Below are 59442 nucleotides of genomic sequence, written 5' to 3'. Positions count from 1 at the left end.
AGTTCAGCAAAGCGGCAACACTGGGAAATGTTCAGCAAAGCGTCAACACAGGGAAATGTTCAGCAAAGCGTCAACACAGAGAAATGTTCAGCTAAGTTTCAACACTGAGAAATGTTCAGCTAAGTTTCAACACAGGGAAATGTTCAGCAAAGCGTCAACACTGGGAAATGTTCAGCTAAGTTTCAACACAGGGAAATGTTCAGCTAAGTTTCAACACAGGGAAATGTTCAGCAAAGCGTCAACACAGGGAAATGTTCAGCAAAGCGTCAACACAGGGAAATGTTCAGCAAAACATCAAAACTGGGAAAATGTTCAGCAAAGCGTCAACACAGGGAAATGTTCAGCAAAGCGTCAACACAGGGAAATGTTCAGCCAAGCGTCAACACTGGGAAATGTTCAGCAAAACATCAACACAGGGAAATGTTCAGCTAAGTTTCAACACTGGAAAATGTTCAGCAAAGCGTCAACACAGGGAAATGTTCAGCTAAGTTTCAACACTGGAAAAATGTTCAGCAAAGCGTCAACACTGGGAAATGTTCAGCAAAACATCAACACAGGGAAATGTTCAGCTAAGTTTCAACACAGGAAAATGTTCAGCAAAGCGTCAACACAGGGAAATATTCAGCTAAGTTTCAACACTGGAAAAATGTTCAGCAAAGCGTCAACACTGGGAAATGTTCAGCTAAGTTTCAACACAGGGAAATGTTCAGCAAAACATCAACACAGGGAAAATGTTCAGCAAAGCGTCAACACTGGGAAATGTTCAGCAAAGCGTCAACACTGGGAAATGTTCAGCAAAGCGTCAACACTGGGAAATGTTCAGCAAAACATCAACACTGGGAAAATGTTCAGCAAAGCGTCAACACGTTGGAATATTTTACACAACATGCATGGTTAATTACATTTGTAGATGAGTCGATATGAAGGGACCAAACATTAAAAAGACTTCGAAAAGCAGGGACGTTCGTGCGTCAATAAAACGAGACAAAAATAAGCAATGTGTCGACACAAAACCACAAAATTAAAGAAAATATAACAAAATAGCCATACCCGGTACATGTAATGAATTTTACGACAGTTGTGTAGGTACAGCTATAATGTTCCACCAACACAACTTACATTGTTAGAATCTGATAAAACCACAGGTCTATCCTGAATTATGAGCTTAAGTCAGGTGTGTCGAATAGTTTATAGCACCAGGGTAACCTTCTGTCAAAAATTACAAATGTCCAAAGGAAGAGTTTATATAATATATACAATTTTAACCTCTCGTGGAAATTTCGAATTTTACTGAAACCTTGTAATTTTAATTAGAATTACGTTAGATGATTATATGTGGCCGTAATCACATGAATATATATGACATTGAGATAACGCTGCTAAACCCAATCTGCATCTATAACCTAATTCACGTTTGTGTAAATTGCATTATTAAGCAATGAGAGACTCAATTCTAACTCAGTCTGCACTCAGAAGTGAAATGACCCCAAATTCACAGAGGAAATCCCAAAACGATCTTAAACAGATCTGCAAAACAGTTCTACCGAACGTCGAGAAAAAGGGCACACATAATTCCAGTTCAGCAAAATGACCACGATGTATAATGGTAACTACATGAATAGATGTGGATAGAGACATGTATAAGGTAACATAAACAACAAAATAAAGAGTCTGCTAGCAATCACGTCATGAAATAATACTTAATGTGATCACCAAATACATTTAAATTGTGATAGCTATATTTTATTTCAGTTGGGATATCAAAATATAGAACAGTATTAGACCGCAGTAAAAAACTTTAGATGATCCGTAAAATGTATACTCAAGTTTCACAAGATATTGAGCCAAAATTTTGCAAATCTATTTCCTGAAAGTCAGCAAATTTCCGATTTTATCAATGGTAAAGATAATAGTAGTAATATTTTAGATTTTAGTTAAAAGATCTCGGATTTGAGGCCTATTCCATTGTCCTGGTCATTCTACTTACAAAAAAAACTATATATTTTGGTATACACATATATCGCCTCTGCTAGTCACCGATGACCAGTGTATACAGTTTTTCAATAAACAATGTCATTCTACACGAGATTAGGTAGATTCGGTAGCACTGATCATCAGGATAGAAATATCATCAATTGATTATGTTTTACTCTGATTAGAACCTATATCGTGACCTAAATTTGTGTTAGCTCTTTCAACAGAACGACAGGCGCGTAGAAAGTGCGCTTTCTAAAATCTATATGATGACATTAATTTTTTAATCAGGTTCCTCCTCAAAATGACAGCTAACGTCTCACATGGCTAAATGGTCTCTCGAACGTTGTCTTGTTTCTCACCTATAATCTGGTCGGTTTGATCCGATCGATAACACAAATCTGCGTGTTAAAGCCATGTGGTCATATGAAGTGTAAAAATGATTTAGTACTATATCATAAACCATTTTGACTGGGATATTTACCATTTGGCGACATGTACGTGTACATGCTATATTGTATAGTCGAATCAATGGGCCCGGGCAGTTGGCACGTGTGGATGTACACGTATAACTCCCACCGGACTACCATAATGATGTGATATCCAGTTCAGTGATGTAAAAGATTGAATGTAATCATTATGCATTATGTACACATTGATTCGCTCGGAATCTCATCCAAGCCACGTGTTTGTCCATAGTGATCGGAATGTACCAGTAAAGGTTACGTGCTTAATAATATCACGCATGCGCATTATGCAATGTGTCGAACATTGTAATCCAAGAAAACATTCTGCATTCTTGATGAATGCTACATGAGCTTGACTGACCGAATTCGGTTGTTATTTATCTTTATTTGTGTTTTTGTGTTGTTTTGTTTGTTTGTGTGGTTTTTCTTAATCCCGTATTCTGTATAAATTCTATCATGCACATTGATGTTATTTTCTTCAAAAGTTCGGATTCACACTTACTTGGATTTGGTTAGAGATAAGTCCAGGTTCAAGATCGAACAATATCATAATCACGATTAAAAAATGATAATTTCAAATATTTGCAAATAGCCGTAGCGTCGCGTAAACAAGGATGATGTACCTTTAAGGTGTCCTGTTTTTCAAGACGGAATTTTTTTCACATTTTCCCCTTTTATTATTTTTTGTTTTTACTTAATTTTTTTTAGTAGTGCTTGCCCTGTTGCCCTGGTGGGAACAAAAGAAGTTGTGTGGAGATGTTTGCACTAAGATACGGGTACCGTACTCTATGTGATGTAACTCCAGACCAAGGCCTATAGATGTTGATAACACGCCAAACAAACAGTCATAGTCATTATTGGTTATTGTCAGTTTCCCCGAGTGAAAAGTTCAACATTAATTGTTTAATTGATATCATTATTAGATTAAGATGGCAGTTATAAAAACTGTATTATGTCGCTTTCATGGACATTTAATAACAACCCAATAACACCTAAAATCGTTGTAATATTACACCGGAGTTTTCGGTCCGATGACAACAGTTTGTAGAATGTGCGGTACACATGTGGACGAATAAATGTAATACAATGGACTTACCTTCGACTGCTCAAAATATCACTTGGTGGTTAAGGTAGCGGATGTGGTAGCTTAAGGAGCAAAATCATGAACCATGGCAAAGCTTTAGATAAAACTCGTGACAACGAGTTCGAAACAAAATTACGTAGCAAAATTGCAAAATATAAAACACAGGTAGATTGTGATGAATCAGTGGAGGAACTGGTTTCTCATAGAAAACCTAATCTGTCCTATATAGCTATGATATCGATGGCAATACAAAGTGTACCTTCAAAACAAATGCTGTTGTCGGAAATATATGAATGGATTTCAGAGAATTATCCATACTACAAAATGGAGGACAAAAGTTGGAGAAATAGTATCCGTCACAATCTTTCCTTGAACGAGTGCTTTATCAAGTCAGGTCGAAGTGAGAGTGGAAAGGGCAGTTATTGGTCCATCCATCCGGCAAACATGGAGGACTTTGGAAATGGGGACTTCCGGCGACGTCAGGCAAGGCAGCGCGTCCGGAAATGTGATAACGAGTTGAAAACGTTGTGTGAACCGTGTTATTTATCAAGTGATCCCACGCTTATACCACAACCTTCACCTACACAGATGTACTCCGGTTACGTGCCCATGAGTAGCACTTCCGTGAGCACTGGATTTCTGACATCTATGTTTGGAACAGAACCTATTCTTAATAAGGGAGGACATGTCAAAAATGTACATTACACCAATAGATTTCTTTGGCCAGATAAAGACATCCTTCCCAATCTTCAAACATTTACCGGAAACAGAGCGATCACCTCCGGCAATGCTGTAACGGATACCACTTCCGTAAGTGTTAAAGTGAAAGTAAATGTGGACGGATTTCAACCAAAATTTTGAAGTTGCAAAGTTTACAGCATGACTTAAATTGGACACATTTGACACAAAATTTGCGATTTTATCTTTGTTTCACATATATGGATTTCAACATTAAGTCACTTAATTTATTATGAAGATCAAAGGCTGAAGTTTTTGAAGGAGATATTTACTAATGTAACCATTTGATAGCTATTTAATAAACACTCATTTTGTTATATATTGTTGCTTGTGTTATATTTGGAAATAATATTAAATATGAAAAATAACGCTACGGCCATTTAATGACTGTATATTGATATTATTGCTAACTACGGGAATTAAGTTATAAGGTGTATGACTATTCGAGTTATTTCCCTTACTTTATTGCATTCGTTTGAAACGTTATGACGACGTTAGTTAAATTGAATTTCTCAAACGGGAATATTTATGTTGCTTCAGTCTTATATATTTAACTTAACGATAATGTGTTCAGATATAAACCGTATTTCTACAAAGAAAGAGAGAGAGAAAAAGAGAGAAAAACACGAGTGTAGGGGAAAATGATGTCCATAATACGGGATTTTTTTCTCACCCCGCCAGACAAACTCCAGTCACATCATGTTTCTAATATTAGACAACCGTGTAAGAGAATTAATTATGTTTAATCGGGCTAGTTATAAAATCAAAATGACATTTCGATAATGGATGAGGAAATTGACGTAGTGTAAGAATTTTTATAGATAAATGTTTCCCTTCCGTAAAGCATAGCTATGTCTCAACTTAAGTGCCTTCAATTTACTTAATCTGTAGGACGATCTTAATTGCCAAGCCACGTTAAGTTTGGAACACTTGAAATGTTTTCTGTTGCAATTTAAAATCAATATAAATCTGTTGGCGTGAGAGTATGCGATGATAGCGTCTCTCCAAGGTGCGATCACCAATCAACACTTGTGTAGCCTTAATTGATCAAATCGAACACGCCACAGAGATGGTGTTTACTGTTTTGGGTGCTTACGATATCGTTACATGAACCAATCAGTAAATATATACTGTAAGGATTTCAATGTGATGTAAAAAAAAAAAAAAAAAAGAGAATATTTAATACGAGTTACCTCCCTTCAAGTACAAGTGAAATTAAATCTGTATGTCACCGGTTTAAAACTAATGAATTGATGTTGTCAATCAAATAAATAAGATACTTTGTTTCAATTTGTCATTGCCATTTTTAATGTACTTACTAGATTTAAAATTGATATTAAAAATACATTGATCAAATTTACCAATTTTGAGATATCAGTTAAATATAAATGGGAATGATACATTTTTTTTTCAGAAAAAAAAAAAAAAAAAATTTCGACATTATTTGTATAACAATGATAAGGGATGTCTATGTTATTTGTTTTCTATACAATTTTAATTGAATTGTGATAAGAACATTGAATGTTTGTAATTTCCTTAAAACATTCTGATTGCAATCCTATCTAGTCTAATCATAAATGCATTTTACTGTGCATATTATTTGGTAATTGATAAGCATTTCCGGTTAATATGTACAGACCAAATAAACAAAGAAAAGGGCATATGAATATTAATGATTAGGAAATGTTTTTCATTACGTAAAATTACACCACTTAATGATTTTAGAATGCCTTAATTGCTTGACGTAGGATATACTGGGATGAAGTATATGTCTTGCGACTTCCGGAGTGAAAATCAAAAGTGTATTAGATACAACCGTCGCCCTGATACACTCATATATCTATCGTAATATTTTCGTAATCCATACAACTTTTATTCACTTTGAAATGTCCCAATACCGCTTTAAAAACGTCTTTGAGTTTAAACAACGAAAAACCGGCAGATATTAAATCTACCACAAATGTTAGACAAAACACAACGTTAGATTGGACGTTTCTCGCAAATAAATGCAAAACTTTCATTTCCGCTTACTCTTTCCCATCCAAAACGTGCTTGTCTTGACATTACCAAATAATTAAGCACATGAACGTCATGCACATTTTGGTTAGATCTCGAGCTCCAGTGGAAATATATCATCTTTTCTCCATCGTTGAATCGCCATGTTCCTTTCTGTGTGACGTCACTTCCTTGTATGTAAGTCTTTTCCTCCCGGAACATGTCTGAAAATAGTAAAGTAAAAGAGCACATACTAAGTAAGTATAAATTGGCCTTAATTGGGGCTGTAACAGAGTATTTTTCCGGAACTTTTTTCTTTGAAGTGACGACAGCGTTCAGAAACATTTGTAAATATGATTATGTTGACATGTTGGTGCTTTCCTGTCAAGTAACCTATATACTAACACCCGATTATTAACTAGTTTCAAGCAAGTTTACATAAAATATATGTTGATTTATCATTGTTCTCGTTTTACCGTGATATACATGTATATGCACTAATGCTTTCTGGGAGATATCGGTTACACTATATATATATATATAACTCTACGACATAGTTCAGTGTGAATTGTTGTATCTCCATTACTAAAAACATCAAGAAAATACCAACACGGCAAAGTACTCATAATCCGAACTCAAGTTCCGAAAAAATAGAAGGAAAATGAACAAAAGAAAAATTTACACAGAAACTCCTGAAAAAGTAGAAGCAGAATAAGACCAGATGTTCCGGAAGGGTAAGCGTCTTCTGCCTTATCGACGACACCTGCCATGTTAACTTGATCAATCCAAATAAGTAGTATCAGGTTTTTAAATGAGAACAAGGTATATAGCAACAGAACAAACCTGCAAACTAACGAGCATCAAAAATTTCAGTTTTATAATACACAAAGAAAAAGAATATTTGATGACCATAAAACTTTATCATGATTTAAAATTATAAGTAAAATATTTTGACTCGATTCTTAGTAATTAATGCAAAGTTGCCTTATAAAAGCTTATGTAACAATTGTAGTATACACGTTATTTCGTTTTGATTATATTCATTAGTTACCCAGATACTGAGCTAGATGTCGCTGTTTGTTGTCCGAGTCTACCCTAGTTAACTCAGCGTCCTCCTTTTGACACACAAGAGCTGCTTCTGACACCGAGTTAATATTAGTCCCAGTATGAAGCTTGTAACATAACGACAGGTGGCGCTGGTGAATGTATCCAGATAGAGGATCACATACACCTACAAAGAAAGTCGCGGGGTCAGGAAGACTGCTTATATAAAAACGTAAAATCGTAAAAACGAAGGTAAGGCTTTCTGACATATTCATAAACGTTTAAATTTCCTTTCCTATTGACTGTTTTCCAACACGAGATCGGTTAGCACAGTGCCTAAAGCTTGCCTTTCATCTAAACGAAATGGGATCATCATCCAAGTGGGTTTCCGAAGGGTATTCAAAAGTTTTCTCAAACATTAGTACGCTTCCATGCAAGTCACAGGAGTAAGTTAATAGCTGATATGTAAATATCATGCACGTGTTACCTACCTCCATTTACTTGGTAGTAGACCCAGGCCTTGTCAGGAACCCAGAAGGCGGAGGCTGGAAACAACACTGAGTGGAGCTTGCAAACTCTTCTCTCCTTGTTGAAGAAGAACGAAACACAGTCACGTGACCAGAGACAGTGATATGAACACATTCCAAGGGAGACAACTACCATAGAGATCAGCTGATTTCCCCCAACCACAAAATTTCTATATTTCTGTTGTTCGTTGGCTGTTATTACGTTATTAGAGCCATACGTCTTAACAACAATAACGTGTAACAACATCAGATACTTTGATATTAACACAACGGTTTTCATGGTAAAGAACCGTTTGTATGATTGGTTTATGCGAATGTATTGCCTCGTTTTGGGGGATTCGTTTTGCGTCACAATTTATACCTCACCGTTCAACCAATGCATTGATTTTATCTACTGGTAAAATCTCCTGTCTCCCACTGAATGGTTATATCTCTATTGCATACGTAAGGTCGACTTGATCCTGTAATTCTGGTCAGAACTATACCCGACTGATATTGCATGTAACATTAGCACTCATGCATGGTCCTATCGGCTCTTGGAATATTTATAAAGCGTCAATGTGAAAAGGATGATTAGTGTTAAGCACAACGGAGTGTTTAGATAATCATTAATCGAGAAGTGTTAGATGTGGATAGAACGATATTAGTACAGTTCAATGTCTCATTTCTCATCCTTTATACAATTATAGGGCTTTGTGATAAGGCTCAATTTAATTAAAAATCATACCGTTCTTAATTTAATCCTGTTGTCGGTTTTAACGGTATTTCGTGTGATTTCGAAAACAGAAATAACGATTAAAAAAATCATGAAATGTGAGATGTTATTTTCTAAATACAATGATAATATTTTTGAGCATTGACCGATAAGTTATTAATGATCAGAAAAATAGTGCTGAGAGTAAGATATTTTGTAGTTGCAATATTCAATAGCGATATGAAGATTTTAACTTTTTGTTTTTATTTTGGTTTCAACTGTTTTCTTCTGAAGTAAGTATGATATTATTAAAATGGTTTTCGTATAGGAACAATCCGAATGTTAACACAGCACACGGTATAGATAAGGAAAGAAAACTTTAGCAAGTTGATATTTTGTTTTATGTCACCATTACAGAAATAACATTCCACAGTATAGTTATAGATATTCTGTTTGTGTCAGGCTAAGCAATAAAATAAAGCAAAGATATGTAGGACGTTGCCAACTTAATTAGTCTGTATTTAATAATGATATTGAACCTACCGTTTTGTTTTTCGTGCAGATAATAGCGTTAATTTCCTGTGTCTTATTTAATGAAGGCCTCACAAGATATCATCAAAGTTATCCTTAATGTAATCAATTTCAGACCACGAAATTAATAACCTGTCCATCAAGGCACCCGGATCCTCCGTACCTTAAAACAGTCATTATACCAGGTGTTATTAGTGATTGTCATGAACATAGTGTGTATGAAGCAAGGCAAGTTGCTATGGCAATAACGTTTTGAGTTTGACTTTATTATACCATGATATATTTCTAGACTTTTAATGTTAAGTGATATCAGTATAAGACATTATCCCGTCTAATGAAGTAACGTTGCGCGTAGAAGAGGAATTCAGGTTGACTGACAGAGACAAGACTGATTGACATCAATAAATTCAGTGTCAACAGGCACGTCGTGATTGGATATAATCTACAGGATAAAGCTAAATATCACAAAAAATCCAGTCTCCTTTAATTCTTTGGAAACAATGCATTTTCCGCTCATATTGTGTGTGATTCTGGTTTTAGTTTGTTTATCTTGTGACACAGAGACAGTTGACAACGCCACTTTATACGATAACTCTGCTGGCTCTTCAACGCCGTATCCCGTAACGGAGCAATTCAACGTTTCGATCGCATCTGGACAAGTCAACTCGACCCAAACTGATACAGTAAATAACGTTGATTGCGTATTTTCAAACGATACGGAACACTCACAAATCGTGGACGAGACGACTTTGCCGTCGCTGATTGACTACGTTGGTTATGTTGTAGTGCCATTGTTCTTGCTTCTTGGTATATGCGGCAACACGATGACTATCATAGTCATGCGCAGTAAGAGTTTCCGGTATATGACGGTAAGCGTCATCCTCACGGCCTTGTCAATATCAGACACAACTCTAATCCTTCTCCTTCCATTTAACAAGGCGTTTGTACGGACACGTCTTGGTGTAGATGTTCGTGCTCTCTCAGATTGGGGCTGTAAGGCATTCTTTTGCTTTTTCCGGTCTGCAAAAATGACATCATCATGGTTTGTGGTATTCATCAGTTTTGAACGATTCTTTGCAGTTTGGTTTCCTTTAAAGATTAAAGTCATATCAACAAAGAGAAATGCATACATCGCTATTAGTTGTGTTTATATAACAATATACACATTAAACGGAGTTTGGACTTTTTCTTCCATTTTGAAAAATGGTGTTTGTATTCCGAATCTGTCCACTGCAGGCAATGAGAAGATGACGGAAGGATTTCTGCTCGCCGGGACAACCATCTATTCCATAATTCCGACATTTCTACTTCTTATCCTCACACCAATGACGATTCTGAAGCTATACAAACAACAAAAGACACGACAAGCTTTAGCCCAATCGTCCCATACACGAAATGAAACCGGCAAGACAACGATTATGTTGCTGGGGGTAAGCATAGCGTATGTTTTGCTCGTTGGGCCCATTACAATCGCTCACGCGGTAGCTTTTTTCCGGGGAGAAAACATCTTCGAATCAAAGGATTCTGAAGTTGTCATTTTCAGGGAAGCTTCGCAAGTGATGGAACAGCTTAACTATGCAATTAATTTCTTTTTGTACGTAATATGTAGTAAGAGTTTCCGAGGTCGATGTATGTCCGTGTTGAGATGTACAAGATGTTGCCATGCTGAGACAGGGTCTACCGTACACGTTAACCCTGCTAACTTTATGAATCCAGCGGTCGACCAACCCCGACCGGCACAAACGCCAGAGGAAATAGCGTTACATGCATCATCTCAACAACTAACGTTGGAATAGGGACATCCAGTATCGTGTGTTAATTATCAAATAATATCATTCCGACTAACGTTTGTAAATTTTCAGTTGTAAATGTGAATTTTTCATTGCTGTATGAAGGCTCTACAAATGAGTTATATATTTGGTAAACTTCTACTGAACGGGTAAGTGATTTATATATGTGATGTACGATTTGGACTTCTTTCAGAGATGATGCAGTCTATGTTTTTTTGTTTTTTTTTATTAGGAAACAATGAAGAATATGGTTTCGTGACATAAAACTGTCCATCCATATCAGAAACTATGTGTGATATTACGTATATTTTGTATGTTTTGAAATTGGATGATCTATTGACATCAGGGGCGGTTAGTATTGGTATGTGTTGATTTAGGAATCAATGGATATTGTCTTTGAAATGATTCGCATTTGGTCTGTGATGTGTCCTTGTTTACTCAACAAGTAATCTGATCTGAATTAGTATAGAATGCCGTATTTCTTAACTCTGATTTGAGAGTTGTACATGTACTTGTAATGTTAAGTATTTATCGTAGCAAATGAAAACTGTATAGTATTTTGCATATTGTGTTAACTTCTGAAAACTTTAGCTGATATGGTTGATGTTAGCAAATTTATCTAAATAAATTGTGTGGTTTATATGATATTGACAGCTTGTCTTTGTTGTAAAACTGCAACTGGCATGTCGCTAGTTGATATCACGTTGTCTGTGATAGACGTCGGCAGATGGCAGATAAATTTACGCACTGTGACTTAAGAGACGCAGATTGATGAAACCCTATTGTCCATGTCCAATAGTACGCCCTGATTAAATTCAGAATTAGTTTCATTTTTATATAAATGGTTCTCATTTTGAGAACATGAAATGAACCATGATTGACATAGTAATTGTCGATAAAGCATGAGATACCTCACCCTTATGGAATACATTGTTCTCTAGCACTTTACAAGGGCCTCTGTGTAAATATTTACCTAGTGGATATTTCTTTCTCGTTTAACCTTTAAACTTGTAAATGTCAAACCATGAAAACTTTGCACAGGCTTATTCTTCGTCTTGTTACAAAAGCTCATAAGCTAAGTGCCAGAAATTTGGTGTTGACATTTTGCCGAGAAATAATAACGATACGCAGATGAAAAAAATCTTACCGTAAAACATCGGATTGAAATATAAAAGGAAAATGCTACTTCCTCCATTTCGATCGTTATCAATAGAACATTTAGTGATTTATCATCATAATGTTGATTTCACTTGTTGATTTCACATTTGGTACACTAAGTTATCTTACTCCATGGCAAATTTCAGCTCAGATCTAAACGGTCGAAAATCCGACGTGGCAGTCCGGCAGTGTCAGAGGCTGGTAGTGTTTTCATACAGGAACAGCCCTCTTAAATTATTGTTTGATATTTTTCATGAAACTCAAGCACCAACAATGACATATGATAGAAAACATGTATATGAGAAACACATGACGTAGACTAAGATTAAATAAATTGTGCATTTGCCAAAATAATATTTTCATTGAATTTGAACAAAAAAAAAAAAAAAATAAATAAATAAATAAATAAATTTAACTGGAGTCAAATGACCTGAAATGTGATAAGGACATGTCATCAGTTATGTATCAGATCACGTAGATATTTCATATATTCTGAAAATTTGAAACACCAACGTGTCAACTAAATCATAACCCAAACTCAAATCTCTTGAAACTAAAGCAAAATGTGAACAATAGAAATGCACTGAGTCTCCTGGAAAAAGAAGAAAGATAATAAGACCAAATGTTCTGGAAGAGTAAACGTCTTCTGTTTCATCGACGAGATCCGCCATACAAATCTTGGCCAATTGAAGTACGTAATGTCACGATCTCAAATGACACAAGGTTTACAACAACGGGGCAAACAGGCAAACTAACTGCCAGGATATGGCAGTAAATTTGGTTGAGGGTTGGTATTTTGATACATACAGTCAATAATGTTTGTTAAAAAACTGTAATTGACATGTTCGCATACAATCTGCAGTTGATTCAATATTTCAACGTTTGTTCTCAGCATCACGCTTTCCGCGATTGATGTTGATGACGGAGATACATGTTGATGAAACATTATTTTATCGGGGATATTCTAATAGATTATGTGGTATGAAGTTAATTTGCTAGAGACTCAATGATAACCATTGTGGCTGTGTTGTTATAGACCTGGTTCTCATTAATTTTGAACGTGGCATTATTTCACCAATAATCAGAAGACGCTCACCCTCCCGGAACGCTTTCTTGTTTTCTTTGTATTTTGTCGAAGGTCTCCACATATCTCATATTTTTCATACTTAGCACTGGTTTCAATGATTTCTATTTTTTTTAAATTAATGTTTCGATATGTCATTATTTTCGTTTTTTAACGCGATCTTGACGAGAATTAATTGATTCCATGTTACAAGATCGATAACTGTGTCGACATATTGTGCTATATATGCCATAACTAGGTTTGCAACAAATCTTAAAGCGATTTATCATGAATTCTTTTTTTCTTTATCACATGTCGTAATAACAAGTTCTCCGATGGCGCCGCGGAATTAAATTTATGTGGATAGATTCATCATATTGGGATAATAATATATTACCTAAACTTGTAAACAATATGGCTTATTAAAATGACTTTGTGTAATTCTTCCTTTATAATCAAAATTATCAATTATCACAATAACAATAAATAAAAAGATAGAGAGAAAATATAGTCTATTGCAGGTTAAGCATTAATTATATGTAGGTACCTGTTTTCAAGAGACGTTATTATTGTTTGACTCTACTGCACCTAATTCTTGTAAAGGTGCGTGTCGATTGTACAGTCCTGTAAATGACCCGTGTGATTGACACTAACGTTAAGACACTACACACGTTATCTTTAACCCGATGTATTCGTTTTGATAAGAGTATTTGATCGTCGTCAACTTCGATAGCGTTAGAGCCTCTTTATATCTCGTTCGTATCACAACTTCAACATTTTTCACAATGAAAACTTTCGGTGTAGTGTTGGTGTGTATGTTAGGGTGTTATGTTGCTGCTGAGAACAGTAACACAGATCTAGCTGATAGATTGAAGGCCCTTGAAGACGAACGTGCCAAACTTGAGGCAGAGATCAATATTTACAGAAAAAAGGCCAAACATCTACTTGAGATCTTCCGGGACGTTCTACACGAAGATGAGGATAATTCTTCGGATCAGTCAATGAGAAAGAGACAATTGGGTAATGCCATAAATATCGGTGTTTAAATTTCTGTAATATTGATACATTCGAATCCTACAATTATTATGTCTAAGATTAGGATAAATGTAACATGTAACCATCATAATGTTATAGCTACAATATTATATCGTATATACCTCAACGTCTTTAGTATCCCAAAGGTTTGTTCAACCAAATGTACGATACTTCTCATTGTAAGGGTCCCTATTTTATGGCTAGTCAGTGATGCTGTGAGTTCGAATGTGAAATTCGAGAAGGCAAGTTCGGAAAATTAAAACTGATCGAAATAGATGAGAAAATATGGGAGAATGCGCTTTAAATCTATAAAATTCTCGGTATTGAATGATTTAAAAAGAGTCAACTACACCGAGCCACTACTTGAAGGTGTCATGAGCATGTTAAAATTGTACAAAAGACACACCAGTCAAACGTACTTCTTCATACAAATTTAGGGTAATATACAGTAGAGCCAAACAACGAATGAAACTGCATCATACAGTTATTTCGTCCGTCTAGGACTCATCAGTGATGATAAGGGCCTAAAATTTGGAGCCTAGGAGGTGACAAAGGAAAATAAGATCCGATAGAAAGAAATTTAAAAATCAAGATGGGAAAGATCACTAGCCCCATAATGGAATTTCGCAATTTTCATATATCTGATAATATCATAACATCGCAATCAAACACTACAGGTCATGATTCTTAGGATGATTCAATATTAACGCGAGTTTATGGGAGATATCGAGGCACCAACAACAGCGTTTCGCTATTGTCACTATTGTAAGGTAGAAAGTGGAAGCAAGTTAGCCCCAGTGTAATTAAAGAAACTATTCATTATTAACGTTGTAAAAATATTTACTGTTTTATATTATTTTCCAAAATCATTCACTCATAATCATATTTCTATAAAACACAGCTTGTGATACAGCAGCTGCCCAGATCGCCTTCCACGCAAGGATGCAAAATCAGAGGGAATTTAGCTCGGTTGACGAAGTCATTACCTTTGACGTGGTACACACTAATATAGGGAACGGTTACAACAGTTCTACCGGAATATTCACCGCTCCTCGTCAGGGAAACTATCAACTTATGGCTACCGTGATGGCGACCGACGGAAACTCCACGGACGTAGAAATGGTCCGATCCTCCCACTACCCCTATACAATCTGTAATTCTCGCGCGGGCACATCTCATTCGTCCATGGGACTTTGTGTTGCGTTTGTTACTTTAGAAGAAAACGAATCCGTTCGGGTCAGACATAACCGTCGTACCCACCAGGTACTGGCTGGTGGAAAATATTCATCTTTTTCTGGACACCTCATAAATAATTAATGAAAAAATAAAATATAGGAATTCATATGTATTATTACAGTCGAATAAAGAGCGAACCTGATTGTTTTTTTTGTTTCCCTTCTGTGTGTTGATGACCTCCAGTTACATGGTAGGGAAAAACAACCCCCATATACGATAGTCTTAAACATTGTTCCAATTCTCCCATATTCAGACTATATTATGAGAGATATTTTTATGGGAATAAAAAAATCTTAAGTGCATCACTATTTCATCGTGTATAATGACTTATCAAAGGAATGAAAAATGAGCTGATTATTTTTGTCATTATTTTGTACAAAAGAAAAAAATCTATGTGTAAGCAAAAATCCAGACTCCAAATCAAGTAAACAAGGACGACTTATGGATAGGAGGATGAATATGAAATATAGATATAAGAGTAATTCAAAGCCAGGCAATCATATGAAATGTTATGTTTTCGAAATAAGAAGCGAGGCACAATGTAGTAACAACAAATCCATAGATATAGTGAAAAGTAATAATATCTCGCACAAAGCTCCACACTGGTACATAAACCGTGATATAACTGATATATTTGTTGTGGTCGAAATAATATCACAACGTTTCTTTACAAAAGATGGAACTGAAGGACTTAGAAAAGTCTTTATTCTTTGTTTACTACTTTTAATATCAAATTCTTGATTAAAGCAAAAGAAGACGAGCGGAAATATGTCCTCTTTTCCGCTAACCACAGTCATTCATGACTGGTGCCACTGATAATGCCTCCTGGAACACATATGTTTGTTCTGTGTTTGCGAGAAATATCCTTGTAAAATTTTTCTTTTTTGATTTTAATCATGGAACCAACGATGGTTTTAGCTTGTTCAACTATACATTCTGCAAAATAAAGTTTAGGAATCGGCACCATAGAGCTGTTTCGTCCTTCTAGGTCATAATCGGTGATGCTTAAGGCCTAACTTGTTAATGTCTAGGAGACAAAGAGGAACCAAGTTGATCAAAATGAATGTCCAAAACCAGAGGAGATATACTAACAGCCGAAATTCAATCAACATAATAATTTTCAATAAAATTTCAGAAGAATGTCAAGTGCACGTATATATTCTGAACCGTGCCACTTTTAAAATGAATAAATGATAAAAAAAACCCACTTGGAAATTGAATAAAAAAATTAATAAATAAAAACAGACTTGAAGGATGGTGCAAAAGACAAGAAAATACACGCACTTTTCATTTTCGGTTTTTAACACTAGTCAGTGTTGCTTGGGACTTAATATGAAAATATAGTCATGGAATAAAGCACTGTGGATGCGTTAGAGTTCAAAATTATTTACAATTAATAAAGAAAAGATCTGGTATATTGTTGATAGTAAAGCCAACTAGATAAAACATTTGAAAGAAAGTTTCCACAGGTTACATACGTATTTATAAAATCTAATTCATATCTATTCGGAAAAATTACACAGACGGTGGAACATTTTTGGTACCAAATTTAACACAGGTAGGTATAGTATGACAGACATGCCGTAGGCAGGTTTCTATAAGTGTCGGTGTTGGAATTTTCAGTCAAGTCATCCACATATAGACTCTAGATTATCACTGTTGAAAGCCATGACTCTAAGGTAGATGTTCTAGAAATCCAAAATCCCAAAATGTGCTGAATTCTATCATACATAAATTCTTGAAGGAGACGATGTCTGTAGAGCAAAAGCAACACTTTCGTGTGAGATAATACAAAATGTCACCTACATTCATCAATTTCAATGTCGACCTGAATGGTCTTATGGTTGAATTTTATCACGATCGATCACTCTAGATCTAAAATGCTATGAAAACTGAATCACGTAAGCTTCGTTGTCAATATTAATATTAAAAGAAAAAGAGCCTGCATCTGAAAATCCGTTTATGATTTGAAGTGTACACGTTTCATTCGCCATATATTGCAGTTGTTATGTTGATACCTTTTCCCACATGGTTTGTGAATGTAAGTGTAGAGTGACGTATCTAAATACCTAGTCACGCTGTGATACTGAGACTGTCTGAATTCCATAATCTAGAGCAGAGCATACAGCGTTCATAAAGAGTACAATTAGTAAGTTAACACAGCTAACCCATTAGAAATTAACCAAACTGTTTTCTAACTAGTTGTTTTGTATACGGAATGCTATTCACTCTGTTCTAGACAATGGAATTAGCCAGAATATGGCGTTTCTGTATCAACATTAAATTATGTCGATTTGGCCATACCTTCAATCATCAGCACATATCTTCGTTTGTGATGAAGATGAAATGTAATGTCGTAGTCATCGAAACAACATACATTATGTATACAATATATATTTTCTTGCCACTTCAAAGGAATACCAGAAATATTCAGAGTCTGATGTTTGAAAGACACTCAAGTCAGCATGATGCCAAACATTGAAAAGAAAATTAAAAAGACAATGACATCACTATGCTTTTAGCTGTTAATTCATTTATTGTTTTGCGAAATACAATTAATCTTTCACTATTAAATGCCCAGAAAATGAAGGGTATCTGTACCCTCCGTAGATATACGTTCCTCTTCCGTTGTAATGACGTACAAATACGTCATCTCCGGTATTGAGATGAACCATGGAAACACACATGCCGATATCCATGTTGGGAGCTCCGGCATGCGCACGGCATAACATCCGGTTGTTGAGAACCATTTCAACGTCGACATAATAATTAGTGTAAGCAGAAATGGTTGCTATGAACTCATAGAGTCCAGAAAAGGGCGCCTTAAACACACCAAAGTTAGAATCATACGCATTACCGACGTTGGTGATGACAGTGTTGTACACGATGGTCTGTTTAGGGCTCATGATGCTGTATGAGTTAGTTAGGGTTGCATGGAACACCAATGGGGTGGATGGATGGGACAACGGGGAGGCGGTGGTCAGTATCTCTATATAAGATAATGAAAAAGCGTGTAGGTAAAAATATATCCACTCGCTCAATGCTGTAAAAAATATTGTTTAAGGTATGAAACGCAAAATATACAGCAAAGTTGATATTATAACTGAGTGCATTGCTTAGATACATGGGTTGTCAACTAGAGGAAAACCAACAGAAAACAATAGGGTATGTAGTTTCTGACTTGATTATAAAGTCTCTTGACATTGAGGCCATTATTATCGAAAAGTTGCATATTTTTGTATACATGTATCTGTTCAAAATATGTATTTCTACTAAAGGCCCTAATAACCATTCTCATTTTATCTGACTATGTCAGAAAGTTTAGTTTGAACTTAAAAACACAATATCTGTCAATGTCTGATATCATATAAGTAAAAGAATCGCTGTTTAACGGTTCACGAGAAAATTATTACGTGGACCGATCAGTTACTAGATTCATTTTCACTTTTTTCTCTCTTTTACTTAAAGTCGTTTAAGACAACAAAACTGTAACTCAAATATAAGAGAAAAAAATAAATAAGAAATAAAAATAAAAATAAAAAAAATGAATTAATTGATCTCACGTCTTTTGTTGACATTGTTTGCCGGCTGCACGTCAGTGTTGACTTCCTGTTCATCCTGGTTTTCATCTTCAGTTTTCATTGGCTGCGCTTTCGCCCTTGCTTTTTCGAGCAGTCCTTGTAGCTCATTACTGTTCTTACTAATCAGATTCTCATATCTTTCATACAGAGCCTCGAGTTTATCTAACCTCTCCGCTAATTCACTGTTTAAAAAGGAACAGTTACATGCACTTAGCATATACAGAGTGATTACCAACAAAACTTTTACGACCACCATTTTGAAATCATAAAGCAGAATTGAAATTGTAAGGCTAAATGTTCATGTAAGGAATCTTTGTGACCTCGTCGGTGTCACTATCTTTCAGAGATAAGACCACAGCAAGTGCCGGCAAGTGCTAAACTTTCCCTTCTAACATAATTATGGCGAGTCGATAACAAATGTTTCCATTCTATGTCACTTACATCATGTGATAGATCACCGTCATTCATCGTTGTGACTAAACAAACCTGTAGATTAAAAATATGCTTTTTCAAATTCATTACGTTTTCAGTGACGAAACTGGTACGTTTTTTCTAAACAGAATAAATTCCTTATGGCAAGAAGATTAATTTTGAAGCAATATAGCTATGAAGTCATCATGTAATCATGATATGTGATATTTGATTATATGATGACTGTGCCGATAGACGATATGACACGAATTCAGAGTATAATAATTGAACACAAGTTTGATGAGTGAATAAAATATTTTATTGGATATTAGTTGATAACATCTGCACTGATCAAATGTCCTGAAAAGGGCGAATAGCCATTCTGTCCAGTCAAATGTGACCCTTTCCCATTGAAGTGACGAACAAATATATCATCATCTTTTGTAGCATGCACAATTGCCACACAAATGCCAATACCCTGATCAGATAATGCTGCATGAGCCTTACAAAGGATGGCAGCATTCTGCACCAACATCACATCTACAAAGTGGTTTTTAGCTGCAGCCACAGTCACTATGAATTCGTATACACCATTGTACGGTACCTTGAACAGTCCAAAATTACTGTCGTATGCGTGACCGACATTGGTGATCACCCGGTCGAACACTATAACCTGTTTGGAACTCATTATAGGATATACATTTGTAAGCGACGCTTGGAACACAACCGGTGGGATGATGCGTTCAGTGGTAGTGGGTAATGTGGTAGTAGTTGGTGTTGTAGTTGTTGTTGGTGTTGTTGTTGTAGTCGGTGTTGTTGTGGTAGTTGGTGTTGTTGTTGTTGGTGTTGTTGTTGTAGTTGGGGTTGTTGAGGTAGTTGGTGTTGTTGTAGGTGGTGTTGTAGTTGTAGTTGGTGTTGTTGTTGTAGTTGGTGTTGTAGTTGTTTTTGTTGAAGTTGTTGTAGTTGGTGTTGTTGTAGTTGGTGTTGTTGTTGTAGTTGTTGTTGTAGTTGGTGTTGTTGTAGTTGGCGTTGTAGTTTGTGTTGTTGTAGTTGTTGTTGTACTTGGTGTTGTTGTTGTAGTTGGTGTTGTAGTTGTAGTTGGTGTTGTTGTATCTGTAATTGGTCTTGTTGTAGATGTAGTCGGTGTTGTTGCAGTTGATAGTATTGTAGTTGTCGTTGTTGGTGTTGTAGTTATTGTTGTCTTTGTATTTGTTATTTGTGTAGTTGTCGGTGTTGATGATATCGTTGTCAGAGGATTGGTCGGTGTTGCTGTAGTTGTCGGGGTTCGCATTGTTGGAGAAAACAATATTGAAACGTTGACATTGGCGGGCACACGTCCATTACGCTCTTTTGTTTGTGAATAGTCTTCATTCGTTAGAATTTTGTTTCTTTTATCTGTAAATCAATGGATATTTATTTATTGTAAAACACAAAACAACGAGTTTGTAGAAATCTCTAAAATAAATAAAAGCACGATGACTTTATAGGTTATTAATAATAATATGTATTTTTCGATAATGTCAAACTCAATTATGTCTTCGTAAAGACATTTTCGTTGTATAAGCTAACTGATGAACAACATTAATTTGTTTTGAAACCTATAAGTACATATAGCAATAAAATTACAAAAGATTTGACACATTTTGCAAAAGTGCTAGAATATTATCTACCTTCACGTTGACCTTTCATTTTACTGTGAAATACTTCCGTGTATGCATGGGAAATGACCTCTATGTACTCCCCAATCTCCAGAAGGTCCCTCTCCATAGAATCAAAACAGTATTCCAGATATTCTAAAGTAGCTATAGGATCATTGTGATTTGCGAACACATTATGACCACAAAATGATATTACTACAAAGCACCATGCTGTTATTTTAAACGGTTCCATACTTTAAGTTGTCAATATCATAATATGTGTCCAAGCAGGTGACAAATGTCACGTCAAGAGCGACCTTATCAGCCAAAATTGTGTACACGTCACATACATACTCATTTGACGATTTTCTTGACATTTAATAATTTCCAATAACAAAAACAATACAAGGGGTATAAATGGATTTATATATGGTTACACCACAGGAAGTAAACATATTAATAGAAATACAGAACTCAAGTAATGACACTGGCTTATGGTATGTCGCCGATGTTTATATAAATCAATCCAAATAATCGGGTAACTCAAAGTAGTCTTTTATGCATATAAGTTGTAAATCAAGCATTGTGTTTAAGATTTGTACAAGAGACACAAAAGTAAATAGTAACTATCATCAAAACAATACAAATTTAGAATTCAAAACACCATGTGGCCAAAGCGACTTATAAAATCATCAAAATTGGTTGAAAAATACGATTACATATTGATAGGGAGGTGTATGATTTCCCTGATTAAAATAAGAATAGCTGAATTTGTAATTGTATCAGGAAAAGTGGATGTCTTAATGATCTATAAAGAATATGACATTTCGATGAGTTTTGGTTTTCCTGGATGGCCTCCGTTTGATCTTCAGTAATACTGACAAGTTCTAGAAGGATTGATCAGCGGTATGCTGTAATTTAGTTAATATTGGATCTACTGTATATAATTCTAAATTCGTATTGACAGATGCTTTTCATTGGTGTGTAAAACAAGTTGTTCCAGAAGAGTCAGTGTCCTCTGCTTCATCGAAGACACCCGCCGAGTAACTTAGTCAATCCAAGTAAGTTATGTCATGTTCTCAAAGGATAGAAGGTTACCAACAGGCAAACCAACAGGCTTGAAACACGTCCTACTTCATATCACACAAAGAAATAAAATATTTTATATTGAGATCACTATAACGACCGTTAAACTTCTCAGTAATTTTGATCAACCGACAGTTGATTACTTCTTGCATAAAGATCGTGATAATGGGGACAGGTCGTTGAATATCGGATCAACTGCGATATGTCAACACCAGGTTGGAGATCCAGGGGTGTTGCCATGAAGAAATGTAAAATTCACAATAGGGAAATTTCAATTATCCCGCTTATCACACATCCCAGTGGAAAGCTGCCCATGCTGGTTTGGTTGTGCGAAAAGATCGAGATAAACGACTGATGTTGTGTCTTTGGTTTCCAACCCTGGTGAGTATATACGATCGACATGATCAATAAATTTCTTGTTATATAAAGACAATGCGTCATCAATATATATGAGAGTGAAATTGAAAGACTTTGCAAGGTCATTGTGACTTGTTTTGATGAGCACTGTGATTAGTTCAGCCTTGTATGAAAACAAAAACAAATTAAAGAAATAAATTACTGAATATTGAAATAAATTCATTGAAATATGTTAATACCAACTTTTAAAATCAAATTATGAAATGACCAGAAAATACGTCCATTTATGTAAACGGATCCGAAGCCGCGGTTTTATAACCATACCTGATCTCTTAACAACGTCTTAAGAACACTGACGCCAACCAATATTGTTTTGTTGGGAGTGCCAGCTTTTCATTAGTGTACGTCAGTTATAAAACATCTGGCGGCCCCTATGGGAGTATTCGCGGGTTCACATGGTTGCTATGAATACGTAAATTCCTCTCGTGAGAGCCTAGAATATCACTGCGAACTTGACAAATGCTTTACCCACTTTGGTGATTACGTCATTGTATAATTTGTTTGGATCCTACTGGAAAATATAGATTGAGTCTTGAGAATATGAAATGCTACTCGAGATATTTTTTGTGTTAATCTACATAAAATAAGGATGTTTAATGATTTTTTTTTCTGTGTAAAACAGAAATGGCTTATTTGCGTGACGTCCTATAATTCATTTAGAGGTAAAAAATGGCAAAACGTTAATTAACTGACACGTTGATACGTTACTGTTATTTAAATCCATATAAAAGTCTGTTACTGTTAATACCGCTTTATGTACATTAATGTAAATCCAATACCACTAGAAATACAAATGTTAATCCAGTACCACTAGAAAAACAAACTATTGATCCAGTACCACTAGAAAAACAAACTGTTAATACAGTACCACTAGAAATACAATCTGTTAATCCAGTACCACTAGAAATACAATCTGTTAATCCAGTAACACTAGAAAAACAAACTGTTAATCCAGTACCACTAGAAATACGTCACTGTTAATCCGATACCACTAGAAATACAATCTGTTAATCCTGTACCACTAAAAATACAATCTGTTAATCCAGTAACACTAGAAAAACAAACTGTTAATCCAGTACCACTAGAAATACAATCTGTTAATCCAGTACCACTAGAAATACAATATGTTAATCCAGTACCACTAGAAATACAATCTGTTAATCCAGTACCACTAAAAATACAATCTGTTAATCCAGTACCACTAGAAATACAATCTGTTAATCCAGTACCACTAGAAATACAATCTGTTAATCCAGTACCACTAGAAATACGACACTGTTAATCCAGTACCACTAGAAATACAATCTGTTAATCCTGTACCACTAAAAATACAATCTGTTAATCCTGTACCACTAAAAATACAATCTGTTAATCCTGTACCACTAGAAATACAATCTGTTAATCCAGTACCACTAGAAATACAATCTGTTAATCCTGTACCACTAGAAATACAATCTGTTAATCCAGTACCACTAGAAATACAATCTGTTAATCCTGTACCACTAAAAATACAAGCTGTTAATCCAGTACCACTAGAAAAACAAACTGTTAATCCAGTACCACTAGAAATACAAACTGTTAATCCAGTACCACTAGAAATACGACACTGTTAATCCGATACCACTAGAAATACAATCTGTTAATCCTGTACCACTAAAAATACAATCTGTTAATCCAGTACCACTAGAAAAACAAACTGTTAATCCTGTACCACTAAAAATACAAACTGTTAATCCAGTACCACTAGAAATACAATATGTTAATCCAGTACCACTAGAAATACAAACTGTTAATCCAGTACCACTAGAAAAACAAACTGTTAATCCAGTACCACTAGAAATACAATCTGTTAATCCAGTAACACTAGAAAAACAAACTGTTAATCCAGTACCACTAGAAATACAATCTGTTAATCCAGTACCACTAGAAAAACAAACTGTTAATCCAGTACCACTAGAAATACAATATGTTAATCCAGTAACACTAGAAAAACAAACTGTTAATCCAGTACCACTAGAAATACAATATGTTAATCCAGTACCACTAGAAATACAATCTGTTAATCCAGTACCACTAGAAAAACAAACTGTTAATCCAGTACCACTAGAAATACAATCTGTTAATCCAGTACCACTAGAAATACAATCTGTTAATCCAGTACCACTAGAAATACAATCTGTTAGTCCAGTAACACTAGAAAAACAAACTGTTAATCCAGTACCACTAGAAATACAAACTGTTAATCCAGTACCACTAGAAATACAATCTGTTAATCCAGTAACACTAGAAAAACAAACTGTTAATCCAGTACCACTAGAAATACAATCTGTTAATCCAGTACCACTAGAAAAACAATCTGTTAATCCAGTACCACTAGAAATACAATCTGTTAATTCAATACCACTAGAAATACAATCTGTTAATCCGATACCACTAGAAATACAAACTGTTAATTCAATACCACTAGAAAAACAAACTGTTAATTCAGTACCACTAGAAATACAATCTGTTAATCCAGTAACACTAGAAATACAATCTGTTAATCCAGTAACACTAGAAAAACAAACTGTTAATCCAGTACCACTAGAAAAAACAAACTTTTAATCCAATGTCACTAGAAATACGTTGCTATTAATCAAGTACATGATGTGGGGCATCAGATACCATATTTTATATGAGTGAATTATATTTTTGACAGAATATGATCAAACGCATTATTTCATTTCAGAATAGATTTATGTCAATATACATTGCAAGTTAAACATGGGAAACTGGTTGAATTACAACATATACTGATTTCTTAGCATTGTATTAAAACTGTTTATTCACTGAATACCTTCACATTTCGAATCATATGCATTGACTCTTTAAAATAATAGAAATACATCTTAAATTTTATTTAGTTTCATCAAACTATTTTACAGAGGATACCAATTTGATCAATGTAGTAATGTTCTGAAATGCCATCCAAATAAGTCTCACACCACAATATAATTGCAGGCAATTTAAAGCAATATTCCTTCAGAACATGATAAGAATTGACACCCCTTAATATATGTGATCAAGAGCATGGAAAAACTAAACATTTCTAAAATGCAGTTAAATTTACCAATTTTCTATTGAAAAGTGTTATTCACATGTGGTGTGTCTGGTAAAATTCTTGGGAGAGCCACAAATAATGATAAGGCCTTATCTCTTACAAAGAAGGCTTGTTACAGTTTCATTATTTCACCACGTAGAAATAATCTGTCATATATTCGTCATGTTGCATAACAAAAATAAAAACCAAACAAACAAAACCCACCTCCAAAAAGCCAAAAAAAAAAAAAAAAAACATAAAAAAAATTGTGTTTTGCTTTGAAAATGATAAGTACGATAATGACTTGAACCTCTACGTTGACGATTGTGTGAGTCAGCGTACTTGGCGTGAGAACTTTGGTCAACGTACATCTGCAAAAGGCCATTGTATGTTTCAACATGTCAGCGCACTTTTTCTTTAAGTCACGTCAATAACGTTTAAAGAGATACTGCTGGTATCAATATATTCCACATATCTATGTTAAATTCTCAGAAAGTTCTAATAGAATTAAGATGGCTGTGTCTGAATCAGGTAGGCGTTATCTACGGAATTTTATTAACAAGACACCATACACCAGATGATAAAAGCTAAAAGTATGTGTACCAGTGTACATATATTACTGCTCAGAATATACATACATTTAAAATCAGTCAATATAAAGAAATATGAAATCGGTTAATTTCTTGATAGTTACCTCCACGGTTTTAACAATGAAGCCCTTTAGAACTTAGAACTATTGCAGTTAAGAAAACAACTGACAAGAAAATACCAACATGCCAACACAATCATAATCCAAACCCAAATTCAATCAAATTAGGACAAAATATAAATAAATGAAAGATTTATACGGATACTCATGAAAAGCTACAAGAGGAATAAGACCAGTTGTTTCGTAAGAGAAAGCCTTTTCTTCTTTATCGACGACCCCCACCATGTTAATCATGGTCAATACGAGTACGTTATTTCAAATGAGAGCAAGGTATATAAAAACGGAACCAACAGACAAACTAACAAGTACCAAGCACGCTTAGCTTCACATCACATAAAGAAATAGAATATTTTCCAATGAGATCACCATGGCGACCATAAAACATTCCCATAATCATTATCAACCTGCGTCATTTGAAACTTCGTTACGAGTTTGTTCGACAGCTGACAACTATTTGCACGCAAATTGTGATAACGTGAACAGGACATTGACTGTCGAATCAACTGCGACATGTGTACATTTAATTCAACTAATTATAATTTATCATTTAGCTCTACATTACTGAATTGAAAGGTGATTTTCACATGTATGTCTTCTATACAATGTTTATAGTACATACATTTATTATGAAAGTAATTAACCCATTTTAAAGTCACACAATATCTTATTAATTATATAGTAAAGTACAACATAAATACTAATCCGATCTATATTTGGTAATGTAACATTTAGAAGAGCTTGGCATGTTAAAGTTATTGATGATTCGTCAGCTTCAAATAATAAGTGAAACAAAATGACAATAGAGCGCCGTTTTACATGCACATCTGATATCAATAAGACGTTGTATGTAATACTTTATCTATAATTAAAGGTGCTAATCACTTATATGACCTTCATATACTATTTGACCTAAGTTGAAAGTCGGTGAAGAAATATGTGACCGAACAGCTGGTACTGTGACACAGACTGATGAGGACAAAAGGTTTTCTTCCCTGTTCGTGTTTCTCGTATTACGGAAATGTTTGACCTCTGCAAAATGAAATCACCTGATTGGTTGTTTGAATCTGAATCTGTCCATTTGCTAGTTGTCTGCACATATGGTTTCGACCCACGCTTACTCTAAACAGATAAGGCATCACCAAACTGATTTAGGACAAGGAAGTGAACCCACTTGTGTCTTTCGACCTACACAACATACTTAACATCGATAAGACATCATCCTACTGATTGCTGACAGGATAAGGTTTCTACTTGTGTTCCATCGACTCCGCTTTCTTCGATCAGTTTAAGCATCGTTATTTTGAAGTAGGACAAGGAGATGTACCTACTTTTGTCCAATATATCAACATGTATTTCTTTGATACGAAAACAAGTTTATCAGTTTTTATCCGATTATATATATATCAGCATGCACTGTTTATGATATTCTGTTTTCTGCATTATACTGCAATTCGGTTAATTTCGAAGTCGGAATAAGACTGCAGATTATATATTGCAGAAATAAAATCACTAGAGAAAGCAATAGTCCCTTACATGGTTTATCGAATAATATATCCCTTATGCATCAAGCTTTGGGTGACAGAACATTTTACTACAACTAGCAAAGAGATCAACAACATATACTACATAAGATATCAATAACATGAGCAGTAATGATAATGACAAGTTGCAGGTTGAATATAACCTTGTTTTTGCAGACATAAATTAGCAAAATAAAAGAAAACGTTGAACCAAACATCATTATAAAACAATGCACTATATATATATTTAACGTAAATATAGAAGATATTATGAAATGTTGAATTAATTATTAATTAATTAATCATCTATACTCAAGTGTTAGTATTGCATTCAAGTTATGGTCATACGTAATAATTAACGATGTAATCCTGAATTTACACGAGATACATGGCATTTAATCTCTTTCATTTTATCTAATTTATCCAGAAAAAAACCTATGCTTGGAAGGCAAGTGAAATAGTCCTGTGCAATGACAATATTTCCCTGACTCACGGGCAAAATTTTGCGTTTGGCACTGACACCAGAATCCTTTAATTCAGATAGCACATTTTAGATAAGTATGTCTACATGGCAGAGAAAATGACTTGTTGTAATGCTAGAGACTTAAAATGTTGGAAACCTATGTCATAATTAATGAATTAATAGATGAGGAGGTACACTTTTATATAATGGACTTCCAAACTTTCAATATTAGATGATTGCAAGAATGATGTGAACATTGCATTCTGGGTAACGGTAAATCTCTCCATTAATGTCCACTTGCAAAAGATTGTTCTTAAGACAACACACCTAATAATATGTTTTAATACAATTAATTAGATGTAGCATGACCATATGATTGACTTAACTGTATGGCACAGCACTTTTGACATCGTCAGTTGTCGTCAGTTCTTGCTAGAATGAGATACTATTTTTTTTCTCTTTACACGCATTACTAAGGCAAAACATTACAATTTTGAAAGCGGGATGCAGTTGTCGATTTCATATATTTTGTTTTCACTACACGTCGGACACAAACACACAAATTATCAAGTACGATGGGTTCTCCCAAATACATACACAATATATATATATATATATTTAAATATAAGTTAAAACACTGGAAAACACAGATGTTTTACATATTTACATAGAAAGTTCTTGTTTTTCACATATATCTAAATGTTCGTTTAACTTAATTTGACGATATTGTGGTGCATTTATATGTTGTTTATGTACACGTACGCGAGCTTACAAGGTGTTGCTCGTTTCCCCAATGTAAAATTCCTTGCAACCAGGGCATGTTATCACATCAATTACATTTTTTGTATAACATAACATATTACAGGTTATGTTGAACTCCTTTGTTCCGAATTTAAAGGACTTCCCTTCCATTATATACTCGCATGTACCATAGCGCGTGGATTTTTACACTTAACCACTTTATATTCTTGCTGTTCTTAATACTTTGATTTGTACAAGATCCGCTTCAAACATTTTGGTTGTCTTTTACTATTGATAAGTTCGGCCTCTGCAAATACATCCTTAATTTGTTCATCCTGTTTCAGTATCTCATTTAAACTGTTTACTGTTCGACTTAAGTTTTTATTTCTTGGGTTATGTCTCGAAACGAATGGAATTATTAGTGAGCTATCTTTTTCGTTTTCTCTGGGTTGTAATAATGCTGTCCTGTTAAGTTCTTCAGCTCTTTTTATGCCATCTTCTATTATTTTTTTGGGTAATGTTGTAGATTCAAAAACGTTTAGAGTTCGTTGAGACGTTCCCCTTTGACTTGTTCGCTGACAATGGTAATGATCCTTCGTGTCTAGCTGTACGGGATTGCACGTGCCATGTGTCCTGGATGGCAAGATCCAAAAAGTAAATATTGAAGAGTGTCCGTTGGTTTATGATAGATGTCAATAACAATTTTGTCATTTTGCTTTTTCACATGTATATCTAAAATGGAATTTGTTTATCGTTATATGTATATCGTCGTCTCCTAGGTTTAACTATATAGGCCGTCGGAATCACTGAGGAGTCGTAAGAAAACTTTTGTACTGAGCGAAGATTATATAATATATGTGACAAAGTAACAAAACATGTTGTATTTTTCTTCGCATGCTTTATGGGAATCTGATGGATTATATGGAAAGTGCAATCCAAAAATCGAGCGAAGGGGATAGTTGAACAGAGGCGGGTCAGGGACGTCTTTAAACCACACAAAAACGTTCTTTTATGACCAAGGATGTGCAATAATTAGGTTTTCATGATGTATCATTCATATCTTCATACCAGGATATGTGTTTAAAATAAAATAAACTATGACAGCCTTGATTATCAACAGTAAACGTCAAATATATTTACAGGTAGATTGTATGTAAATGAAAACTATTGATACTGCTTTGTTAAGATTTTCATATTTAAAATCACATGCATTTACACGGACAACAAAATTCAGAACAATACAGAGAAATAGTTTATTTTATTTACGTAAACAATCTACACGATAAGATGACCAACGAAAGATGGATAGTCCGCACCATTGGCATAGGCACCTTTGCCACTGAGATGCCTGACCCATACCCTGTCTCCAGCTGACAATTCCACCATACTAACACACGTTCCCATGGTCTGGTTTGATTGACTAGCCCTTCCGTAGCACAAGTCCACACCATTTCGAACCATTTCAAATTCCAGATAATTGCCGTCGGACGACCACATGGTAGCGATGAATTCGTAAGCACCTCCTACTGGCGCCCGGAAGAGACCAGTAAATGAATCATACCCATTACCAACATTGGTGATAACGTCTTCATAGGCTATAATCTGATTGGTTCCAATAGGGTAAATGGAATTCTGAAGTCTGGCATGGAACACCACAGGACCATCACATGCTGTCGAATAAAATAAAAAGGAATTCTGTTAAAAATAAGTTGTTTCATAGGTTAAAAATAATGACAGTATGATGCAGTTTAATTCATTGTGTGGCTTTGCTGTATTTTACATAACTGTGCCAAAAGGTTATACTCGCAAATCAAATCAGCGTTTTCAAAGATGTATTTTTAAAATGCATGACTTTTTAAACCCGTTTTAGTGTAATGGCATAACAAAGCATCAGAATATGAAACCATTGTAGTATTCAGGTTTCATTTAATATATATCTAAACATACATCATACGATAAATCAACAGTCAAATTTTAAGTGAAATTGAGACAAGGCCTACTTACTCAATGCCTGTCTCCTTTGATGATCATTGCCTCTTACTGTAAAATCTGATGACGTTGCCAACTCATTTAGAAGATCATTATAAATGATTTTTTGACCATTAAGTTGTTGTTTGAGATTATCATTTAATGCTTCCAACTTTTCTATTCTTTCTCTTATAACGTATTCCTCATTTTCTTTCCAGTTCCCCACTACTGTTGTTAAAAGGGCGGCCAAACACCATGCTGCTGTCTTGGAAGCCATGTTTGATTAATATCATTGACACAAAAACATATATTGACCTCAGGTTTTGTCCTGACTTGAACCTTATCTTTGTCTACAAACCTCTATTTCAGATCGAGGTCATGTTTTAAGTATGGAGTACTTGGAACTCCAAAAAAGTTTACTTACAGCTCTGTAGACAAGACAGTAGGGTAACATGCTGAATTTTAGTCTTTGTCTTACTATCCTTTTATTGGTAACAGTGTCTATCGCCTTTGGTAGATCAAATGAAGATCGGTTGAGCAAACTTGAAGCCCAGCTTGAGAAGGTTACTACAGAGTTGAAGGAGATAAAGACGCAATGTCCATGGTATCTCAACTCTTCATATACAGGCGAGGGAAAGTTCTACGGTAATATATTCAAACTTTTGTTCACATATCATCGTCAATGCTTTTGATAAGATTGCGAACACAACAAAGTTCAATAACCAACTATTGTAAATGTACAAGTGTATGCAAAATCAAAGATAAATTTGTATTTATCTTTACAAGCAAGTTTCCTGCCGATGATTACATAGTTAACAAAAAGTCTTTATATCAATTTCATATTACAGAGACAAGAGCCACTACTCCTTTCGTGGCATTCGCAGCAACTATCTACAGAGACATGACACCAATAGCTTCCAACGAGGTCATCATCTTCGACAACGTCATTACACAAGTAGGTGGAGGATACGACCCGTTCATTGGCCGTTTTCAGACTCCAGTGGCCGGATACTATCATTTCGTCGTCACTATTTTGTCTTATCAAACACACTACATTGAAATTGAGCTTGTTCGTGATGGTACACTGCTCTGTCGGGCTCGGGCGTCCCAGACATACAACGGTATGGGTGCATGTTCTTCCAATGTGTACCTGAGAGTTGGTAGTGATGTATGGGTCCGCCATAAGTCTTCAAGTGGTGACTATGTTCACGGGCAATACTTCCCGTCCTTCACTGGTCATCTTATAAAGGCTGATTAAACCTTCATTAGTTTGTTTTCGTAATTTTTTTTGGACTTAATGATCATATCTGGTGAAGGAAAATACCAACATGGCAACATTTTCATAATTCAAATTCAAATTCCATAACACTAAGGCAAAATATGTACAAAAGACAGATTTACACGGAGACTCCTGAAAAAGTACAGGTGAATGATTCCAGGTATTCAGGAAGAATAAGCGTCTTCTGCTCCATCGACGTCACCCGCAATGTTAAGATTGGTCAATCCAAGTTAGTAATGTCACGTTCTCAATTGAGAACAAGGTATACAACAACGGAACAAACTAACAAGCATCCAGCTTCTTGTCACACAAAGAAATAAAATATTTCTCAATGAGATTACTATGGCGACCATAAAACTTCCCTTTAATTTTTATCAACCTTTTCATGAAGGTTATTACTAGGCATTTTCTGTAAATTGTATATCACCTGAATGGCCAGCGATAAGCTCGATATACAAATACATCTAGTCTTATTTTTCCGTCCTTGTAAAATATCACTTTCATCATATTTTAGCACTTCTGTTTGTAAACATAAGTTAGATTAGATAGAAACTCAGGTCAGTTTGGGTTTCACTAATTGAAATCCTTGGTATGACCGGATTATCTAGATATACTAGAAAAAACATGCGAATATAAAAGACATTTTCAAAAATGTAAGAAATGTTAAATGGAGTGCATGTACCACGTCAATAAATATGAATGCGTTATCCATGTGTTCTTAGTCAGCTAAAATCCATCAGTGATTGTACAGGGTAATCAAAAGTGTGGAAATATCTGTAAATTGTAAAAATCGAAATTCGCCTTAAATATTGATAAACAGAATGTAAGCTGTACTTCCGTTATGATCAATAGCATATCTGAGTTTTAACATCCAACTGCTTTACATTGTTTTAAAGTAAATGACCTATTTCTGCTAATTGATTTTTAAAACAACGCAAAATAAGCATGCAGGTTTGTGGCAAATCTCAAGAACTTTATCCTTGCTTGTAATGATACTCATTATTTGTGAAAGTTCTCCGAAAATAAATATGAGGTGAAATGAAATTAAAATCACATACATCTATGAAGGAAATTTAATTTATTATGAAAATAAAATTGACAACACTCTTTAACGTTTCCATAAACGGGCAGGTACTGAGTAAAAATAGTAAAATGATTCAAGTGAATCAACAATAGTAATTAATCGAAAGCATTTGATATCGGGAATCTCACTTCTAAGCTAAGGCATGCTTATAATGCAATTCGCATAGGACGTGAAGCGAGTGTGAAGTAATTCAACAACAAACAACTATTCTTCCAGGTATATTTCTAGCATTTCTGATATTTCTTGGAATTAATATACAAAAGCAGTAGATAGCTGATCGTGAATAGGCGACTGCTCAGAATATTTGAGCCTGTTACCAAAGTCCATTTTCAGTGTCGGATACCTATATGATTTTAAGATTTTTCAAAAACAAATCGTAAGGTCGATACACATAAACGTTAAGGAAACAATCTTTCTGTATCTGTTATATAACGATTGTGGTAAAACTCCCTCTTATTTTGGTTGTTAGTAGATGGTAATTATCAAGATCGATACAATTATTCTCAATCATTATTGTAAATATATACTCAAATTAAAATGATCTTTAAATTTGAACTTTATGTTTAAATGTTGTTAACACAATTTAGAAAATAAAGGTAAAGAAATACTTTTCTAATGTCATTTCCTCACCAACTTTCAGAAAAGCATTCCGTTTATGCATAGGTTATTCAAAATAATACTGCTTTCTACTAATTTGCCTGGAATTGGCAAATACATCATCAAAACTGCCTTTCATTGAATAGAAATATCAAAATTAACCAAATGCTAAGAAATGTAAGTAAATATATGAAACATTGTTGAATTTCTTTTACACGTTTTGAACTTCGGGCTGAAAGAAATGTTAAACCATCTGATCAAAACGTCTTTTTCTAAACATATTGTGTCCGATTTAAGACTATAGGATGGATTTCCATCTTGGTGGTGTCTTTGGTGCCAAAAGGATTCCCTGAATGGTTATTTACACACGATAACCTAGCCAACCTCAGCGACATCTTACATGTTGTATCAGGATCATTAGGATCAGCGACAATAATTAGTCAAGCAGTTCTTAATCCAACAGCAAGCGAGCCTTGACGACCGCTCATAATACGGCGAATGGACGAAAGTGTACACTCAGCTTTCAAACTGTAACGAGGCAGTTTAGTACTAAAAGTACTCTTATACGACAGCGAGTTTGAGGTACTCTGCGTCGTTTTTTTTCTAACGAAACACGAGTTATGAGTGTGATACTGGTGAGTTTAGAAAAACCGTCTCCTAGTGTTCAAGAGATATTTGTATATATCATCTGAGTACCATTACTGGAAACATCAGTATTGTTCTGAATTCGAACTAAAAGTCGATGAAACTATGGCAAAATATGCACAAAAGAAAGACTTAAAGGTGAATCTCGGAAACAGTGCAACGAGAATAATACTATGGAAGCAGTACACTGTTTCTCGGTGTGGCCAAAGGTGATATATTTGTTCATTAGGTTACCCCATTGTTCTTGATTTTAAAACAGGTCTACAGAAATAAATTTCTTCTATAAAGTTGTGGTGTTAGGTTGAAATTAGCAGTATTTTTTCATTTGTAGCATTTTTAGAGATGGTAACCATGGCAATCACAGAAATCAGTCATGTAAGGATGTATTTTCATAACCAAACTGCTATACCTGTATACCTCAAACATGACCAATGATTTCAGAAAAAAAATGCAAATTGACTGTTTCCTGCTACCTATGTAGCGCCATGGATGAGAAGTTATTTTCGGTGAATAACACATGCTTTGATTCATGTTGGTTGGTTCCTATACAGCATTGGAATTAATTTCATTAACTCTTCATTTATCTTTGTGGCCATCACACTTACATAAAAGGATATATGTTTAAACAGAAAATAAACTATGACAGTCTTGATTATCAAAATGATGAACATACAATGCTGATCAATAATTACAGATATATCGTCTTGCTATTTCATTTTTTCAACACTTTTAATATCGCTTTCATTTACACTACCAACAAATTATAGAACAATAAGTGGAAAGACAGTTTGTTTATTTTGTTTACGTAAATAATTTATACGATAAGATGACCAACGAAAGATGGATAGTCCGCACCGTTGGCATAGGTACCCCTGCCACTGAGATGCCTGACCCATACCCTGTCTCCAGCTGACAATTCCACCATACTAACACACGTTCCCATGGTCTGGTTTGATTGACTAGCCCTTCCGTAGCACAAGTCCACACCATTTCGAACCATTTCAAATTCCAGATAATTGCCGTCGGACGACCACATGGTAGCGACGAATTCGTAAGCTCCCCCTACTGGCGCCCGGAAGAGACCAGTAAATGAATCATACCCATTACCAACATTGGTGACAACGTCTTCATAGGCAATAATCTGATTGGTTCCAATAGGGTAAATGGAATTCTGAAGTCTGGCATGGAACACCACAGGACCATCACATGCTGTCGAATAAAATGAAAAACAAATTTGGAAATTCAAACACAGTTGATATATTTGAAGATATTAAAAATGGAAGCCAAAAACAAGAACCACCCCTCCCCCCCCCTGAATCTCTGAAAAGCAAGCTTTTATGCAGTTTATCATTATCAACTGATCATCATTATTGTTGATCATTATTATCGATGTTATATCCTATTTTCCATGCAGATGGTAAACAAAAGATAAGTAAAAAAAAAAAAAAAAAAGAAGATGTACTTACTCAATGACTGTCTCTTTTGATGATCATTGTCCCTTACTGTAAAATCCGATGACGTTGCCAACTCATTTAGAAGATCATTATAAACGATTTTTTGACCATTAAGTTGTTGTTTGAGATTATCATTTAATGCTTCCAACTTTTCTATTCTCTCTCTAATTAAGTTTTCTTCATTTTCCATACAGTTTACTCCTACTACCACTAAAACTGCGACACAGCACCAAATCGCTGTATAGGAAGCCATGTTGATAGGTATTATTGAAATGTAACACATATGTATATTGACCTCTGGTTTAGTCCAGACTTAAACCTTATCTCTGCATACGCCTACTTCAGATCGAGGCCGTGGTGTCAGCGTCACCTGCTCGACTCATTAGTGCTTGATGTAACTTCACTGAGAACTTTGTTGACAGCAGGGAGACATGGCAACTTATAGTCTTTGTGTTAAGGTTTTAATTGTACTGGTTACGTTGACAAGTGTCTTTGGTAGACTTTCAAATGAAGATCGACTTAGCAAACTTGAAGCTCAGCTGGAGAAGGTTACTGCAGAGCTGAATGAGATCAAGGCGCAATGTCCATGTTCTCAGGGAGACAACTCGTCTCACACAGATGTAGGAAGGTTTCGTGGTAATGTATTTAATCATTTGTTAATATGTTGCGATAAATGAATGTTTCTATGATGTGAAATTCTACAATTCAATAATATACAATATATGACAAGAAATACAGATATATTTGTCAAACAATGCATTTCGTTTAATACATATTGATATGAACCTAGAATACGGTTAATATTTCAAAAGTTCCGACTGATAGAAACCGTGTTCAGAAGAAGTAAAATCCTGTTACTAGACACTTTAACCCGTTTTATCATGCGTACTTCAATCTACATTATGTTATAACGAGTGTATCCCACATTTATCAAGTAAAAGGTGTAACCATGTTCGGATTACATGCTTCAGAACAAACTTTATATTATTGCAAATTAGCTTCGTTTTTCGTTGAATAAATATAAGACATTTATCATATTTATAATATTTATGAAAATGTAAACTGCAGACCTCATATATCCTAACACCTCTGTCGTCCACAGAATTGTGCTCAAGCTACAATTTTAACACCTATAAATTTATAATGATTTTTGATGGCTATTTACCGCATGCAACTGCCTTTCGTTTTACCCTTATGTTACACTGGCTTTCAATATTTGCTGCAGACTCGTATATATATATCTCGCCCATATGTATGAAATTAAAATATGGAATATTCAAGTCTATGTACAGATTCTATGTATTACAGAGACAAGAGCCACTACTCCTTTCGTGGCATTCGCAGCAACTATTTACAGTGACATGACGCCAATAGCTTCCAACGAAGTCATCATCTTCGACAATGTCATCACAAAAGTAGGCGGAGGATACGACCCGTTCATTGGCCGTTTCATGGCTCCAGTGGCTGGATACTATCATTTCGTCGTCACTATTATGTCTTATCAAACACACTACATTGAAATTGAGCTTGTTCGTGACGGTACATTGCTCTGTCGGGCCCGGGCGTCCCAGACATACAACGCTATGGGAACCTGTGCTTCCAATGTGCACTTAAACATCGGTAGTGATGTATGGGTTCGCCATAGATCGTCAAGTGGTGACTATATCCGCGGGCAGTACTTCCCATCATTCACTGGCCACCTTATTAAAGCTGATTAGAACTCAAAGCATTTGCTTTAATTCTTTTTTGTCTTTATATATTTGAAGTAACCCAGCATGTCAACTTAAAAACAAATTGGAATTTTAACATTTTGAATAAGAAAATGTATATTAACCAGAACACTTGTTCTCATTCTTCTTGGTGTTATTTACTTAATTATGAGATAAAAGATTAGATGGATTTTCCTTAGATATTATAATTTCAGTGAAGTTCTTATTTATAATCTAATGTCGGACGAAATCTCCTGTTCTTAACATCAGTGACATTTCCATTTCACACTTTAACATTAGTACATGCAGATTCGGTTGTGGTTAACACTCTTTTTATTAATTTCTATGTTAAGAGCCGTCAAATTAAGCGGCTGAAATAGAACGAAAGACAAAACATTATGAAATAGCATTTTTAAACACATAATAACATTTCACAAAACGTTTATACCAAACCAATATAAATCCATTATACAGTTTACATTTATCTGATACTAGAAGCCTGGTATGTGGATAATCTTAATTCGTTTAAAATAAACAGAAGAAAGAATACTCAGAGACTCATGAAAAGGAATAAGTTCAAGTGTTCAGGAAGAGAAAGCGTCTTATGCTTCATCGATGACGTCCGGTATGTAAGTTTTAGCCTATAGTTAATTTCCCAATGAGGTTTCTGCAACTACCGAAAACTCCCCTGTAACTATCACCAACCTGAATCTCTCGAAGCCCTGTATTATGACTTTGTATGACACTTGCTGACACCTTCCACGAAATTAATAGTACTGGACTAAAAGCCTTAAAATATCAAATCAATTGCGACATGTAAATGCTATTGGTTGTGGGTGCATGAACGTTGTTATTTTTAGAAATGAAAAAATCACAATATGGAAATTGAAAATCCCCAGGCTTCTCATATAGCTTGTTGGAAAGTTGTCACTGTCGGGTTCGTTGTGGGAAAAGATAAACGACTGATGTAGAAGAGTCTGTCGTGTCCTAGATTTCCAATTCTGGTGGGTACAAACGATGACCATTGTCATCAAAATATCTTGTTATTTATATACAATGCATCATCAATATATTTAAAAGTGAAATTGAGTGCCTTCGCAAGGTCTTCATAACCTCTTTTGATCAGCTCCTCGTTAAATCAACACTCCTTTGAAAACGAAAACAAGTCAGTCAAGAAAAGGTAGGCTTATAATCTGTTTGATGATCTTACTGCAAAACTCAACGAAAGATTGTCAACAAGAAATCCGATCACTTTTTTATTCCATCCTTGGTAGATTTCGTTTGATTTGACGTACTTTTCAAAAGTTACGCTCTAGTAGATTAATCTTCTTGGAAAAGAAAGCTCGCATAACAAGGAGGTTTTCCTTTAGTTTGGAATGGTTTACAGGGGTGAACAGAGTTAAAAATCAAAAGTTCTAAGGAAGAGGGGGATGTTAAAATATTGGTCATATGCCCTTTCGAGTTCTCTAAAGCCATCTGTCATTATTTCCTTTTTCTAGAGAAGACAGAATCATAGTAAGACTGTAACCCTTGTTTGATAGAACTAAGAATGATAGTAAGAAGATCCGACAAAAGGTTTTGTGAAACAACAAGACGACCGAAAATTAAAAACACCGTTGAAAGGGATTCTGGAGCAGTCTAGGAGTCCAATATAAATACAATAGACTACCATCACTAGACAAGGAGTTCAATATAAATACAGGAGGCTACCATCACTAGACAAGGAGTTCGATATAAATACAGGAGGCTACCGTCACTAGACAAGGAGTCCAGTATAAATACAGGAGGCTACCATCACTAGACAAGGAGATCAATATAAATATAGGAGGCTACCGTCACTAGACAAGGAGTTCGATATAAATACAGGAGACTACCGTCACTAGACAAGGAGTTCAATATAAATACAGGAGACTACCATCACTAGACAAGGAGTTCGATATAAATACAGGAGGCTACCATCACTAGACAAGGAGTCCAGTATAAATACAGGAGGCTACCATCACTAGACAAGGAGTTCAAGGTAAATACAAGAGGCTACCGTCACTAGACAAGGAGTCCAATATACATACAGGAGGCTACCATCACTAGACAAGGAGTTCGATATAAATACAGGAGGCTACCATCACTAGACAAGGAGTTCGATATAAATACAGGAGGCTACCATCACTAGACAAGGAGTTCGATATAAATACAGGAGGCTACCATCACTAGACAAGGAGTTCGATATAAATACAGGAGGCTACCATCACTAAACAAGCATTTCGATATAAATACAAGAGGCTACCATCACTAGACAAGGAGTTCGATATAAATACAGGAGGCTACCGTCACTAGACAAGGAGTCCAATATAAATACAGGAGACTACCATCACTAGACAAGGAGTTCGATATAAATACAGGAGGCTACCATCACTAGACAAGGAGTTAGATATAAATACAGGAGGCTACCGTCACTAGACAAGGAGTCCAATATAAATACAGGAGACTACCATCACTAGACAAGGAGTTCGATATAAATACAGGAGGCTACCATCACTAGACAAGGAGTTAGATATAAATACAGGAGGCTACCGTCACTAGACAAGGAGTCCAATATAAATACAGGAGACTACCATCACTAGACAAGGAGTTCAATATAAATATAGGAGGCTACCGTCACTAGACAAGGAGTCCAGTATAAATTTAGGAGACTACCATCACTAGACAAGGAGATCGATATAAATACAGGAGGCTACCATCACTAGACAATATTTATTTTTTTTATAATTTGGCATGGTAAGGCAGCATTTCTTAGAAAAAAATTAATAAAATAAAAAAAATGGGGTTTCCTTCGTTATCTTTATCTGCAGTCAAGGATCAAGGTACTTAATGACTTATCTACAGTCACAATGAAATATCTATTTTGTAAATCGTTAATAGAAGATTAAAAATTGTGACAAAATAATTGTGTTTTATTTTCATTCTAGATATCAATCTCTATTTTTATAATGAGAAACCAAATGGGTTTAGCTCATTCTGAAAGTAAATCCAACATATCATGCAGTCGATTTACCCGCTCTCTGGTACAGTTTTCTTCGAAATCCGTGAAATATTGTAGTTAATTGCTTCCTCTAACGCGACCTTCCTTCATTAGTAAATATAACATTGTTGCAGCCGAGATATCTATGAAAAAATGCAAGAAATGACACTGACAAGTAATTTGTAATGAATTACAGTATTTAAACTATTGACAACTCCTTCCTTAAGTGAATTGCAGTATCATCACAGTATCATTGATGTTTCGTGTTAGTATTCAGTAATATCATTAATGTTAATAAGATTAATAATCCGTTTATATATGACGTTATGCAAACTGGTTTTATTCGGATGAATTAGAAAGGGATACTAAGAAGTATAAATCAAATGCTAAACAAACTTTAAACCAGAGGGCAATATACAGGTAAACGTATAGATTGTAAGTAAACGTTTCAATGTATTAGATGTCTACAAGTATGTTTACAAACCGCCCTTAAATTTAAGTAAAATAGATAAACAAATTTTGCACCTCGGGTAACTTTAGATAGAAGTGCATGTAGATAAATAGAATGCGAAAGAACGTGACAAATAAGACACGTGGCCAATATATAAATCAGTGTGAAAGTGAGCAAAATATACAACCTTCCAAAAAAAAAGAGCTGTCCAATAGGCTGTAATTTAAATGGACAAATATGCTATAATTCTTTTAAAAGAAGGACCAGATCAAACGTCAAAGTCAACGGGAAAGTATACTGATACATCACCATGAAGAAAACAGAACCCAATAGTCTTCACCGAGCTATAGAGAGCCAGATTTAGTTGAACAGTCGTATATAGGAATATGGGACCAATAGATCCAAAGTTAAACGATGAGAGGTGGGATGTGATGCTGTAAAAACCATATCATTAAAATCTTAAGTAATGAGTCATCGACAAAGTCTCTCGTCACGCTAAAATGAACATACCCTTAGAAAGGCCATATAACAAGGTTTCGTTATTTTTGCTCCATACATTAACACCGTATCCGTCAGCGTACATCTAAGGGAAGTAGCGGTTATTAGACACCTTTACTTTTCAAAGATTGCGCCTAGCAGTAGACAAACTTTCTAGTATATTTAAGGGTATGATGAAGATGTATCGGATATTATCACTGAATTAAGATGTGATGGTGTGTGTTTGTAATAGGCGAGTTAGTGTAAACACACTGGTGGTTTATATGGCGGACGATCCTAGGTACATAGACACGTGATGTGAATAGTGGCGTCCTTAAAGGAAGGCAGCAGTTACCTGTACACCACTGAAGTAGACGACAACTGTTAGTGCCCTCCGTTGTGTATATTTCACGTAGGACGGATTAACAATGTTTCGTTTTGATATATTGTAAATCGTTCGGGACCTTACTGATAACTCTGTAGCAACACAACCTTTATTACGATACGAGGAATGCGACTGTCACAGCAGTGACAGATAACAAGAACATGGCGACACGGTACTGACAGCTGTAGTAACATCATCAACAACAACGACAAAAACAGCAATTACAACAATGTCATCTAATGCAACAGGCTCGGCTTTCTCATCAGCAACTTTGGGTACCGTCGATATCGTTGTGATCGTTATATATCTCGTCTTCTGTCTAGCAACAGGAATATGGGTAAGTTTCAAGACTTTTAAAGTTCTTGTCATTTTCTGTATATTAACTCATGATAATTAATTTTGTTGTTTTATTCTTCTTAATATTGGTTTTTGTTTCCGTTACTTTTTGGATATTTGGCTGATTTTGTTTTTAAAAAATGAAAAAAATTTTATCCTAACATTTCCTACGGCAAAAATACAATGTTCATGTCACACTGTGAACTGATATAGGTCACTGGTTATGAAGGTATTTATATAGATATGTGCCCTGTAGATAGATGTTTAAAAAGGTGAACATTTTATATGCACATACATCTATATATATTTCTTTTTTTACTTACACTTATTTCACTCAATGATATTCACAGACAATACCTGATAAATAGGTGTAGGTAGAGGAATATACGAAGCTATATTACTAATGGCTTAACAAGTTGGTTGGTTGTTAATAATTTATCTAACGTATTATCAGATACGTTATATCATAAATGTTTTCGGTTTTTTTTGTTTTTTTTTTCGTAATTTCAGAATTATCCATTAAGGGATTATTTCGACGGTTTAAATTTTCATTGTTTAAGTTTTGAAAAATGGCGTATTGATGAGTTTGATATTCTAAGAAACTGGGAAATGGGATTTTTCTTATTGTTCTTTTAATAAGATATTTATGTATAGTACTCTTTAATATTAGCAACTTTGTCAGTACCATTTTGTTTACCTGGCGTACCCACTGGCTTTCACACAATTATTTATTCAAAGTTAATTTATTTCAAAGTATGTTCTGACACGCCTTCTTTATTTACTTAATTCCTCATTTCTATTCGTGAAGTGTAATCCGACATTACCCTGGAGTCTCAGTATGTTTATATTACCTGTGTAGGCAACCGTCAGAACAGAGCGAGGCAGTGTCAGCGGTTATTTCCTAGCAGGCAGGGATATGCTGTGGTTTGCGGTAAGACAAAATGTAGTACACTGTAAACACAATGTTCCCTGTCCTTACTTTATAAAAAAAAACACACACTTGGTCCTGACAGCATAAATATACACAGATCTTTTATCTAATGAATATATTATGGAAATTCCTAATGTAGAATAACTAAGAACTAAGCACAATTATATCAGTTTACCCAAAGTTGCAAATAGATAAAAAAAAAAACACTTGTAAATGACATAAAAGACACGATAATTATTTGATTTTTATAACGTTTATTGGGTTCTGCGTAGTCTCGCTCTACTGTTGTAAAGATACCAATGTGTATACATTTGTAATAACACTATGACAATTACACCACTGGAAACATCGGTATCTACAATAAAATCCGGGACAGTTCAATGATCATTAAAGATTAAACAAACACAAAATGATAGCATTTCAACATTGGTATTAAACATACCCTTAATGTAACCAAACACGGTATTTTACTTGCATTTTCATGCAATTATTCTAGGAAATCTTGAACTGAAAATCATCCGTAATTATCAAATATCAAAGTCTGTCATCTAACAAAACCGCCATGTTTATTGAAAGTTACCGCTATAGATTCACATCTAGGTTACCTAAAAACGGTTATTTCAGCGAAAACGTGTAAATATAAGAGTGTTTAATATTAATGAATAATGGTGGATTATTTATTGATAAGTTTCTAGTTCAAGCAGTAAAACTGTACACTTTTGTTACTTTATAGATAGGTGCATCACTGTTCTCCAGTAACATTGGCAGCGGAAGCTTTGTTGGTCTTGCTGGAACAGGAGCGGCAAACGGAATTGCGGTGGCTAGTTATGAATTAAATGTAAGTAACACAATTCCTTGCATCTTTTTCTTGAAATCTATGCCTAAAAAACTTGAAATATTTTAATTCTAAGTATATTGACATGATCTGCTATTCTCGACCACACATTTATTTACTCCCTCACATATTTCGCTCAATTTGTATTAATTTGTTCGCTCGCTTTTCATGTATTACCTCTTCTGTATGTCTATTGATTAAATTTGAGTTTGTGTTGTAATTACGTAAATACGTTCTATCAGCAAATATATACATTTGTATCTTTCGTCGCCGCCTAAAGAATTATATGTTAGTAAATCACGCGTCCTATTTCTATCTTAGATCATGTTTATATAGGTACCAATCTATGGTTGCCATGTAAGTGACATAACCTTGTTACTATAAGGACTGTATCAACAACAGATAACGCTAGAATTTACATATATTAGAGTACATAAAAGGACTTTGTCATTGATGACTATTTTGCTTCAGCCGATATCCAATGACTAGGCTGGTTTACTGTCATAGTTTATTTTGTGCTGCTTAGTTATACATTGTAACGGTCACCTTGTAAAACATAGTTGGTATTCAAGTAACGTCTTCACCTCTTTCCGATTTCTCTTCTCAACCTCTTCTGTATTCTGAATGGGAAGGACATTTTGTCTTCATTTAGAAGTGTCTTTGTGGCGATGTTTTTCAACCTGATTAGACTATTAGGCAGTAGCCGCTCTTGTACCCTTAAGATGACAACTACAGTTTACTGAAATCTATATCAAGTAATGTTGTATTTGAGTCTTAAATTTTTGTGTTAATATCATGACACTATCTAATTTAATAAAATAAAATGTCACCAATTTGGTCGTCATTTGTATTCATAACTGTATTATAGTGGCCTTGTTGTGAACTTATTTTGTTAGTACTCACTGGCGAGATATACGACTCCATTTCTTCTCATGTTCTCTACTCTGCTTTCAATTTCACTTAATTCCTTCTAATTTCCCTTTTTTCATCTGCCGAAAGGTCATGATAGTAAATCAATAACTAAATGAACCATTGATATATGTGTCTATTTGTAGGGATTGTTCTGTCTACTGCTGTTGGGATGGCTTTTTGTACCCATCTACATTTCAAGCGGGGTATGTCTGGACACCATTGCTGTTAGAAGTTTCCTGACGAAACACTTTTTTTCGAATAGCAAGTATATGTCAGATGATAACTTAAGTTGTATTCTACAGTTGTATTGTCTTTATGTGATCATGCATTGGACTGCCAAAGGTGTGGCACTGATAGAAACGGGAGATGCACTTTTTGTTTCTCGTTATAAAGCTTCATTTCTGTAAGTAAATGATAATTATTTATATGCTGTATGCTAAAGATACCATTTATAGATATATGTATATCTGTTTGCAGGTATACACCTTACCGGAGTACCTCATGAGAAGGTTTGGTGGTCAACGTCTCCAGATCTACATGGCAGTATTATCGCTTCTCATATATGTCTTCACTAAAATATCCGTAAGTAAGGAACCTTGAACCATACTGTATATTTTTTCGTTAAAAAATTGTCTAATGAACGATCACCCGTATTCAAATAAAAGAGACGTCTTTATTTAATACATGAAACATGTATGTTAACATGTGAAGGATTGAGTGTTAACATGGGAAGGATTGAGTGTTAACATGTGAAGGATTGAGTGTTAACATGGGAAGGATTGAGTGTTAACATGGGAAGGATTGAGTGTTAACATGTGAAGGATTGAGTGTTAACATGTGAAGGATTGAGTGTTAACATGTGAAGGATTGAGTGTTAACATGGGAAGGATTGAGTGTTAACATGTGAAGGATTGAGTGTTAACATGGGAAGGATTGAGTGTTAACATGGGAAGGATTGAGTGTTAACATGGGAAGGATTGAGTGTTAACATGTGAAGGATTGAGTGTTAACATGGGAAGGATTGAGTGTTAACATGGGAAGGATTGAGTGTTAACATGGGAAGGATTGAGTGTTAACATGGGAAGGATTGAGTGTTAACATGGGAAGGATTGAGTAAAGATTTATGTTATCATAGACTACGAAGTGTTAATGTTACCTTTCGTGTTGGCCAATTGTTGAAGTATAATGTGAATAGTTAAAACTGTTTTAAAATATCTTCCCTTTGGCAAACAAACAGAACCGGAGCTGTGTGTAATAGACAAAACATGTAAGAAATAGCTTGCTTGATTCGTTGCATTCTCTTTGGACCTTGAACATTTGATGTCGCATTTGTATCCAGCCTAGTCAGTTGTATCTTTAGGTTGACATGTTTGCGGGAACAATATTCATACAGCAGGCTGTAGGATGGGACCTATACGCGGGAGTTTTCCTGTTGTTAGGAATATCTGCTCTGTATACTGTCTCAGGTTGGTACATCAGTATCCCGCTCGATGTATTACAATGAGAAGCAATACATCTTGTAAACACGTGGGCGTTAACTTCCTTCTTTCCAAAGACACCGTTTCATCAACATTGATATTACTTGGATTTTTCACTTTATGTTTTGTAGCTGATTTACGGTATGTTCGATCGTTCATGTTAAAATTACATCTACGTTTGGTATTGAATGTTAGTGATAACTTTTTCATTACAAACAACTCTTCACAGATACAACATATCGAAAATTACGAAAATAAACCAACCAGTGCCGACGGCATATAAACAATGTGAAGTAATTTCAATGTCGTCATAACAAAAATGTACATCTTTACAAATGCAATGTACACTAATTAGGAACTAGGAAATAGCATGAATTCTGATTTTATTTTTGATAACGCCGTCAGTTGCATTTGCTGAAAACATAAATCAAACTACTCAACGTCATCTATATACTTGTTTATTATAATAATCTTAAACTATTACAATAGTATTGATTACCCCGGTAACAAGATTCTTGATGATTTATCAAAGAAGGGAAATAAAGTCAACATAATACTAATTATATTGTTGTTATATTAATAAACAATTTTGTCATACATTGATGTTTGTCTAAGGTCTTGCATTGTTTCCCTTGCCTAAGATACCCTGATGCTATAACTACTATTATTTTACAGGAGGATTGAAGGCTGTGATGTATACGGACACATTACAGACGGTTATAATGGTGGCTGGATCTCTTGTCTTAATGGTGCTAAGTAAGCTTGATGGTGCCGCTAAGTTGACATCCTTTTACTTAATAAAACACGGCAAATAATATTGATGTTCATGTTATCGTGTTAAAAGCGATATAAGTTCATGACAATCTCCACTCATGATCGAGTATATATATTTTTTTTCTATGTAACAAAATATCATATAACATATGATATAACACAATATAACACATAATAAGTATGGATACTAACATAATAGCATTGTTTTAACAATCTATTAGGACAAAAATAAGCATACAGTTACCAATATAATTTAAAATCATATTTGTAGTTTTAATCATCAAATTTTCCGTGTTATTTCCATTAATTACAATTTTAGGCCCTTAGCACCACTGGTGAGTCCTGGAATCTCATTACAACTTTATGAACATACAATTATCCGTGTTATATCCTACAATAGAACATACAATTATCCGTGTTATATCCTACAATAGAACAATTATCCGTGTTATATCCTACAATAGAACAATTATCCGTGTTATATCCTACAATAGAACAATTATCCGTGTTATATCACAATAGAACAATTATCCGTGTTATATCCCTACAATAGAACAATAGAACAATTATCCGTGTTATATTCTACAATAGAACAATTATACGTGTTATATCCTACAATAGAACAATTATCCGTGTTATATCCTACAATAGAACAATTATCCGTGTTATATTCTACAATAGAACATACAATTATACGTGTTATATCCTACAATAGAACAAGTATCCGTGTTATATCCTACAATAGAACAATCATCCGTGTTATATCCTACAATAAAACAATTATCCGTGTTATATCCTTCAATAGAACATACAATTATCCGTGTTATATCCTACAATAGAACATACAATTATCCGTGTTATATCCTACAATAGAACATACAATTATCCGTGTTATATCCTACAATAGAACAATTATCCGTGTTATATCCTACAATAGAACAATTATCCGTGTTATATCCTACAATAGAACAATTATCCGTGTTATATCCTACAATAGAACATACAATTATCCGTGTTATATCCTACAATAGAAGAGTTATCCGTGTTATATCCTGCAAGAGAACAATTATCCGTGTTATATCCTACAATAAAACAATTATCCGTGTTATATCCTTCAATAGAACATACAATTATCTGTGTTATATCCTACAATAGAACAATATCATATAGAACAATTATCCGTGTTATATCCTATCATATCCTACAATAGAACAATTATCCGTGTTATATCCTACAATAGAACAATTATCCGTGTTATATCCTACAATATTATCCGTGTTATATCCTACAATAGAACAATTATCCGTGTTATATCCTACAATAGAACAAATATCCGTGTTATATCCTACAATAGAACATACAATTATACGTGTTATATCCTACAATAGAACATACAATTATACGTGTTATATCCTACAATAGAATATACAATTATCCGTTCTATACCCTACAATAGAACAATTATCCGTGTTATATCCTACAATAGAACAATTATCCGTGTTATATCCTACAATAGAACACAATTATCCGAACATACAATTATCCGTGTTATATCCTACAATAGAACAATTATCCGTGTTATATCCTACAATAGAACAATTATCCGTGTTATATCCTACAATAGAACATACAATTATCCGTGTTATATCCTACAATAGAACAATTATCCGTGTTATATCCTACAATAGAACAAATATCCGTGTTATATCCTACAATAGAACAATTATCCGTGTTATATCCTACAATAGAACAATTATCCGTGTTATATCCTACAATAGAACAATTATCAATTATCGTGTTATATCCTACAATAGAACAACAATTATCCGTGTTATATCCTACAATAGAACAACAATTATCCGTGTTATATCCTACAATAGAACATACAATTATCCGTGTTATATCCTACAATAGAACAATTATCCGTGTTATATCCTACAATAGAACATACAGTTATCCGTGTTATATCCTACAATAGAACATACAATTATCCGTGTTATATCCTACAATAGAACAATTATCCGTGTTATATCCTACAATAGAACAATTATCCGTGTTATATCCTACAATAGAACAATTATCCGTGTTATATCCTACAATAGAACAATTATCCGTGTTATATCCTACAATAGAACAATTATCCGTGTTATATCCTATACAATAGAACATACAATTATCCGTGTTATATCCTACAATAGAACATACAATTATCCGTGTTATATCCTACAATAGAACAATTATCCGTGTTATATCCTACAATAGAACATACAATTATCCGTGTTATATCCTTCAATAGAACAATTATCCGTGTTATATTCTACAATAGAACAATTATCCGTGTTATATCCTACAATAGAACAATTATCCGTGTTATATGCTACAATAGAACATACAATTATCCGTGTTATATCCTACAATAGAACAATTATCCGTGTTATATCCTACAATATCCGTGTTATATCCTACAATAGAACAATTATCCGTGTTATATCCTACAATAGAACATACAATTATCCGTGTTATATCCTACAATAGAACAAGTATCCGTGTTATATCCTATAATAGAACATACAATTATCCGTGTTATATCCTACAATAGAACATACAATTATCCGTGTTATATCCTACAATAGAACAATTATCCGTGTTATATCCTACAATAGAACATACAATTATCTGTGTTATATCCTACAATAGAACAATTATCCGTGTTATATCCTACAATAGAACAATTATCCGTGTTATATCCTACAATAGAACAATTATCCGTGTTATATCCTACAATAGAACAATTATCCGTGTTATATCCTACAATAGAACAATTATCCGTGTTATATCCTACAATAGAACAATTATCCGTGTTATATTATAGAACCGTGTTATATCCTACAATAGAACAATTATCCGTGTTATATCCTACAATAGAACAACAATTATCCGTGTTATATCCGTGTTATATCCTACAATAGAACAATTATCCGTTATCCGTGTTATATCCTACAATAGAACAATTATCCGTGTTATATCCTACAATAGAACAAGAACAATAGAACAACAATATCCAATAGAACAATTATCCGTGTTATATCCTACAATAGAACAATTATTTATATCCTACAATAGAACAATTATCCGTGTTATATCCTACAATAGAACAATTATCCGTGTTATATCCTACAATAGAACAATTATCCGTGTTATACCCTACAATAGAACAATTATCCGTGTTATATCCTACAATAGAACATACAATTATCCGTGTTATATCCTACAATAGAACAATTATCCGTGTTATATCCTACAATAGAACAATTATCCGTGTTATATCCTACAATAGAACATACAATTATCCGTGTTATATCCTACAATAGAACATACTATTATCCGTGTTATATCCTACAATACAACAAATATCCGTGTTATATCCTACAATAGAACAATTATCCGTGTTATATCCTACAATAGAACATACCGTGTTATATCCTACAATAGAACATACAATTATCCGTGTTATATCCTACAATAGAACAATTATCCGTGTTATATCCTACAATAGAACAATTATCCGTGTTATATCCTACAATAGAACAATTATCAGTGTTATATCCTACAATAGAACATACAATTATCCATGTTATATCCTACAATAGAACAATTATCCGTGTTATATCCTACAATAGAACTATTATCCGTGTTATATCCTACAATTATCCGTGTTATATCCTACAATAGAACAATATCCGTGTTATATTATCCGTGTTATATCCTACAATAGAACATACAATTATCCGTGTTATATCCTATATTATCCGTGTCATATCCAAAAATAGAACAATTATCCGTGTTATATCCTACAATAGAACAATTATCCGTGTTATATTCTACAATAGAACATACAATTATCCGTGTTATATCCTACAATAGAACAATTATCCGTGTTATATCCTACAATAGAACAATTATCCGTGTTATATCCTACAATAGAACAATTATCCGTGTTATATCCTACAATAGAACAATTATCCGTGTTTATCCGTGTTATATCCTACAATAGAACATACAATTATCCGTGTTATATCCTACAATAGAACAAATATCCGTGTTATATCCTACAATAGAACAATTATCCGTGTTATATCCTACAATAGAACATACAATTATCCGTGTTATATCCTACAATAGAACAATCCGTGTTATATCCTACAATATCCGTGTTATATCCTACAATAGAACAACCGTGTTATATTATCCGTGTTATATTCTACAATAGAACAATTATACGTGTTATATCCTACAATAGAACAAGTATCCGTGTTATATCCTACAATAGAACAATCATCCGTGTTATATCCTACAATAGAACATACAATTATCCGTGTTATATCCTACAATAGAACAAATATCCGTGTTATATCCTACAATAGAACAATTATCCGTGTTATATCCTACAATAGAACAATTATCCGTGTTATATCCTACAATAGAACATACAATTATCCGTGTTATATCCTACAATAGAACATACAATTATCCGTGTTATATCCTACAATAGAACAATTATCCGTGTTATATCCTACAATTGAACATACAAGTATCCGTGTTATATCCTACAATAGAACAATTATCCGTGTTATATCCTACAATAGAACATACAATTATCCGTGTTATATCCTACAATAGAACAATTATCCGTGTTATATCCTACAATAGAACAATTATCCGTGTTATATCCTACAATAGAACAATTATCCGTGATATATCCTACAATAGAACAATTATCCGTGTTATATCCTACAATAGAACATACAATTATCCGTGTTATATCCTACAATTGAACATACAAGTATCCGTGTTATATCCTACAATAGAAAAATTATCCGTGTTATATCCTACAATAGAACATACAATTATCCGTGTTATATCCTACAATAGAACATACAATTATCCGTGTTATATCCTACAATAGAACAATTATCCGTGTTATATCCTACAATAGAACATACAATTATCCGTGTTATATCCTACAATAGAACATAAAATTATCCGTGTTATATCCTACAATAGAACAATTATCCGTGTTATATCCTACAATAGAACATATATCCTACAATAGAACAATTATCCGTGTTATATCCTACAATTTATCCGTGTTATATCCTACAATAGAACAACAATTATCCGTGTTATATCCTACAATAGAACAATTATCCGTGTTATATCCTACAATAGAACAATTATCCGTGTTATATCCTACAATAGAACAAATATCCGTGTTATATCCTACAATAGAACAATTATCAGTGTTATATCCTACAATAGAACAATAATCCGTGTTATATCCTACAATAGAACAATTATCCGTGTTATATCCTACAATAGAACAATTATCCCTACAATAGAACAATTATCCGTGTTATATCCTACAATAGAACATACAATTATCCGTGTTATATCCTACAATAGAACAATTATCCGTGTTATATCCTACAATAGAACAATTATCCGTGTTATATCCTATAATAGAACATACAATTATCCGAGTTATATCCTACAATAGAACAGTTATCCGTGTTATATCCTACAATAGAACAATTATCCGTGTTATATCCTACAATAGAACAATTATCCGTGTTATATCCTTCAATGGAACAATTATCCGGATATACTATAGAACATACAATTATCCGTGTTATATCCTACAATAGAACATACAATTATCCATGTTATATCCTACAATAGAACAATTATCCGTGTTATATCCTACAATAGAACAATTATCCGTGTTATATCCTACAATAGAACAATTATCCGTGTTATATCCTACAATAGAACATACAATTATCCGTGTTATATCCTACAATAGAACATACAATTATCCGTGTTATATCCTACAATAGAACAATTATCCGTGTTATATCCTACAATAGAACAATTATCCGTGTTATATCCTACAATAGAACATACAATTATCCGTGTTATATCCTACAATAGAACAAATATACGTGTTATATCCTACAATAGAACAATTATCCGTGTTATATCCTACAATAGAACATACAATTATCCGTGTTATATCCTACAATAGAACATACAATTATCCGTGTTATATCCTACAATAGAACATACAATTATCCGTGTTATATCCTACAATAGAACAATTATCCGTGTTATATCACAATAGAACAATTATCCGTGTTATATCCTACAATAGAACAACAATTATCCGTGTTATATCCTACAATAGAACAATTATCCGTGTTATATCCTACAATAGAACAAATATCCGTGTTATATCCTACAATAGAACAATTATCCGTGTTATATCCTACAATAGAACATACAATTATCCGTGTTATATCCTACAATAGAACAATTATCCGTGTTATATCCTACAATAGAACATACAATTATCCGTGTTATATCCTACAATAGAACAGTTATCCGTGTTATATCCTGCAATAGAACAAATATCCGTGTTATATCCTACAATAGAACATACAATTATCCGTGTTATATCCTACAATAGTATTATATCCTACAATAGAACAATTATCCGTGTTATATCCTACAATAGAACATACAATTATCCGTGTTATATCCTACAATAGAACAATTATCCGTGTTATATCCTACAATAGAACATACAATTATCCGTGTTATATCCTACAATAGAACAAATATCCGTGTTATATCCTACAATAGAACATACAATTATCCGTGTTATATCCTACAATAGAACATACAATTATCCGTGTTATATCCTACAATAGAACAATTATCCGTAAGTTTAAACCAAGCCAAAATGGGAAGTAGATAAAATCTTATTTGCATAACTCAATATTAATCTCCAAACTGTAATCATAATTATTTCTTTCTTCTTCTTTATGGTCATATTATCGTAAAAGTTGAAAAAAACTTTAAGAAAATTTCGCCTCTTTGATGCTCGGCGCAAAGCTGATTATTACATGCTGTCATGTTCACATATCATTCTATCTTGTTATTTAGGACTAAAGGGTCTGATGCTAGCCGCTATGATGGCGGCTTTGATGAGTTCCCTCTCGTCAGTATTTAACAGTACAACTACAATATTTACCTTAGACATATGGAAGCGACTTCGTCCAAAGTCGTCTGATGGCGAGCTTCTTATCGTGGGAAGGTATTCTGTCCTCTTTCGATTAATTGATGTGTTATTTTAAAAGTGCAAAATTCAGTTTGATGTATTACATCATTATTATGCAATGCATAATTTATTATATCTTTTTTCACCGAAGAAACATCACATCTGTTCTAAACGCATTAATATTTATCTCAAACTACTTCTAAATTAGATAACTTCCAAAGGATAGCGATAATCATGGTGGGTTTCCTTTTTATTTGGTTTGCTAGTAAATCTGTTATCAAGTTACGCATATTTGGTATCGAAAGTTTTTCCTATATTGTAGCGTGCTCTCAAATTAAGGTTTCGTTGATAGTATCAGCTAGAAGACTAAAGCATGTTGAAATTTAAATGTTCTTGTCATGTTAACAGATTCGCTATAACATTCTTTTGAAATGACAAATGCTGTTGCTTCATTTTAATTTTATTTCAAAGATTTTATGCAGAAAATTATGTGCATTTAAACACTAGTTGGTCAATCGATTCATACGTTGGTAATGTCGCATTGACATAATTTTATTAAATCATGATCACATATTGCGATGGAAAAAATATTACGATGCTGTTTTTCCAGAGTATTTGTGCTTGTCCTCGTCGTTGTGAGTATAATATGGATTCCTGTTCTTCGAGCATCTCAAGGAGGACAACTCTTCAACTACATTCAATCTGTCAGTGGATACCTAGTTCCGCCGGTTCTCTCCCTTTTCCTGCTAGCAATGCTTTGGACACGTACCAACGAATCAGTAAGCTCATTGATAAATATGGTGTTTTGCTGAAATCTGATTTATGGTACACATATATATACATATATTTACAATTGAAACATATGATACAATGTAGTTTTCAGCATTTTCATACGTTTATTTCAGGGGGCCTTCTGGGGTTTGATGGTAGGGCTTCTGGTTGGATTAATTCGTCTCGGATTAGACTTCGGCTATGGGTCTCCAGCCTGTGGAGAAGAGGAATTTAGACCAAGTTTCTTATCACAAGTTCATTTCCTACACTTTACAATCATCCTGTTCTTCATTAGCCTGTTTACCACTATCATTATATCAATACTTACTCAGCCGATCCACCCTAAGCACGTGAGTGTTCCAGCTATGACATAATGATAAGTGTACCAGTCGAAATAGACAGTCAGTATGTCTCTATCGGGATTGTGGTTATTATACACCAACATAAACTTAAATGCATTCAGCATTATTTAGAGAGTTTGAATATTTTTCACTTAAGACCACTGCCACTTCAATATTTAAATATTCTTTATGAAATGAAACCTTTTGGACTACATAAAACGTGAATTTTAGATACGATAAGTGATTCCCATAACATCATTATGGGAATGCTCCGCCATCAAAATGACTGTTCCACTGATTTCGCTGTCGCAAACAAATTATTTTAATTTAAAATCACAGCGCGCAGTTTGGTGTGTGCCTGCAACGATGTATCATTTATAATGATCATAAATGCCATAACAAAACAGTTAAATTCTTAAATAGAGATGAATCAGTCAAATGATAAGTAACGATCCAATTCGATCCATCCCATCCACAGTTAGTAAGACTCACGTGGTGGACACGACACAGCACTATGGAAAGAGTTCCTTTCGAGGAAGAAAAGGAGACAAACAGAATATCAGAAGAGGCTAGACTAAAACGGATTACAGAGCTCAAAGAAAGGCCAGGTGGAAGGAATATTACTTACATATGTTTATTCTATTGGTGTAGAGTTCCTTTGTAGTACGAAATTATTTTAACCAACCAGTTAAACAACATATTGTATCACAGATTACAATGCTTAAAATATGAACTCATAATAAATTTTGGTCCATTCCAAAGAAGGTCAGTCTTTATGTTTACATGTTTAAGACGCCCTATAAATCATGCATTTGGTCATCATCGTCGTTATTTCACAAGCTTTAAATGTTTACGTTTGGTTAACAGACACCTCATTATAGTGTAGGTTTGTTCATCATTCAAAGTTGAATAATTTATTTGTTAAAATTTCTTCAGTTTATATGAGGAATTGACTTAACTCAGTTGTTTCTATTTGTTCTTTTGTTTGATGCAGTTGAAATTTCAAGATGGAAGTCGTTCGTCTACCTTATATGTGGATATGAACCTCCGAAAGAGGTTATTGAATCTGAAGAAGTAACGGCCAAACAGAGCGTGCTGACGGATATCAGGGAGGTACCTAAATGGAAGGTTTTCGTCAACGTTAATGCAATCCTCCTTATGGTGATTGGCATGTTCCTATGGGGGTTCTTTGGGTAATATTACACATCACACCTGTCAGTCAGCCCAAACGTCTGTTCTAAATAAAAGTTATTTATCTCTTTGTCTTTATTGTCCTTAATTGCAATTACTCCGTTGTGACAGGAAAGTTAAAAATGGTTTCTTATTTTATCATACTTGTAGTTGATTTTGAAAATATTCGATAGTAAAAACTGATCACACTCAGGTAAAGTTACGGAGCATAAAATACACCTTCTACATCAACAGTACGTACTATCGAACTTGTCGGAACAATTCATAGATTTCGTTTGAAATGTTTTTTGTCATTCAATACTTACTTCCTGCGTAAACTTTATAAAGAATGATTGCTGACAATTATGAAATACACACGATGAATATTCCATTAAAGTATACCTGATGATATATCTGAGAGCAGATTGTTATCACATTTGTCAATATTATGTACTGAATAAATATATCATTAAGTATATGAGAAAGCCGGTGATTTTGCTTACAAGTACGAGACAGTTTCCGAGGCAAAACGGGATACAAAGAACAGTTGGTTATCATAATCATGCACATTTAGCTTATAAAATTACATGTCAGAATAATTTATGATGATACGTGCGAGACAAGTTAATTTTAAAAAGGAATTAGTCCGTGTTGAAAGGTGCTATTAATCTGTGCGTGGTTTGAACAATCATGTAGATGACGTGAGTTTAGTAACATTTATTATGATGCACGAGAGGAAGTTATATAATTATACAGGTGAGAATAACGGTACAAAAGAAACAATATATTAAGATGCATGTAAGAATGATTTATTAAGATACAGCTGATAACATTTTATAAGGATATATTTATGAAAGTTTAAATAATGTAGATTATGATAACATCGATGACTCACATTCAAATGAAAGTTGTCTATTTACCCACCGAGGAGCTTTTTAGTTGGGATTTAAAAGCAGTAATTAATGGTGCACGCCTCCAAAATGTAATCAGTATCTTCACGTCGGCAGAAATGTGTCTTATTTAATGATATATAGATGTACTGATAGAGATTCATTTCAAACGTTTCCTGGTAATACTTTCGTATACGATGACTGCTAATTTATGTGATCCGGATGAGCTACAGACAAGTTTATGACTGTGTAGAGATCTATGCCGTCCCACATTACTGATATAGGTGAAAGGGTCGAAATATTCAGCTCATTTGACAGTTAAAGTCTTAATTTAGACTTGGAGAAAGGTATACGTGTAAACGTTAAAAATCCCCAATCAGTCATGCTATCACGTGTCAGCTTGTACAACACGCGCATCAATAGGATATGCACGTGATATATCTATTTAAAGATATCTTTGTACCATCTTGACAGTTTTTTGATATATATTTTTTGTATTTAAGACGTGTTCCTATGTAGGATTTGGTAAAATCCTGAGGTAGGTTTGCTTTGTTTGGGTAATTCATCGGTTACCACTTAAAGCGCCTTACCCTTCTGTGTATACACACATCACGACAGGTAGGTGATTAAGTAAACACGTGTGTGTTCCTTCGATCTCTGATTTGAACGTGTGCAATCTGGCACGACTTTTATACTGTTGTTTTCATCTTTTTGCAAACTTTTACTCTTTATAGCCCAGTGAGGAGGTTCGATTTTCTGTTCTTTTATCGTCGATGACGTAATGATGACGTCACGTTACTATTGCATTAAATGGTTCTGAACTCACTATTTCTTTTTATCAAATTATCTGATCACAAGATTATTTCGACATATAAATGTAATTCAGCATTTCTCTTTTTCATAGATTGAACTTGATTATATATATGATTATATATATATATATAACTATTTACAGATATTAGGAATAGCTCGTGTTCGCTAGCTTAAAATCTTGAACAACAGTCTCGGGTGTAATTTGGTTATTATCAGCCGCTCTAAGTACCTACATACATATATATTCGGTTTGTCTTTCCTATTTTAATCATCGAGAACAAAAGACATACAAGTACATATCATCGTGAAGTAATAGTTGATAGGTATATACCAAATAATGAAATACTGTTCCTTTTCTGATTAGCCATTTGTCTATAATGTTCTGACCTTAGAGGCGATCAAGGGAAATCAAATGCTCTTCAAACCTATATTGAAATATAAAAGGGTTGGCATTTTAATGTGTAACATTGAATTTGAAAACAAAACAGTAGCAAAGATGCAGTGCACTGTGGAAAATGAAGCAATATTTTTTCTTGATTGATTTGGGAAATGATTTTCATCAGCATTACAATTTATCATTATTATAAGATACAGAAAGAAAATCAACCATTTCCTTTATTCGTGTAGAATTATCCAGTTACGATACATCTAGATTTAGTGTTTGCTTTGTGAAGAAAATAAACGATTGCAATGACAGTATATGATGTTTACCTTATTCTCATTTGGGAACATGCATTACTTACTTGTATTGTCACAAAATGAACATGGCGAGTAATGTTGAAAAAACATAAGACGCTTATCCTTCCCAAACGCCAAGTTTTTTATATACTAGGTAATTTTCATGAGTTGTTTTGTAAATCGTTTGTAGATATTTTCCCCTAGTTTCATCAAATAAAAGTAGGAATTAAGATTCTGAGAGTACTTTGTTTTTATTAGACATGATTTTTAAATGTACATAAGAACAAGACAAAACATATCACCAAAATCATAATCCGAACTCAAATTCAATAAGATATTACGAAT

The 59442-nt window shown here is 34.2% G+C and overlaps 10 protein-coding genes across 10 annotated transcripts; 6 read left to right on the top strand and 4 right to left on the bottom strand.

Annotated features, from left to right (window-relative positions):
* Nucleotides 1-3603: 3603 nt before the first annotated feature.
* LOC132546783 (forkhead box protein I3-like) lies at nucleotides 3604-4386 on the top strand. Its single transcript, XM_060210497.1, has one exon. The coding sequence runs from the start codon at nucleotides 3604-3606 to the stop codon at nucleotides 4384-4386; it is 783 nt and encodes a 260-aa protein (XP_060066480.1).
* Nucleotides 4387-9554: 5168 nt separating this feature from the next.
* On the top strand, nucleotides 9555-10850 carry LOC132546806 (allatostatin-A receptor-like). Its single transcript, XM_060210522.1, has one exon. It carries the CDS (start codon nucleotides 9555-9557, stop codon nucleotides 10848-10850), a length of 1296 nt encoding a protein of 431 aa, XP_060066505.1.
* Nucleotides 10851-13850: 3000 nt separating this feature from the next.
* Nucleotides 13851-15417, top strand: LOC132546855 (cerebellin-1-like). The gene is made up of 2 exons (XM_060210582.1): nucleotides 13851-14085; nucleotides 15002-15417. The coding sequence occupies exons 1-2, from the start codon at nucleotides 13851-13853 to the stop codon at nucleotides 15415-15417; spliced, it is 651 nt and encodes a 216-aa protein (XP_060066565.1).
* Nucleotides 15418-17891: 2474 nt separating this feature from the next.
* Nucleotides 17892-19173, bottom strand: LOC132546856 (complement C1q tumor necrosis factor-related protein 3-like). The gene is made up of 2 exons (XM_060210583.1): nucleotides 18900-19173; nucleotides 17892-18325 (listed from the first exon to the last, which is right to left on the bottom strand). The coding sequence occupies exons 1-2, from the start codon at nucleotides 19171-19173 to the stop codon at nucleotides 17892-17894; spliced, it is 708 nt and encodes a 235-aa protein (XP_060066566.1).
* Nucleotides 19174-19656: 483 nt separating this feature from the next.
* On the bottom strand, nucleotides 19657-21218 carry LOC132546805 (uncharacterized). Its single transcript, XM_060210520.1, has 2 exons — nucleotides 20999-21218; nucleotides 19657-20723 (listed from the first exon to the last, which is right to left on the bottom strand). Exons 1-2 carry the CDS (start codon nucleotides 21216-21218, stop codon nucleotides 19657-19659), a joined length of 1287 nt encoding a protein of 428 aa, XP_060066503.1.
* Nucleotides 21219-30255: 9037 nt separating this feature from the next.
* LOC132546861 (C1q-related factor-like) lies at nucleotides 30256-31225 on the bottom strand. Its single transcript, XM_060210587.1, has 2 exons — nucleotides 30985-31225; nucleotides 30256-30650 (listed from the first exon to the last, which is right to left on the bottom strand). The coding sequence occupies exons 1-2, from the start codon at nucleotides 31223-31225 to the stop codon at nucleotides 30256-30258; spliced, it is 636 nt and encodes a 211-aa protein (XP_060066570.1).
* Nucleotides 31226-31400: 175 nt separating this feature from the next.
* LOC132546804 (complement C1q-like protein 4) lies at nucleotides 31401-32206 on the top strand. Its single transcript, XM_060210519.1, has 2 exons — nucleotides 31401-31593; nucleotides 31797-32206. Exons 1-2 carry the CDS (start codon nucleotides 31401-31403, stop codon nucleotides 32204-32206), a joined length of 603 nt encoding a protein of 200 aa, XP_060066502.1.
* A 3143-nt stretch (nucleotides 32207-35349) lies between these two features.
* Nucleotides 35350-36260, bottom strand: LOC132546803 (C1q-related factor-like). The gene is made up of 2 exons (XM_060210518.1): nucleotides 36020-36260; nucleotides 35350-35762 (listed from the first exon to the last, which is right to left on the bottom strand). Exons 1-2 carry the CDS (start codon nucleotides 36258-36260, stop codon nucleotides 35368-35370), a joined length of 636 nt encoding a protein of 211 aa, XP_060066501.1. The 3' UTR covers nucleotides 35350-35367.
* A 178-nt stretch (nucleotides 36261-36438) lies between these two features.
* On the top strand, nucleotides 36439-37733 carry LOC132546857 (complement C1q subcomponent subunit A-like). Its single transcript, XM_060210584.1, has 2 exons — nucleotides 36439-36643; nucleotides 37316-37733. The coding sequence occupies exons 1-2, from the start codon at nucleotides 36439-36441 to the stop codon at nucleotides 37723-37725; spliced, it is 615 nt and encodes a 204-aa protein (XP_060066567.1). The 3' UTR covers nucleotides 37726-37733.
* Nucleotides 37734-42277: 4544 nt separating this feature from the next.
* LOC132546800 (sodium/glucose cotransporter 4-like) lies at nucleotides 42278-56743 on the top strand. Its single transcript, XM_060210517.1, has 12 exons — nucleotides 42278-42385; nucleotides 43244-43315; nucleotides 44049-44153; nucleotides 45206-45265; nucleotides 45540-45644; nucleotides 46423-46528; nucleotides 47216-47347; nucleotides 54320-54470; nucleotides 55045-55213; nucleotides 55340-55555; nucleotides 56025-56154; nucleotides 56541-56743. Exons 1-12 carry the CDS (start codon nucleotides 42278-42280, stop codon nucleotides 56741-56743), a joined length of 1557 nt encoding a protein of 518 aa, XP_060066500.1.
* Nucleotides 56744-59442: the final 2699 nt, after the last annotated feature.

Source organism: Ylistrum balloti, unplaced genomic scaffold (genome assembly GCF_031769215.1).
Source record: "Ylistrum balloti isolate Yb309-2 unplaced genomic scaffold, AGI_CSIRO_Ybal_v1 Utg369916, whole genome shotgun sequence".
NCBI classification, from domain to species: domain Eukaryota; kingdom Metazoa; phylum Mollusca; class Bivalvia; order Pectinida; family Pectinidae; genus Ylistrum; species Ylistrum balloti.
Note: the sequence above shows the minus strand (reverse complement) of the source record. Positions and strands in the feature narration are given on the sequence as shown.

Excerpts from the sequence above, each read along its gene's own strand:
- LOC132546861 (XM_060210587.1), bottom strand. The coding sequence starts at position 31,225 with ATGGCTTCCAAGACAGCAGCATGGTGTTTGGCCGCCCTTTTAACAACA. Across the intron at positions 30,651-30,984 it reads TCAAAGGAGACAGGCATTGA|CATGTGATGGTCCTGTGGTG; the intron begins GTAAGTAGGCCT and ends TTTATTCGACAG.
- LOC132546805 (XM_060210520.1), bottom strand. The coding sequence starts at position 21,218 with ATGGAACCGTTTAAAATAACAGCATGGTGCTTTGTAGTAATATCATTT. Across the intron at positions 20,724-20,998 it reads AATGAAAGGTCAACGTGAAG|ATAAAAGAAACAAAATTCTA; the intron begins GTAGATAATATT and ends ATTGATTTACAG.
- LOC132546803 (XM_060210518.1), bottom strand. The coding sequence starts at position 36,260 with ATGGCTTCCTATACAGCGATTTGGTGCTGTGTCGCAGTTTTAGTGGTA. Across the intron at positions 35,763-36,019 it reads TCAAAAGAGACAGTCATTGA|CATGTGATGGTCCTGTGGTG; the intron begins GTAAGTACATCT and ends TTTATTCGACAG.
- LOC132546806 (XM_060210522.1), top strand. The coding sequence starts at position 9,555 with ATGCATTTTCCGCTCATATTGTGTGTGATTCTGGTTTTAGTTTGTTTA.
- LOC132546855 (XM_060210582.1), top strand. The coding sequence starts at position 13,851 with ATGAAAACTTTCGGTGTAGTGTTGGTGTGTATGTTAGGGTGTTATGTT. Across the intron at positions 14,086-15,001 it reads AATGAGAAAGAGACAATTGG|CTTGTGATACAGCAGCTGCC; the intron begins GTAATGCCATAA and ends TATAAAACACAG.
- LOC132546856 (XM_060210583.1), bottom strand. The coding sequence starts at position 19,173 with ATGGTGGTCGTAAAAGTTTTGTTGGTAATCACTCTGTATATGCTAAGT. Across the intron at positions 18,326-18,899 it reads AAACAATGTCAACAAAAGAC|AGATACTGACCACCGCCTCC; the intron begins GTGAGATCAATT and ends TATCTTATATAG.
- LOC132546804 (XM_060210519.1), top strand. The coding sequence starts at position 31,401 with ATGCTGAATTTTAGTCTTTGTCTTACTATCCTTTTATTGGTAACAGTG. Across the intron at positions 31,594-31,796 it reads AGGCGAGGGAAAGTTCTACG|AGACAAGAGCCACTACTCCT; the intron begins GTAATATATTCA and ends TTCATATTACAG.
- LOC132546783 (XM_060210497.1), top strand. The coding sequence starts at position 3,604 with ATGAACCATGGCAAAGCTTTAGATAAAACTCGTGACAACGAGTTCGAA.
- LOC132546857 (XM_060210584.1), top strand. The coding sequence starts at position 36,439 with ATGGCAACTTATAGTCTTTGTGTTAAGGTTTTAATTGTACTGGTTACG. Across the intron at positions 36,644-37,315 it reads AGATGTAGGAAGGTTTCGTG|AGACAAGAGCCACTACTCCT; the intron begins GTAATGTATTTA and ends TATGTATTACAG.
- LOC132546800 (XM_060210517.1), top strand. The coding sequence starts at position 42,278 with ATGTCATCTAATGCAACAGGCTCGGCTTTCTCATCAGCAACTTTGGGT. Across the intron at positions 45,266-45,539 it reads CCATCTACATTTCAAGCGGG|GTATACACCTTACCGGAGTA; the intron begins GTATGTCTGGAC and ends ATCTGTTTGCAG. Across the intron at positions 55,214-55,339 it reads GGACACGTACCAACGAATCA|GGGGCCTTCTGGGGTTTGAT; the intron begins GTAAGCTCATTG and ends CGTTTATTTCAG.